Here is a 68,064-nt window from a genome sequence, read left to right as displayed (position 1 = left end):
AACCTGCTGTGCCACCTGCAGCCCCCACCCTCCCCACTGTGCCCAGCCCCTTCATCATACAGTTTAATGACCCCCTGCCCAGGGAGGAGGACGTGGAGTTTAAACTCTGGGGTAATAAGACCTGGGTCTGTCCCCCAGGAACCCCCAGACCACTGTGGGCCTTCCCGGGAGCCCCACTGGTGCCCCTGGCTGAGCTTGGCACTGGGGGTCCCCACTGCCCAGAACAGCCCCCAGCCCCTCCCCACTGGGGCACAGATGTAGCACCTCCTCCAGGATGCCCCTCCAGTCCCCCCATCCTCCTCAGGTCCTCAGCCCAATCCTTCTCCCATTGGGCCAGGGCTGCTCCTCTTGTGCTGCTCCCCCCACAGGACTGTCCCCTCCTCCAGAACAGAGTCCTTCTCTTTCACCTCTGAACTGCCAGGGCCTGGCATGCAGTAGGTGCTTAACCAATCAGTGTTTGTTGAATGACTGACTGAGATATGTCCACGCCATGCCCTGGAGCCTGTGAGTGGGACCTTATTTGGAAATGAGGTCTTTGCAGCAGTAATTGAGCTGCGGATCCTGAGATGGGATCTCCTTGGATTACCCAGGGGGCCCTGTCTATCCCTCTCTGACCTCTGGCCTCCAAAACCATCGGAGAATAGATTCCTGTTGTTCTAAGCCACCAAGTTTGTGACACTTGGTTATAGCTGCCACAGGAGCCTAATACAGGGGGAGAAACCAGACGACTTTCCCTGTTCTGTCTTTTCTGGGGTCTGTGTTCACGCATTCATTCACTCACTCGTTCGATCATCACTTCTTGTCCTGGACGCTGAGTCGGCATGGCGACAGGGAGGCAGCGCGACATCACAGCCTTTGAGATGAGACCAACTCGGGAGTTAATCCCGATCCTGCCGCTTGCTGGCTGTGACGTTTTGAGCCCCATCTTCAACCTCAGCCCAGATCCTGTTCTGTGTGGTGGGGACAGCCGGGACGATGGGGACGCCCCCTTGGGAATAAACGTGAACACTTGTGCAAGGCCTGGCTCTCGTGGCATGTTTACGCGGTGGCGGCGTGAATGCCACACAGGACATGGAGCAGCCTTGAGCCTTGTGCTCCTGGCCTTGTGCATGAGGACAAGCTGGACGCTCAGCCGGGAGCAGTTACTGAGCACCCGCCACGTGGGGCCACAGGCGAGACGACACAAGTCAGGGGTCGGACCGTTAGAAACTGCGTCCAGAAAAAGCCTTTTGGGGCTGACCTTGTGTGGACACATAGGACTGACAGGGTGAGGCAAGGCTCCCGGCAGTGAAGACGTTTCACTCGGAGCCGCGGTGCTCAAAGGGGACCCAGCGTCGTCACCTGGAACACGTTAGCAAGCAGACGCTCAGGCCCAGCCCAGACCCACCGAGTCCGAGACTCTGGGGATGGGCCGACACTGTGTGTGTGGACAAGCCCTGCGGGGGATTCTGATGCCAACTGACGTTTATGAACCAGGTGGGTTCCGGGAATAAACAGGTTCATGTTCCAGGTTTAGACCTTCATGCGCCTGCATTTTCCGGAAAGAGGCCATCTCAGCTGACCGCGTCGTCAGGTCAGAGAGAGCCTGTCTCTACTCAAAGTGCGGCCCGGGGACCAGCACCCGCCCCGGAGCTGGTTAGAGACACGGACTCTCGGGCTCCACCCAGGTGGAAGGAATCGGAACGTGCATTCAACAAGCCCCAGGCGAACTCGTGCACAGGTTCGTTTGAGGAGCACGGGTGGGAGCCGGAAGGAGGAGGATGGTGAAAGGAGACGGACTTCGTGGCCCGGCCCCTTTGCAGACGGGGAAGCCAGGAACTTTCCAGCCCTGCCCTCGGGCCGGGGCCTGGGAGAGGCGTCTGAGGGCGGAGGTCAGGTGAGATCAGGTGTGTCCCCCACCTCCATTGCTTCCAGCTGAGCCCCCCCGGGACCCTCCAGGGCCTGAGAAAACCCCACCCCCGGGGAGGGGCCTGCAGGGGATGAGGGTCTTAAGACTCCCGTGCTCAGATCAGAAGTTGCAAAAGCAGCACGTTTTTGACACAGGTGACTTTGATCATCGTAGGTTTGGGGAATGGCCCCTAATCCATGCTCTTGGGGGCTGTCTTCGTTAATGACTCACTCACCCACCCTGGGTGAGCTGGAATCTTCCCTCTCCCACCCCTCCGGCCCAGGAAATGCAGCTGAACCACCTGGAGTGAGCCTGGGACCGTCTGGCACCGTGAAGTTTGGATTTGGCGGTGAGGGCTGGGGCGCGGTGGGTGCAGAGCTGGCTGGAAGCAAAGGAGTGGCAGGTGGGGGTGATGGGGAGGAGGGAGGAGGAAGCGGTGAGGGTCGTCTTGGGGTTGAAGAGGATATAAAGTGGGGCTTGGGGAGGGACCAGCACCACCTCGGGAAGGCGGAGCCGAGGGAGGCGGAGTGGGAGGAGGGGGCTGGGGAGGTTGAGATGGACACTTTGGCTCCAGCCGGGAGAGGGGCCTGGCCGGTCTCAGAAGCGACACGGTGAACTTGGGAGACCGTGTGCAGACTGTCCTTTCCCTCACCCCCCCGCTGCTCTAGCCATGGAGGGCCAGGCCCAAAGCAGAGGCCTTGCAGAAAAGCCCCTCCCCACGGTGGCCGCCCCCACGTTGTCCTCCGTGGGCGCCGTCTTCATTCTCCTGAAGTCCGCGCTGGGGGCCGGCCTGCTCAACTTCCCCTGGGCCTTCCACAAAGCGGGCGGAGTCGTCCCTGCCTTCCTGGTGGAGCTGGTAAGTCCCTGGGAAACATTCTCAGGGACCGTAGGGGGGGAGCGTCTCCTAGGGCAGGTGGGAGATGGGTTTGGTTTTTCTGGGTGGGGTCCTCTGCGTTGCTTGTGCAGAGCTGTCCGCCTTCTAAAGTACACCCTTGGGACTCTACTCTCCGTCCCGCTCAGCTAATGGGGGAAGACGACGCCACGGTAGCCCTGGGTGGAGAACGCCCTCTGCCCGCAGGTGAGTCTGGTTTACCTGCTTCTCACCTGGGAAGGAGCGTCTCTGAGCATCCCGCCGCGCCAGGTGCTCTTCCTGGCCTGCTGGTCTCGGCGCAATCACTGAAGCTGAAACGCTGGGTGCAGACGGAGCCTAAAACTGGCGTGACATCCTCACGCCCCCGCCCACTGCCCCCAGAGCTGGGCCAGGCCTTGCGTAGCGTCAGAGACGATCGCCGCCTCCTGCGTGCTGGCGGCCAAGCCTGGGTTCCCTTCCAAGGAAGCCCAGGGGCTGCGCCCCCTGGAGAAGAGCCACCAGGAGCAGAGCTTCGCTTTGCTGTCTCAGATGCCTTTCCCTGGGCCGGCAGGAGCCGCTGCGTTGCTCTTTGACGAGCTTCGTGTCACACATGTTTTATGGCAGCCAGAAGACGGTAGCCGAGTCCCAACCGTCTGGGCCCACAGGCCCTGCACATCCCTCTGGAAACCGCCAAGCCCCACTCCGTGTGGTGCCCAGGGGAACCCACGCCGCCTCGGGGCTGGCCGAGCGCCTGCTCTGTGCCCGGCGTGGGGCGGACGAGGCACTGTGGTCCCTGTCCTCAGGACGCTCTAATGGGAAATCAGACAGGACCTGCGTCGCTAGTTGGAGCTCCAGGTGTCACTGTGCTGGGAGGGTCGTGTGACAGATGCTCCGAGCAGGTGACGTGCAGGCTCAGCCCCAGTGGAAACGGCACGAGCTTCTGTGCCCGTGTGTGGAGCAGCGCCCCAGTGCGGCTGCCGCTGGAAGAACCACGAGGAGGAAGCCGGATGTCCAGCCACGAAGGGATCGTGATGGGGGGGTCATGGCCAGTCCGAGGGCAGCCGGGAGGGGCTGTGAGCCAGAGGTGGACCCTGCTCCCTCAGCTCTGCCCGTGGCCATGTCCCGGGCCTCTTGCTGAAATGCAGACGCCGATTCAGTGGGTCTGAGTGGGCCTGAGACTCGATCCTGAGCGACACGGCTGCTTTTGCATGGGATGGTCTGAAGATCCTGCCTCCAGCAGGCTTGGGAGAGGGGACCCCAACACGGACAAGTGGAAACTGCTGACAAGGGGAAGAGCCAGGCTGGCCACTGGCACCCACCCACCACCACACGCCGTTCCTGTCCCTCCAGAGCTGCCAGGGAGATGGGGTGGGGCAGGTGGGTGACCTGAGCATGAATGATGGAAGATTTGGGGGAGCCTGCCTCCCCCCTCAGCCTCTGCGACCTCTGCCTGGAAGTGTTTAAACATGGCCACCACAGCAGCGTCAGTGGGTGGAGGTTGGAGGTCTCTGACCCCATCAGGGTTGGAGGTTTGATGACATTTGATGACAGCAGGACCAACCCTCTCTCGAGCTGCGGAGAGGCCCGGCCTGGCAGCTGCCCAGAGCGACAGGGGCCCCTCTCCAGGTCACCACGTCCCGGGGGATGGTTCTCGGGCTGAAGCTCCCCCTCCCCCAACCACAGCTGTTTGCCGAGGGCCTGCATGTGCCAGACCCCTCTGGGGCAACATGGTAAGAAAAGTCACAGTCCTGTCCTCACGGAGCTTGGAGGCTGGTGGGTGAGAGTCGTTGGGGACCCCCACAGTATTGCACAGGGGCTGGTGTAACATACCCACAAAATGGGGGGCTTAGTACACGCATTCTCCACAGCTCTGGGGGCCAGAGGCCTGAAGTTGGGGTGTGGGCAGGGCCTCGATCCCTCTGAAGGCTCCCCTGGCTCCCGGGGGCCCAGGCCTTCCTCTTCACCCCGGTCTCTGCCCCTCTCCCGTCTCTACAAGGACACTTGTCACTGGGTTTGGGGCCCACCTGGATGATCCAAGATGACCTCATCTCGAGGCCCATCATGACACGGGCAGAGGCCCTTTCCATTCAATCACGCTCATTACTGACATCTGCAAGAACTTGCCAACGCGCGGGATTCACAGGTGCGAGGGAGCAGGACGTGGGACGAACAAGCTGTGGCCCATTCACACAATGGGCTATTTGCAAAAACGGGACTAAACTGACACAATGTGTATGAATCTCCCAAACATGCTGAGTGGGAGAAGCCAGATACGAAAGTGTATAAATGTAGGGAAATTTTAGTTCAGCGGTTTCATCTGCGGAGGGGACGGAGGCAGAAGTTGGGAAGGGACCGGCAGCCCGTTGCAGGGTGTGTGGTCAGGCTCTGCCTGTCGGTAGGGGTTTGGGTTACGTGTGTGCACTTGTACCTCCTCTAAGGATACACGTGAGACTCTGTGTGCTTCGTTATATGTCAATTTTCACCCGAGAGAGAAGGGCTGTACGCAGACACGGTGCTCCAACGAGTGACAGGTGTGCTGAAGTATTCGGGCAGGGGGAGGGGGATGCTGATATCCGCAACTTGCTTCGAAATGCAAGAATTAAGATGGATTGTTGGCCACACAGGCGTGGGTGGATGGCTCGAGCTGTTACCTAGGGGGTGGGTGTCTGCGGTGGGTGTTCACTGTAAGATTCTTTCAACTCTCCCGTAGGCTTGAAAATCTTTCATAATAAGCATTGGAAAAATATTTAAGCTACAGTAGAGAAAACACCATTTCTTGAGCACTTACTACGTGCCAGGCGCTGAGCCAAGTGCATCTCACGCTTTGCTCAGTCCTGACGTGCCCCAACAGCTTGCAAGGTGGGCGGTAGCGTCCCCATTTCACAGATGGAAAAACAGAGGTTGCCACTTGCCTCATGCAGCGCAGCAGGTCAGCGGCAGAGTCGGAATCCGAACCCAGCTCTGCCTGCTCCCCCTCCGGGTCCCAAGCACCCCACCTTCCTGCCGCACACGACCCAGGAGGTTTTAGGAGAGAGATTTAAACATTCTGGGTTTCTGATGTCTCATTTGTCCTGCGGGGGCAGGGTGGTACTGGAACCCCAGATTCACAGCCTTAGGCTGTCAGAATCTGCCTGCTCTGCAGCCCTGGGTGCAGGGCTGCTGGGGGCCCCCAGGCTGCGGACAGAGGCCACGTAGAGGGGGCATGCGAGGTGGGGGATGGGCCGTGAGGGTGCCACAACTCGGGGTCCCGTCCGCAGGTCTCCCTGGTCTTCCTGGTCAGCGGCCTGGTCGTCCTGGGCTACGCGGCCTCCGTCAGCGGCCAGGCCACCTACCAGAGTGTGGTGAGGGGGCTGTGCGGCCCCGCCGTCGGGAAGCTGTTTGAGGTCTGCTTCCTCGTCAACCTGTTCATGATCTCCGTGGCCTTCCTCAGGGTGATCGGGGACCAGCTGGAGAAGCGTAAGTACCTTCGCCGGAGTTGGGGTGGCCCCTGATGACCTGTGGGGTCGAGCAGGTGGTGAGGCCCTGGCCTGGGCCCTGAGGGGGCAGTGGAGGCCAAGACCACACCCCGGCTCATAACACGGTGGGGAAGGGAGGCTGAGAGTTGGTCATGACCGGCACGATGGGGTTGGAGGCATGAGAGGCGTGGCTACAGCTGGGGTGTCCGGTGGAGACAGCCCGTTTCACAGACAAGGACGTGGAGCCGCAGCAGGAAGCCCCTGGGGGGAGAGAGGCAGGAGCCCCCTTTAACTTTGGGATGCCTGAGGCTCCCAGCCCCCACACAACCTTGGCCTCTAGTCCCAACCAAGACTTTCTCTCCAAGCACTGCTTTAGCCGCCACTTCCTAATTCTGATGGGCTTTATTTTCATTGTCATTCCATTCAAAATATTTGCTAATTTTTGCCGTGGTTTCTTCTTCCGACTCCTGCAACGTTTAGAACTGTGTTGTTTGATTTCCAGTTATTTGGGAGTTTTCCACATTCCTGCTTGGTTTCTTCCTTAACTGGGTTGTGGTCAGAGAACACACTCTGTGTAACTTCGGTCTTTTGAGATCTGTTGAGACTTGCGCTGTGGTCTGGGGCGTGGTTCGTATCGGAGAGCAGCCCCCGTGCTCTGAGAGGACGTGTGCTCTGCAGGTGCTGGGCACAGTGTGCTGGAAACGTCCCTTAGGTCAAGACAGCCAACAGCTGTGTTCAGATCTTCCATAGCAACCGTACTGCTCTTTTGGTCTAGTGATTATTCTATCCATTTCTAAGAGAAAATCATCAGCTGTGATTTCAGGTTTGCCTGTTTCTCCCTTTAATTCTGTCAGTCTTTGTTTCGTGGCTTTTGGAGCTCTGTGATTAGGTCCACTCTTTCGTTATTATAAAGTATTCATCTTTATCTCTGGCGTCAAATCTGTCTCTGCTATTGTTAACATAAGACTCGTGTTATGTGTAGCTCTCCCTGTTCTTGTACTTTGAACCTAACCTAAAATGCATTTCTTACGGCATATGGCGGGGTCCTGCTTTTTATCCATCTTGACAGTCTCAGACCTTTAATTGGAGTGTTCAGACTTCTAATTGGAATGTAATTATCGATAGGGTTGAACTGAGGTCTCCCATCTTGCAATTTATTTGTTCCATCTGTTGACCCATTAGCGAAAAGGTCCCTGGCTGTAGGATATTGAAATGAAAAGCTGCCATATCTTGGGCAACCCTGTCATACCTAAAAGCTCCCAGGTGGGTGTAGCTGAACCTCTTGGTGGGTAAATAGGCACAGAAACTCCCTGCCTGCCAGTGGCACGTTCAGCTCCAGGGACAGATAGTGTTGCTGTGTTGAGAAGGATTCTGAGGATCAGGAGTTGAGCACCCCGACTGGTTAGTAATGCTGATCAGGATACGAGCCACCCCAGCCCTGGGTGGGCTCACCGGGGTGGAGGGAGCACTGCTTGCGTGTTTCTGGTTAGGTGTCTGGGATGTGTCTTTTGTAGCCAAGCCCAAGCTTCTGCGAGAGGGGTGCTAAATAGAGGTTGGGGAGTGGTCATCGTCTGAGTTGGGTACAAATGACACATGTCATTGGTGCAGAGGACCTGAGGGAATGTCCTAATAAATTTTGGGTTTAGGAAGGAGCTGGTGTAGTCTGCTGTCAGAGCTGGGGTTTCCTAGCTGCAGGCAGCCCAAAAAGATAGGAAGGGCTCGGGCCCCACCCCACAGCACGTGCGGGTCCCTTTAGGGCATCCTCTTGGTGTCTCTGGTCCAGACACCTCCTCTGCCCGCACTCATAGATGCCTCTGTATAGGACCTGGCCGTAGAACTCTCCCCTGTGTCATTTCAATAGAAATAGCAATTATTTCTTTGCATGGCTGACTTTGTGGAACGTTTGAGAACACAAAAGGGTTTATGTCGCAGCAATACAACCCCCAGCGGGCCATGAACCATCTCTCGCCTCTCGCCTCCCCTGCAGCAGGGTGGGGGGGGGGCCGCTCCCCCGCATGGTCCCCGTGGCTGCAGCCTCGAGTCATCTGCCTTTGTCCTCCCCTCCCCCGTCTGTCTTGCCTCTGAGATCAGCTCCAAATTATCCGTCTTACTGTGGCAGAATAAAAACGGTCCCAGATCCTTTGGTGCTCCTTCCCCTGAGAGGTTGGTGGGGTCTGTGTCCCCTGCCCTCGAATGCAGTGGACCCTGGGGCGGCTTTGCCCAGCAGTGTGATGGGCGGGATGCGGTGCCAGTTCCGGGCCCGGCCGTTAACAGGATGGGCGGCTTCTGCCTTGGTCTCTGGGGTCCCCCAGCTGCCACAGAAGAGGGTGGACTCGCCTGGTGGAGGGCCCATGTGGGAGAGACCCCCGACCCCAGCCCACGACTGCAGGGAGGGCCCAGGTGTCCCCACCAGGTATCTGGTGTGGGGTGGAGTCATCGAGGGCCCCCAGACCAGCCCCACGGCCAGCCCACGTGACCCCAGCCGATCCCACGTGGAGCAGGAGGGGCCGGCTCAGCCCCGGGCCAGTTCTTCCCTACGATCCGTGACACACGGGACGGTGGTGGTTCCCAGCCACTGAGCTTTGGGGCAGTTTGTTGAGCAGCGACAGCAGAGCCCAGCATCTGCCCAGCATCGCGGTCCAAAAGCTCCTCCAGGCCCCGGGTCAACCCTAGATGCCTTTTAAGTTCCTGAGCGGAACCAGAAGGGCCTTTTCCCAGAACACCTCGAGGGCACGTGGTTTGTCTGCTTGTTGGTGGCCGCACCTGCCACTTAGAGCCGTGCCCGGACGGACGGTGGAAGAGCTCGGCCGTTTGTGCATGGATTCTCGTGGTGGGTTCCTTCCTTCGTGGGGGGGCCCATGGCCCTCCCCATCTCACCTGTCATCCGTCCCCGGGCCTAGGGCCAGAGTTAGTGCCAACGTCCAGCCCCACCAGGTGGTCAGGAGCCCTGTGGCTGTCGTGTGCCCCGTGGCTCAGCCCCTTCCGTGTCCCCACCAGTGTGTGACTCTCTCCTGCCCGGCGCCCCGCCGGCCCCGCGGCCCTGGTATGCCGACCAGCGCTTCACCCTGCCCCTGCTCTGCGCCCTGCTCGTCCTGCCCCTGTCCGCCCCACGGGAGATCGCCTTCCAGAAACACACCAGGTACCGTACGGCTGCGGCGCCTCCAGCCAGGCCCCACCTTGGCAGGCGCCGGTGCCGTTGGGGTTTCTGTCCGCCTGGGACTGGAGGGGCTGCGGGGTTGGCCTTCCCATTTGCAGAAGGGGAAATGAGGGGAAAATTACGCTAATGACACGTCCATGATAGAAAACACAGACGAGCAAATACAGAAATCTACCTATAGCGGCACCACGTGCTACTCACGGTTGTTATTTCTTTGTTATAGACTTTTAACTCACGCACAGGCACGGAGAGGGACAGAGGTCAAGAGAGAGATGCACACTTTTTAAAAAATAATCTTGTGATCTGAGGCTTTATGCATATTTTGAAAAAATAAAGCCTGGCAACATTATCTACCCAGGCCTTGCACCTGTTTCCCTGGCTGTACATGGACAGTAGACTTTTCGCCTCGGAAACCGGACGTAGAGACAGCAGGCAGCAAACGGAGCCTGTCTACCCCACCCCATGTCTGGACCAGGGAGCAGTCCCCATTGTACAGACCGGGAGACTGAGGCTTGGGCGGAGGGCTTTGCAAGGGTGGAGCTGGGGCTCAGACCCACGGTCTGTGCGCTGACGGCCTGTGTCGCTCTTCCACGAGGCCCTCACGCTGTCCCTGTCTGTCGCAGCATCCTGGGCACCTTGGCCGCCTGCTACCTGGCCCTGGTTGTCACCGTGCAGTACTACCTCCGGCCCCCGGGCCTGGTCCGAGAGCCCCGTCCCTCCCTGAGGTGAGTCTGCGGGAGCGGCTTTTGGTGGCTTCCAGGGTTGGTGGGGGAGGTGCAGAGGGGAGCAGAGGAGACTTGGGGGAGGTGTCCCCGAGTGTGCGGCAGAGCCTGGGCTCCACCCCACGCAGCCCTTCCTCTCTCTGGGGCGATGAAGCAGAGGAAGGTCCCTGTCCTTCTGCAGGATGGTGGGGCAGTTGCTGACCAGTTACAGGCCAGGGGACACAAAATCACTAACGGCTATACCAGCCCGGGCTCCTAGGCTGTTGCAGACAAGTCCCCACAGCGAGGCCAGCCCGGGCGAGGGCAGAGAGGGGTCTGGGGTGTCATGGGGTGGGTTCAGCACCACATGGAGGACTTCCGTTTTGCTCTGGCTGAGCTGGGAGACACTGCGGCGTTTTCCGCACAGCAGGGGTGCGATGGGACTTTGTTCTAAAGAGGATCACTCGAGCTGCTTGTGGCCTGGGACGGGCAGGGAGACCAGGTAGGAGGCCCCTCCCGGATCCAGGTCTCGGAGCAGGTGGTTTTGAAGGCAGCACGAGAAGTGAAGTGGTCAGACTCGGGGTCATTCTTGAGATCAGGTTTGCTACTGGCAGGGCTGGCTGGAGGGCGTGTGACGTGTGCAGTCGCCCGGGGCCCCACACTCAGTTTAACCCTCTGCTGTCACTGTCTTAAAATCCTTAGTCCTTGTCCACCAAAGGGCCCAGCACATTCACCTTGTGCCAGGCCCTGCGAGTTCTGGGGCCTGAGCTCCTGATGGGTCGGAAGCAGGGAGTGAGTGCGAGTAAGCCAAGGTGACCTTGAGCTCCTGGGTGGGGTGGAGATGCCGTGTTGAGACATCTTGGAGAGATGCTGAGAGGCTGGTCGGATGTGTGTGTCTGGGGCTCGGGCAGAGGGGTCTGGGCTGGAGGGAGAAGTGTAGTCAGTGTTGGCCAGAGAAGGCATCGAAGGCCGTGAGCGCTGCGGTCTGTGCTCTGAGCCTGTGGTACCCAGCACTGGGCGGTGAGGAGGAGGAGGAGGAGAAGGTAACAGAAGGGCGGTGAGTTAGGAGGATGTGTGAGTGTCCTAGTGTCATTGGGACCAGTGACCACACACATGGTGGCTGAAAACATCAGAAATGTCTCTCTCAGTTCTGGAGGCCAGAAGTCTGAAGTCAAAGTGTCAGTGGCGCCACGTTCCCTCCCGGGGCAGGGGATCCTTCCTGCCTCTCCCAGCGTCTGGTGGCCACCAGCAATCTGTGTCCCTTGGCTTGCAGATGCGTCACTGCAGTCTCTGCCTCATCTTCACGTGGTGGTCTGTGTGTCTGCATCCTTCTATAAGGGCACCAGTCATTGAGTTCAAGCCCACCCTGATCCAGTACGACTTCATCTTAATTTAACTGACTATATCTACAAAACTTGTCAGGGAAAGCTGGGGACCAGGTGAGGGTCCCTAAGAGAGCTTGACCTGAAGGTTCTGCCTCTGCACATCTCCGTCCTCTCACGTGGCTCGGATGGAGGTCAAACCATCCTTGTGCTCTTGGGGATCTGTCGGGCAGACGCCACCTGTGCCCCTCCAGCGCCAGGCCGCCTTGAACGGGCAGCCTCAGGGGAAGCTGGGAATTCCTTCTGCCCACGGGGAGAATGTCATGTTGCCAAATGTCAGCAAAGACATATTTAGAAAGTGCAGCATTTAACAAGCATCCTTTTCTCGTTCCCAAAAACACAGTCATGGACACGGTCATTAAAAATATATCTTGCAGCCATACTCGGGTACATTTTCCTGGTGTCACTTGAAATTCATCCTCTCCAGTTGAAGGTTGTTTTGCATCTAATTATTTTTTAATATACGCCCGTTCATGTCTATTTTACAGCCCTTCCTCCTGGACCTCTGCATTTAGTGTCTTCCCCACCATCTGCTTTGGATTCCAGGTAATTTTAGCATCTGTGTTGAAGAGAGTGGCATTTTCAGAGGCTGTGGGTGACTCTGTGTTCCCTTGGGAGAGGTGGGCCTCCCTGTCAGGAGAAGTCTGAGGGCTGGTTCTGGGCTGCGACACCCGTGGGCTGTGTTCAGAGACCTCGCCGGGGGGCTGGCATCCGGGCTCTGGGGGGCGTGAATCGCCATTGAACTTAGGAGTCCAGCCCCCCTACCCCGACGGCCAACAGCAGCACCACGTTTGTGGGGTCTCAGTGGGGGTCTGGGAGCTGTGTCCCCACCTCTGCAGAGTCCTCACAGGACTGTCACCATGCCTGGGGACCTGGCTGCCCACTTGGCCCTGCAGCACACCCTTACGTGGGTGGATTCTGTCCCGGGACCTTGGAAAGGAAAGCTCCGTCTCAACAGGCTCACAGTCTAGAGGGGCTGAGTGGCAGGGAAGGGGGAAGGATGTACAGAATTGTGACTAGAGTGTCATGAGGGTGTGGACAGGGCTCTGGACATGGAACCTGGCAGAGAGGCAGTTGCAAAGGTGCCTGCCGAAGGTGGTGGCACCTGGGAGGACTCGAAGGACATGTGGGAGGTGGCCAGGGAGGGGGCAGGGTGTGCCAGGTTGAGAGGACAGCACAGAGTGGGGGAAGGTCCCAGGGACCTTTGGGGACTTGCAGAAGGCTCTGGTGTGGCAGATGCCACCCATGGTGGGGGAGGAGAGGTGGAGCACCAGCTCCCTGTGTCCAGGCGGTCGTGGGTTCCCCCAGCCCTCCTAGCAGGTGGCAGCGGACACTGTTCTTTCGTTCATTGCTTAGTTTAGAGAATATTTGCCTCTATCTCCTAAAAAGAAAAAAAAAAAAAGCCACCCACCACCATGACCAGCACCAACAAAACTGCCACCAAGTAAGATCAAGTCCCCAGGGGATGTTAGTCCAGGATTCACAACAGCGTCTCAGCTCTGCAGCCCTGGAGTCGTTTTCTTCCCGTCCCCAGCAGCCAGCGGCTCCTGTCCTTGCTCTGTGTTTTCTCTCTGAGAAGCCTTTTGAGAGGGGGAAAAAAAAAAAACCTGAACCGTTTCCATTTCTCTCCCCTACAAATGGCTCTGCTCCGCTGCTGGGCTTAGCAGGCGGCTCACACGGGTTTCTCATGTTGCTTCTTGCACGCCCAATATTTTGAAAGATCTAAGGAGCTGATTTTTGCTGTCAACTGTTTGTCTGGATTTAGTTTAACGATCCCCGTCTCTGCCCAAGCACCATATGGTGCCGCAGACTCCTCTGGGGCCGCTTTCCAGATGCCCGCGGGGGCCGGGTGCCCCCTCACCTTCGCCTCCTCCCGCCTCGCCAACTCTCCTAGCAACCGGCTGCGGTTTCCAGGGACACGGGATGCTGAGGCCGCGATGTGCTGGGAAGGGCAGGAATTCATGGTGTGGGCGGGGGCGCAGGCCGGTGGGGTGTGACCGGGTGGGGGCTGCCAGAACCTAGCAGGGACAGTTGGGGATCTGGGTCGGGGGTCGGGGGCAGGAGGTGGCAAATACATGCAGACAAAGGTGGTGGGGATTGGAGCAAGAGTGGAGGGGGCTTCGAGGAAGGAGAGGGTCACCTGCTGTCATCAGGAAGTCTGACCTGACTCGCGCACGCCACCCTCCCCCAAACACGAGCACATTTGGCAATGGGGCAGCCCCCAGCCTGTGCAGAGTCGGCGAGCGGGGTCTTGGAGGAACAGAGGGGGGTGGGGTCCACTCTCCCCTAGTGTGGCCTCACAGTGGCTTCTGGTTCTGGGTTTTAGATTGAGGTAGAATCTACATCCCATCCCGTTCGCCCATGTGAAGTGTGCGCCACAATTCAGAGTTGTGCAGCCATCAGCGCAGTCAATTCCAGAGCCTTCGCCCCCAAACGCCCCTCCCCGTTAGCAGCCACTCCCCGTTTCCACCCCCCAGCGCAGCGGCCGTGCATCTGCTTCCGTCTCTGTGGACCCCGCGGACGCGCACCCGTGTCGTAGCGCGCCCCGGCACGCCGTTCCTCATGCGGCTGAGCACCGTTCCGCTGAGTGGACAGGCTGCGTTCTGTGCATCGTTTGTCCTTTCGTGGACACTTGGGTCGCTCCCACCTCGTGGGGATTGTCATCTTCCCCCGTCTCCTCCCATCACCAGGTGACTAGAGAGCCTCCACGCCGCCACCACCTCCTAGATGCTGTCCCAGCGGGGCCGCCTGCCCTCGGGGGGCTGCTCTGTGTCCCCTCATAAAACCAGTGAAACCCAGCTCGGGAGTCGCAGGGAAACAGGAGGGAGGGGGGACTCCCTTCCCCCGGTGGGTCGTTGGTGCTCCCTGGAAAGCAGAGCCTGTGACAGGGCTGGGGTGCTGGTATCTGTCCCGGAGCAGGGACGGGGTATCAGCGAGGTCGCTGTTGCGGGTGCTAAGGTGCCAGGTCCACGGGGCCCTGAGCAGGGTGTGGGGTGACCCCAGCAGCGCTGCAGGAGTGCGGAGGTGGCGTGTTCACCCACAGGGTCTGCCACCCTGACCGAGGGACCCCCACTGCCTGGCTGAGTTTGCCTGCCGGCCGGGGAAACCCCAGGACAGCAGCAGCGGCACACAGTAGCCCCGGGCCAGTGGGTCGGGGAAGTGTGAGCTCGCCTGGGCAAGGATGAGGCAGGAGGGCCACCACCACCTCCAGAGCGTGTGCTTCATGGGTGGGGGACCTGTTTATATGGCCTCCCCGGCTTGCACTGAGTGGGACTCATGAGATTTGAGTGCCGAGAGCTGGGGTTGGGTGGAGGCGCCCTTGCAGGATGGTTGAGTGCGTGTCCCCGCGTGTTCTTCCAGCTGTGTTGTGCCAGGCTCCAGGCGTGGCCCGAATTCAGAGCCTTGAGCAAGGCAGATGTGGTCCTTGCCATCGTGTGGCTGACAGATGCTGAACAGACAGACCCACACCTGCTCACGGGGGACACGGTGCCATATGAGAGGAAATTGGCCCAGCGGGGAAGATTCCTAAAGGATGGGTAGGAGCTGGCTGGACTAGGAGAGAACCCCAGCCAGAGGGAACAGCATGGGCAAAGGCCCTGAGGCAGCGAGCAGAGACCCAGGCAGTCTGAGCGCAGCGAGTCGGGAGCCTGCAGGGCGGGAGGCACCAGCACGTTTGGTTTTGACCAGGAGTGAGCGCGTGTGCGTGTTGGTGGGAGGCGTGTCCCAGGAGCCTGGGAAGAGCCCAGTACCCATAGGTGTGTCTGGGCACAGCGGTGCCTTTCAGTCCTGGCTCCGAGTCCCCTCGGCTGCTTGTAAAACACCAGTGCCCGGGACCAGACAGATGAAATCCATGTCGCAGGTGTGCTCTTGGCACTGGCCGTGTGTGTTTTACGTTTAAAATTCTCATCACAATAGGGCCTATTGCACAGAAAGTACGTGGGTCGTAAGTACGTGTGCTCCTGTGTGATGTGGTCAGCCCCCCACTTGGAAACCCCTTCGTGATATTTCCTGCCCCCACCCAAACCACCATTCTGCCTCTGTCACCACAGAGCTGGTTCCCCACGGGTGATTGTGTCCCCAGGGGAAGCTTGGCCGTGTCTGGAGACAGTCTGGGTGTCGCGGCTAGGCGGGCGGAGGCGGCTGCAGGGACACCCTCCAACGCATGGGGCAGCCCCACCCCGGGATCATCCCACCCAAACGTCAACAGCACTGAGGCTGAGAAACCCCGGTTTAGATCTGTATTTGAACTTGAACTCCACATCAGTGGAGACGGTCTCTCCTGTCTGGCTGCTTTTGCTCGACCTCGTTTCTGTGAGCTGCTTCGGAGTTGGGGTGCGTGGCGTCTTTGTGCCTTTCAGAGCCACATCACGTTCCACACGGCAGTGTCATGCGATCGCTCGTCACTCAGGCCTCCTACTCTTGGTGGACACGTGGGGAGTGTCCCATCTTTTTAAACTGTCCCGGGTGAGTCTCGCGTGCAGCTGGCCTGAGCCCCGCTGAGCCAGCCCCCCTGTCTTCCAGTGCCACGAGGCCGCCGTCTCCGTCTACTGCAGCACGCGCCACCGCAGCCTGTCCCGCTGGGCGCTGGTCTCCGCGCTGTCCCTGCTGGCCTGCTGCCTCATCTACTCGCTCACGGGTAAGGCCTTCCTGGGGCACCCGCAGGTGCACAGGGGAGCGGCCGTAGAAACGGGAATAACCGCGGGTGTTTCGAGAGAGCTTACCACGTGCGGGGCGTGATGCTAAGTGATTTGAGTGCCTGTACTTCAATAATCCTTGGCTCCCCACAGGAAAAGGCCCCATTTCATAGACAAGGAAACTGAGGCTCAGAGGGCTTCTGGGGCTTGTTCAAAGTCTTTACTAGATGTGCAAAGCTGAGACCCGAACTCAGGGCTGGCTGTCTCTAAAGCCCCTGCTCTTTTTACACACCTCACCTCCCTCCACCCGCACTGTTCAACCGACAGCAGTAGTGATGGTCATATAACTTTCTATCTGGGCGGTATTTGACAAAAATGCTCATGGACATGATTTAGGGGCTCACAACTTTGTGTGATAAGCACAGGGTCTTCACAGGTGATGAATGTGTGGCTCAGAGAGGGGCTGTGACATGCCCAAGGTCACACAGCACATCCAAGGCACAGACCCAGGTCTCAGGCACGGCTGGCTTCTGGGTGGCCACTCTGCTCTAGTACTTTTTACCGACCGTCAGGGCTCTGATTTAGGAAGCTCCTGGTGTGTGGCGAATCTGTCGGGCAGCCTCAGACTCCTGTGTGCCTGTGGTTTGGATATTTGTCCACTTGAAAACTCATGCTGAAACTTAATCCCCCGTGTGGCACTATTGAGACGTGGGGCCTTTAAGAGGGGATTGGGTCATGAGGCCTCTGCTCTCATAAATGGATTAATCCATTCATGGATTAATGGATTAATGGGTTATCGTGGGCGTGGGGCTGGTGGCTTTATAAAGCGAGGAAGAGAGATCTGAACTAACGTGCTCGGTGCTGTTGCCATGTGACACCCTGCACCACCTTGGGGCTCTGCAGAGAGTCCCCCCCAGCAAGAAGGCTGTCACCAGGTGCAGCCCCTTGACCTGGGACTTCTCAACCTCCAGAACTGTAGAAAAATAAATTCCTTTCTTTATAAATTACCCAGTTTCAGGTATTCTGTTATAAGCAACAGAAAACGGACTGAGACACTGAACCCAAGACTTGCTGAGTGACCTTCTCTAGCAGGAGAGGCCCCGCCAGTCTGTAGTCCTGGGGTCAGTTTATCAGGGCAGTAGCTTGTAAACTCAGTGATGGCGTGTCACCTCCAAACGGCCCAAGTACCAGGTCCTGGGACCTCTTAGAAGGGCTTAGAGAGAAGCCTGAAGGGCCAGAGGTGATGTCTCAGGACAAGGCAGGTGACACAGGGTGACAGAGGCAGCATCGTGTCAGGGTGAGAAGACCAGCACTCTGGTCCTGGTTCTGCCATAACTAGCTGTGTGATTCTGGGCCATTGTTGACACCCTGCGACTGGGTTGTCCCCACCTGGAAAGCGGGGGCCTGGCCAGTGGCTTCAGCCGTCACAGCAGTGAGGTGGGCGGGGCCCGGGAGGTGAGTTTACATTTTTCAAAGGGCTTTATGCTTCCGGTCGCCACACGCTCCGTGCGACTTGAAAGAAGTGTAAGTGGCAGATTTGTCTGCGGGAGTTTTGAGTTGACGGGACACAGTCACGTGTAGGCTGAGGGCAGGAAAGTCTTGGGATAACCCTTCCAGAACTTTCTGTCAGCTCCCCAGGAGAACCTGGGGGGTGGGGGAGGAGCCTGTATCCATGCTGGGGAGGGGCAGCGTTTTTCTAATCCTCGCCCCCCCCCCCCCCCCCCCGGCTTCCGTCTCCCCCCTCCAGGGGCTTACGGCTTCCTGACCTTCGGGACAGAAGTTTCTGCTGACGTCTTGATGTCCTACCCAGGCGATGACGTGGTCATTGTCGTTGCCCGGGTCCTCTTTGCTGTCTCCGTCGTGACTGTCTACCCCATCGTGCTCTTCCTGGGGAGGTGAGGCCTGGCTCGCTGACGCGTGTCACGGGCATGTGCTGCTTGCTGCATGTCACAGGACCCTGGGTCATCTCCGTTGTATAGAGGGGGAAATGGGCACAGAGGATTTAGGAAGTTTCCCCAAAGCCACTCAGAGTGTTACTCGAGCCTGTGCCCACCCCCTGCCCCGTTGGCTGCCTGCTGGTAGCAGAGTACCTGAGGGTTGGCAAGGTCCCCTGGGGAGCGGGTACCTGGCTGTGGAACAGGAGCCCTGCCGGGGGTGGGGGGACTCGGGGCGGATGGGGGGGTGCCCGGTGCCAGCAGGTGCAGGCTGGAGCCCCTGGGGACAGGTGCGTTTGCTGGGCGTGGCCTCCAGGTTGGTGATGCAGGACTTCTGGAGGAGGAGCTGCTGGGGAGCCTGGGGGCCCAGGGCGCTGGCCGACCCCTCAGGGCCGTGGGTCCGGATGCCGCTGACCGTCCTGTGGGTCACCGTGACGCTCGCCACGGCCCTGTTCGTGCCCGACCTCAGCGAGATCGTCAGCATCACCGGTGGCCTCAGCTCCTTCTTCATCTTCATCTTCCCAGGTGAGTCGCCCGCCTTCCCCTCTCACGAGTGTGGGGACACCTGCCCTGGAGGTCGAGGTTCTGGACCTACCCACGTGGGTAGGATTAGGGCCCCACTCGGGTGCCCTGTTGGCTGAGCCAGGGCACCTGCCAGTCGTACCTTTGTCATCCCATCGTGCAGACTGAGGCCCAGAGACCCCCAGGGGGCACAGTAGTGAGGCTGGCGGTCAACTCCACACTTCGTCCCCTCTACAGCTCTGCCTTCTGCGGCAGGATGTTGTTTTATTTAAAAAAAAAAAAAAAAAAAAATCGAGGCCGGGCGCGGTGGCTCACGCCTGTAATCCTAGCACTCTGGGAGGCCGAGGCGGGTGGATCGCTGGAGGTCAGGAGTTCGAGACCAGCCTGAGCAAGAGCGAGACCCCATCTCTACTAAAAATAGAAAGAAATTATATGGACAACTAAAATATATATATATACAAAAAATTAGCCAGGCATGGTGGCGCATGCCTGTAGTCCCAGCTACTCGGGAGGCTGAGGCAGGAGGATCGCTTAAGCCCAGGAGTTTGAGGTTGCTGTGAGCTCGGCTGACGCCACGGCACTCACTCTAGCCCGGGCAACAGAGTGAGACTCTGTCTCAAAAAAAAAAAAAAAATCGAGTGTGTGAAAGTCACACGGCCCAAGGTGCAAAAGGCACATGGGGAAGCCCCCTCCCATCCTGGGTCCAGGAGCTGGAGCCGAACACCCTTTCTGCCGTGGCTGGTGCCACACGACACCTTCCCGCTGTTACTGAGCGGCGGGAAGTTCTAATCAAAACAGCCAGGCCTTAGCCCAGACAGGAAGCGAGCACGGCCGAGGCTGGGGGTGCAGCAGAGGCAGGAGGAGCGTTGCGGGGACCCACGGGTGCCCAGGCCCTCAGCGATGGGGTGTTGCAGGCTCCACGCACAGCGGTGCTTGGTACATAGTAGGTTCTCAGCACGCAGTGGGCGCACAGCACATGGTGGGTTCCATCAGTGTGTGCTCTGTGAGCAGACCCACGTCCAGCAGACCTTGAACTTGGGGACTCTTAGCCAGGTGTCCCTGACACCCCAACCCAGCCATGGCAAACAGGTGAGAAGTGGGTGCCTGGTGTGGAAACTTACAGAAAGGACACGTAGAGGCTCTTGAAGGTTTCCCCTGAACTCAAACGGGGCAATGAAACCTCACTCAGGGTGGTGACAGCTTCACTGATAGCCTGGCACACAGTGGAGGAATTGAGGACCCCAGAGAGACTTCAGTCATCAGACAGACTGACTCGAGTTGGGCTATGATCAGCAGGTTCTGGGTGGGCGAGTTAAGGATCAGGGTTGTCCTTGACGTGGGAACTTGAGAGTCTAACCTGCCTGGAGGGACGGCCCCCCACTCTGCCCTGGCTCTGGGGGGCTTCTATGGCGAGGGGCGCCGCACACGGCTCCTCCCCCGGCTCCTGGGTCTGGGCTGCTGCATCAAGTCTGGGACCGTGTTGGGCGGCGCCTTGTAGCCCTAGCTGTGTCCTGCGCCGGAAAGCGCTGCCCAGGACGGGTTTGGGACGGGAGAGGATTCTGTGGGAGCTTGAGGCAGGGCTGCCTGGCTTTGAAGCCCCTCAGAACTATTTTTAAAAAGGGGGGAAAAGAGAGGGAACTAAAACAGTGGCTGCTGCTAGTTCTGAGCACTTCCCGGCATCGGGCTCCGATCCTCCCCATCTCCTTGCAGTCCCTGCTCGCCCAGAGGCTGAGGCTGGGGGAAGCCACATTGTTATCACACCTCTGGCCAAGTCGGAGGAGGATGTCGAGCTGGGACTGCAGCCCTGGTCTTTCCAACGCCAAAGTCTCACCCAGCGCCCTGTGCTGTCTCTCCGGGGGGATGGAGCCAGTGGGGCCACCTTTGGGCAGAGCCTTGCTGGCCTTCCAGTCCCTGGGGATGGCTCTTGGGGGCTCTTGTTGCTTTGGGCTTGATGAGGAAGAGCTGGGGGTGACTCTGTGTCTCCTTTGCAGGTTTGTGCCTTATCTGTGCAATGGGTATCGAGCCCGTAGGACCAAGAGCCAAGTAAGTGTCCCCAAGATGAGGGTGGCAACCTGGGTGTGAGAGTGCTCCAGGGGACCGTGGAGGACATGCTGTTGCCCGTCATCCTCCTCCTCCTGTAGAGGAGAAACCCACAGGCCCCGGGGAGGGGGCTTGTACCATGGTGTGAGGGTGTCTGAGCCAGGGCTGGTGACACCTGGTCCTGCGACGGCCTTCCCTTCCTCTCCGAGGGTCTGTGGTTGGAACTTCATGTGGGTTCGGGGTCTTCTCAGCCTCTGGAGGCCCCGGTGGTGCATCCTCAGCCTGCCCTGCTGCCTGGCTCGGACCCACCAGGATCGGGGTGCAGGCTGGTCCTGAGTAACGGAGGCCCCGTGGCAGGCCGGATGCCAGGGTGGTGGGTGTCCCATCGTGACAGCCGCAGGTCTTTGTTGGGTGGCTTCTCTGTACCAGGCCCCTCGCTAGGCCCCTCCACACGCTCACCTCCCTGCCGTATCGGGATGTCTCCATCCTGCGGATGAGGGGAGTGGGTTGGGAGGCCAGTGGGGACGGAGCTGGACTCCACTCTGGCCCACGGGACCCGAGGCCCCGAGCTCGCCCGGCTCCCGGGCACACGCTGCTGGTGGGATGAGAGAATTGGGATCCTCTTCTCATTTGGCTAACGTTTATCAGAGTGCCGCCACCTCTGGGCCGGCCTGTGAGGCAGGCATGACTGACACCTCGTCCTTTGTCACTGAGAGGCTCTGTCTGACCCCACCGGAAAGGACAATGCCTGCACCAATGACGCGCCACACCTTGGCAAGTCCCTGGGGCCCCAGAGAGTCCGCGGGACTCTGATCCCCATGCCGCAGATGTGAGCACTGAGGCCGGGAAGGTAAAGAGATGCTGTATCAGTTTCCTAGGGTCACTGTAACAAGTGACCACAAACTAGGATGGGGGGTGGGGTGGGGTGGGGTTAAAGCAGCCGAAATGTATCTTCTCACCGTTCTGAGGCCAGAAGTCTGCAGTTAGGACGTCAGCAGCGCCAGGCTCTCTGAAGGCCTTTCCGGCTTCCCAGGGCTGCAGGTGCTCCCTGGCTGTGGCCACGTCACTCCAGTCTCTGCCTGTGTCTTTCCCTGCCTTCCCCCTGCGTCTCCACGTCTCGGATCTCCCTCTGCCTGTCCCTGGGTGTAGGGCCCCCCAAACCCCGATGATCGTCACGTGTAAAGACCTTTCACCTAACTACATCGGCAGAGGTCCAGTTTTCAAATAAGCTCAGGGTTCCAGGCGGACGTGGATTTTGGGGTCACCGTTCAGCCCAGGACAGATGCGTGTGGTGACAGCAGTGTGGACTCAGGTCCCAGCTGTGGGCCCGTGCCGCGTTCCTCAGCCCCATCGGGGCCAGGCTTGCCTCGTCCGCAGGGGCAGGCTGGGCGTGGTCCCCTGCGGGAGCAGCAGCACTTTCTCTGGATGTCTCTAGACCTAACTTGGGCCCCCTAAGTTAGAAGCAACCCCCCAATGTCTGGCAGCCCCCCCAGGTGGCTCTTGCCCTGGAGCACCGTTCAGAGTCTTCCTGCTTCTGTTTTTATCCCTTGATCCAAGCTCATGGCAGCTTTTACAGATGAGCTTCCCAGATGTTTTCCTTTCTAAAACTGCGTTAGTCCTCCTGATCCATCCGGGCTGCCGGGGAGCGCTGGGCTCGTGTCCCCTGAGATGGACGGGTGTTTGTGGCTCTGAGGCTGAGATGCTGCCTGGCTAGAGATGCTCCTTCCCTGGCAACCAATCCCATGGCCTCTGTGGACAGCCCGCGGTTCGCAGGAGTCTTGTTGCTCTCACCTTGTTATCTCTGGCGACATCAGGAGGCTCACAAATGTGGCCCTGGTGGCCGCCAGCCCCGGCTACCTTTGCCTCCTCCAGCCTCGTCCCCCAACCGCCGCCGTCCCTGTGGCGAGTGCCCAGGGCTTCTGTCCCCTCCCTCACTTTCAGGGGGTTTCACTAGACACAGCGGAGCAGGGAGGCGCAGGGACTTTGAAACCAGCGTCTCCCTCCCACCATTTCTTTCTCTTTGGCAAAATGCTGGGTTAGCAGGAGGTTATGCAGTAACGGGGCCCAGAGGAGGCAGCGCTCTAAGTTTCCGACGTGAGCTTGGCTTGTTTGTCCGAATGCAGAGAAGCCGGGCTGACGCGCCGCGTTGGTTGGCAGGTGCTGGCTGGAGGCCTGGGGCGTGCTCTCCGTGCTGCTCGGCACCTTCATCTTCGGGCAGAGCACGGCGGCCGCGCTCCTGGAGCTGTTCTGATGGGCGCCCTCGCCGGGCAGGAGGGGCCCTCCGCGGGCGGACCCCGGGCGGCTGTCGCGTCCGGCCACGAGACTGGGGCAATTTCTTTTCATCGTGAAGATGCGGGTGAAATGGACGCCTTGCGCTGCTCACTTGGGCTCAGCTCGAAGGGTTTGTGGTGCCAATGTGAGCAAGGACGGTATTGGGTCCTGCGGCCGCTGTAACAAGTCACCCCAAACGGGTGGCTTCACACAACAGAAACGTGTCGGCTCACGGTTCCGGAGGCCAGAAGTCTGCAGCGATCAAGGCGTTGACAGGCTGTGGCCCCCTGAGAGCTGCGGGGAGGGGGGATGGCTTCCTGCCTCTCCCGGCCCCTCGTGGCTGCCAGATACCCTCGGTGCCCTCAGCGCCCTCGGCTTGTGGCTGCCGTCCCTCCAATCTCTGCTTTGGTCTTCATGTAACCTCTCCCTGTGTGTGTCTGTGCCCAAATTTCCCTCCTCTTATAAGGATGCCGGCTGTGAAATTAGCCCCCCAATTCAATTCGATTTCATCCTAACCTGACTGCCTCTCAATCACTTAATCAGGACCTACAAAGATGCAATTCCAAATAAGGTCACATGCTCAGATTCTGGGGTTTAACTTCGTATCTTTGTAGGGACTATGATTCACCCCATAAAAGGAAGCAGGGGCAGAGGCCCAGAGAACTCTGCTTTGGGGGTGTCAGGGTCAAAGATAGCATGTGAGGGCCGTGCACAGTGGATGAGCCCAGAAGGAGCCTTAAGGGGGCATCTGTTGGGGACAGCCGGGGCTCGGGAAATGCCCAAATCCTGCCTTCACCACGAGATGCCCACGGAGGTGTGTGCCCAGGGCAGGTCACACAGCCACGCACTCAGCCCTCCAGCGGGCTGGGGGTGGGCAACCCCAAAGACAGTCCCCTTACCCTGCCACTAGCTGGATCCAAAGAGCCTGGGAGCCAAGCGGCTCTGTGGTTCCCACCTGAGCCCACCCAGGCGTCGGGCAAGGGAGGGTGAGAGGGGAGGAAGGGTCTGCCCCAGGGCCTGGGGATGGGGAGAGGCAGACAGGGACCCAGCTGAGCTGGCATTCACCCTGCATGGGGCCCAGGGATACTGAATCCAGCTGAATTCAATATCCTCTGTCTTGGGCTGTCCTAGAAGCCAGCAGTGCCAGAGCTGGGACAGGGAGGACACCTTCCTGGGGGAAGGCAGCAGGTTGGTGGTGACAGACCTAGTTTTTGGGTGGTTTTTACAGCTTGTCCAGATGCATGAGTTTAAAAAATGGAGTTATAAAAATTCACCCCTTTAAAGTATGCAATTCAGTGGTTTTTAGTACATTCACAGAGTGTAGCCACCACCACTAATTCCAGCACGTTTTCATCACCCCATAAAGAAACCGAGTACCCGTTAGCGGCCCCTCCCCATTCCTCCCTCCAGCCCGGGTGCCACGAGTCCACTCTCCGTGGGTTTGCCCGCTCTGGGCATTCTCCGTGAATGGGCTCGTACGACGTGTGGGTCTTTGTGTCTGGCTCCGTGACTTGGCATGATGTTTTAGATGTGCCCATTTTACAGGTGAAGCAACTGATGCTTGGAAAAGTCAAGGCCGCCTGTCCTGTGAGGCACAGAGCTGGGATTGGAAGCAATTTGGGGTTAAGTTCCACCATCCATTCCTTTCCACGCTGCACCATGCTGGGGAGGGGCCAGGGCTCTGGGGCAGGATGGGACCCTCTGCCAGCCTGCACCCCGGCCACTGGGACAGGATGGGACCCTCTGCCAGCCTGCACCCCGGCCACTGGGACAGGATGGGACCCTCTGCCAGCCTGCACCCCGGCCACTGGGACAGGATGGGACCCTCTGCCAGCCTGCACCCCGGCCACTGGGACAGGATGGGACCCTCTGCCAGCCTGCACCCCGGCCACTGGGGCAGGATGGGACCCTCTGCCAGCCTGCACCCCGGCCACTGGGACAGGATGGGACCCTCTGCCAGCCTGCACCCCGGCCACTGGGACAGGATGGGACCCTCTGCCAGCCTGCACCCCGGCCACTGGGACAGGATGGGACCCTCTGCCAGCCTGCACCCCGGCCACTGGGAGGGGCAGTGTGGCTGCAGGTGCAGGTGCAGACTCTGACTCTGTGAGGGGACCCAGGACCCTTCTCCGAGTCCCCTCTGATCAGCCCCACCACGGCCCGCCACACCCGATCTTCAGGGGCCAGAGCATCCTCTTAGGCAAGGGCCCGGGAACCAGGACTCGTGCCAGGCAGGTCGCTTTAATGGGTTTGTGTCACCTGGAGGGGCAGTGAGGCTGGATAGTCACTTGTTTATTATTTATTACCCGTTTGCTTCCTAAGTGGCTTTGAGGGCCTGGCCAGGAAGGCTGGGGCTGTGATAGGGCTGTTTATGGAGAGATCTAGAATATCAAAGCGTGGTGGGGTGGGGGTCGTGAAGGAGGAGGCTGTGTGTGAACTGGCTTTGGAGTTGGACTATTGGTTTTGAACACTGGCTCTGCCATTTGCTATCTCAAAGCCTTGGGAGATTGAAGAAACTTTCCTAAGAGTCCATTTCCCTATCAGCAAAATAGAGCAGGTTTGTTGTGTATGATGTAGACTTACTGTGAAGATTAAAGGTGATGATGTATCTACAGTAGCTGGTGGGGTGCCTCTCACCCGGTGGGGGGACTTGGGGGAGACCAAAGAAATGGTTGCTTAATTTCCAGCAAATCTAAGTTGAGATTGGTAGGCGTACCTGAGCTTCCTGGCAGGCAAGGGAAAAGGGGAAATATGACGATGCGAGGGCTCGCCTAAAACAGGTAAAGCTTGCCAGGAGCAAAGAGGACCAGCACCAAATGCAAAGAGGAGGCAAGGGTGGGGGTGGGGACAGAGGTTTCCATCTCGCATCTGTGACAGGTACAGACGTGATCCTTACGTGACTGGCTGCAAATTAACCATCATAATGTAAGGACACAGACTCACACAGTCAGAAAAACAAGGCTGGGATGCCACCCTCTGACGTCTGACCTAACAGAGGAAGGTGTGAACTGCCTGGCGTGTGGTCCCACTCCAGATCCCCAGCAGCTCCCTCCAGGGTTGATGGCAGCTGATGATGGGCTCACGTCCTCAAGGGCAAGGTGGTGTCGTGTGGGCCTCCAGCGTGGGCTCTGCATCTGCTCTCTGCCTGCCACTTACCAGCTGTGTGGCCCCTGGAAAGCCACCCCTCTCTGAACAGTCCTCGTCCTCGGGCTAACAAAGGAAAGCCTCCCTCTGGGCTGTTCTGTCTCAGCGTCCTTCCTCCGGCCCCGGGTCTCGATCTGCCTCTAAGACGAAGCTACAGACGGCCCCTCCCTCTGCAGAGAGCCGTGAGGGTCGGCTGCGGCTCACTTGCGAAGCTCCTGGCATGGAGCCCGGCCTGTCACAAGCTCCCGGTCAAGGGTGACAACTGTGTGTGAGTGTAGGGGCCTGTCTCAAGTACCCGCTTCAAACATGGCCAAGTGACACTTTGTAGTGCAAATGACTTGGGTCCCAGGCTCTGAGTGCCCTGGGGTGCTGCTGGCCCTGAGCGCCTGGGGGGCTGCCCACCTCCAGCTCGGGGTAGCCTCCGCACGCCCCCGAGCGCGGTTTGCGTTTGCACGGGCCGGCAAGGACATGGATCTCCCAGCTGTGTATGCAGGTGGCGAACGGCTTCCAAAGGTGAGTTGACTGGAATTCTTAAACATTGAGGTGACATTCATGTAACTTAAAAGTAACCATTTTAAGGTATCCAATTAGTGGCATTTAGTGTATTCACAATGTTGTGGCATCACCTCTCCCTCGTTCCAAACCTTCCCGTCACCCCCAAGGAACCCCCTCCCCGCCCCGGCAACCGCTCATCTACTTTCTGTGGGTGAACTTGCTTCCTCCAGACGGACACTCCGTGTAAGTGAATCACACGACGCGAGGTCCCTCGTATCTGGCTGTTGTCGCTAACGTCACCTTTCCAGGGTTCGTCGTGTTGTCGTGTGTCGGTGCTCCATTCCGTCTTACGGCTGAATGACGTTCCATGGTGTGGACCGGCCACGGGGGCCACGTTTTGTTTACCTGTTCATTGGCTGACGGGTATCTGGGTTGTTCCCTCCTCTGGCCGCTGTGAACAGTGCTGTTGTGACTACCGTGCGGAGCTACTTGCTGGAATGCCATTTTCAATGCTTTCGGGTACAGCATCTACCCAGAAGTGGAACTGCTGGGCCACGTGGTCATCCTGTCTAACTTTCTGAAGAAGCCGACTGATGCCTCCCCGCAAGCTGACACCATGCAGCGTGGTGGCTGGGCACAGGACAGGGGCACGTGGCTCTGGGTTTGAACCTAACCTGAACCACTTACTTGCTGTGTGACCCCTGGTGAGTTACTTGCCCTCTCTGTGTCTCCATTTCCCCACTTGCTGAGCATTGAGGGAGGTGGTGCCTGCCAAGTGGTGTGCTCCGGAGCGTAAGTATTAAGTGAAAGCTCTTACCCCTTTTAGGGCTGCACTCTGTTCTCTGAACCCATTCCCACCCACTCCGGGTCTGAGGGAGCTCCGAAGGCTCCCGGTGCTTGTGGGCTGAGATCAGCAGAGAGAGCGCAAAGCGGGGAGAGCTCGGACAGGCGGGCGTGATGGGTGGAAGGAACGTAACATGCTTGACTAAACGGGAGTCCCTTGGTTGTGCCCCAAAGAGCTCCAGCCCCTGAGACTACTGGTCTTAAAATAGCTGAGCCGGGCCAGGCGCGGTGGCTCACGCCTGTGATGCTGGCGCTCTGGGAGGCCGAGGCGAGAAGATTGCTTGAGCAGAGGAGTTTGAGGTTGTGGTGAGCTACGATGATACCAGTGCATTCTACCCAGGGTGACAAAGGAGATGCTGTCTCAAAAAAAAAAAAAAAACAAAAAAAGCTGAGCTGATTGGAAAAGCACCAGCCGCGGGCAGGGCGGGGCAGCTCTCACGGTTGCCGACTGTGCCAGCAGGAGCCAGTACGAAGCCCCTAGTCCTTCAAATAGGGGTCTTCTCCCCACTTTATAGATGAGAAAACAGAGGCTCTGAGAGGCTGGTGCCAGGCTGTTCAGCTTGGAGACGTATAGATGGGATGTGTGTCCCCATCCCGCTCTTGCTACGAGCTCATGTCATGTTCTGGTCTGGCCTGAGCACGAGTGGCTGGCGTCAAAGCCTGCAAGGCTCCTGGCAGCCGGGACAGTGTGGGCAGGGACCTTGCTGAGTGGCAGTGACAATCACTGTGTTTCACTGGCTGGCAGCTCCAGGCTTGGTGCAAGGTGGGAAGATGCTCGTTCTGGGTCCTGCCTCCCTGGGCTCCCACCGTGTCCCTGCCCCATGGCAGCCCTGGCCTCCGTCTGGGTGAGACCAGTGCTCTGCCTTCCCCCTCCCCACCGTGCCTGTCCTGGCTTAGGAGAGGCACCTACCACCCTCACCTTTGAACTTTTGTGGGTGACAGAGAAACAGAAGTTATGAAGCTTCCAGAATAGTACCTACAACATTATTTCAAGTTCAGAGTGTTGGTGTGTCTCCTATCGTGTTGGAATAGCTGATTTACAGGTACGCAGCGAAGGGTTAACTGTGCCATGGACAGGTCTGGCCTTTGCCCTCTAGGCCCTTGGAAGGTCCTGCCTGCTAAGCGTGCCTTTGTTTACCTGTCCCCCACGGTGCGGTCGTGCTAATACTGTGATTTATGGTGGGTCCTTGAACACGGTATCTCGAGGGGCCCCAGGCTTGGGCAGCTGCGTGGATGGCAGCCACAGCTGTGACTGAGCTCCACCGAGACTCTGGACCCAGAGGCTCAGGGAGCGTCCCTGGCTGGCACCGCTCCCGCGTGTTGTCACACGTCATCGCTGGGAGAATTAAGTGCTGTTGGTGTGATGTTACCGGCAGCTCCGCACCTGGTCTCACGCCTTGGTGATTGCAGCCTGTGTTCACTTGTTGTCGTGAACTGTAACTATTACGGTTTTGCTGGGTCCTTCTAGGGAATTACTGAACCCCGAGGGTGGTCTTGGAGACCCCTGAACTTGGGAGCAGGCACGAGCCTGCATGTCGGAACACTCGTCCCCCGGCGTTGTCACCCGCCTCTAACCGAGACTTGGGGGACCCAGTTTGGACAGATGCAGCCCAGGGTCTCCCTGCACACCGACAGCCAGAATCTGCTAGAAAATGAGAAATAAACAGCAGACAGATGTTCCCAACCAGAGTTTATTTGGCACCTGTGCCCAGCAGAGGACAGCTGCCTAGGGTGGCGCTGGTCACCTGGGCTCTACTGCCACACACGTGGGATGGGCCTAGGTTGGGCACTACGGGGTCACGGCTCCTACCAGGTAGAGAAATGTCAACGAGGGGAGGACAGAGGTGGCCGGGTGTGCGTGGCCACTCGCTGGGGGGAGAGGGGTTCCTCCTTCAAACAGCAGGGAGATACATTCGTGTTGACCAGAGGGAGGAGACAGCTCGTGTACCAAAGTTTCTAGAAAACGGATGTCCTTTTTGAGAGGAGGGGCGGACCCAGCCGCAGGCCTCGGCGAGGTGGTCAGTCTCGGCCCACGGTGCACCACACAGCTGGAGGGGGAGGGGGGAGGGGTGGGTTAGAGGGCAGGATGGTTGAACGGCCGCCCCGGTGGGCAACGGGGGAGGCAGAGGGGAGGTGGGACAGGGATCCCCTTGCCTGCTGCTGAGAGGTGGGAGAGCCGTCCCGCAAGCCCATGCCCTGTCACCAGGGCCCATTCTGGGCAGTGCAAGGGACGGCCTTTGCGCCTCCGTGTGACACAAAGGTGGGTGCTGTGAAGGTAAAGTCAATCTGGGGGTGAATGTGGGTGGGGACCCACAGACGGGTTGACTGGGGCCACCCTGCTTTCTCCCTGGTCTGTTCCGTGACTGAAGGGCCACCTTAGGGCTCTGGTCCCGGCCGTGGAGCTCTTCCTGCACCTGGGGCATTGATGTCAAGCGCTCACCTCTGGGCTGCTCCCTGCCGTTACTCAAGCAGAAGCGTCAGGGAGAGATTTGGCCCTGTCCCCCGGAGCTGGCACTGCCCTGCTTGCTGCCCCTGGGCTCCCGTCAGAACCAGAGCTCTACGTGGCCCCCTACAGTCCTGGGCCCCCGTCCCAGCCTCTACCTGGCACCGAGATCCTGGAGAGGGCCTCGGGCTGGCTCAGCGTGTCCACCTTGACGTGCCGGAAGGCCTTGCACACGGGGCTCTGCAGGTGCCTGCAACCCGGGGGACGCAGGTGAGTCGTGGGGCGGGGCTGGGGGTTGCAGGAGTGGAGCTCTCGGGAGGGGGGGGGGGTCCAATTCTAATCCTAGCTCTGCCTGTCGGGGCGGGGGAGCTTAAGAGCGGGGCTCGGAGCCATGGGGGGGAGCGAAGGCTGGGCCCAGGGAGGCTGCAGCCCTGAGGGAGAACAGCCTGTTCCTTTCCTCGCAGGGAGCGTCTGCAAAAGACAGACCCTGAACTGGGCCCGTGGCTGACACACCCTGCGAGCAAGGCCAGGCCTCAGGACGTGGGACTTCACCTCCTGATTTACCCCAGGAGGTGGGGGTGAAGCTGGCATCTGCCTTGGACCGCTGACACTGAAGCATGGACAGAGAAGAGACCGCACGTCCTTCCCTGGAGCCACCTACTCTTCAAGCAGCCAACCGTGAGTGTGCAGCAGGCGTGGGGACAGGGCTGGAGGGACGGGGTAGTGTCTGACAAAGGAGGAACGCCCAGGGCCTTTGAGGGATTAGCCTGGACGTGCTCTGAGCCCTGGGGCTTGAGCCCAGGGGTGGTCACCAGAGTTGACCTCCTCACCACGCCCCTGCCTCACAGACGAGCCACGGATCACGTGTGTGCTGAGGTACCTCCTCTGGGCCCAGCCCTAGTCTCCACAAGCCATTAATTAAGGCAGAGCCTTGGCCCTCCAGGGTAGGCCAAGGAGGACACGGCACTTTAGGAGCACAGAAGAGGCACTCTGGGGAAATCGGGAGGGCTTCCTGTAAAGCTGGAAGGGGTGAGGCCAGGGATTTGGGGAGGGGATTTTGACCCTTAGAACAGCAGTTTTCACATACGAGAGTCCAACCTTGGTGTCAAATCCTGAAACTTGGGGTGGGCTTGCCCGGGAACCTCCATGAAGAGCCTAGCTGAATGTGACCAGAGTTGGGTGGGGGGCAGGGGGGGAGTGTCTCACTACCCTTTGAAACTCTGCCTCCCACTGCACTGCACAGAGCCTTCTCGGGGGGCTCCTTGCCCTCCTCCAAGGGATACACGGCATCAAGGAAAGGGGCCACCTCCCCCCTCACCTCTTCCACTCCTCCTCTGTCTCCCAGAACTCGTAGATGACGAAGGTTAAGCCGTCTGACATCCTCACGGCAGCAATGCTGTGAAGAGAGAGAGGCTGTGGACTAACACAGGGCCACCCGTGTCCCCTCGAGGGGGCCCTCTGGACCGCAGACATACACAACAGCCACCTTCGACCTTTCTTTAGTCCCCACCCCACAGCCAGGCTCTGAGATGACCTCGGACTCCGGAAGCCTGACCCTGGCAGAAGCCTCTGCCTTTCTGATCAGAACCACTCGGAGCCGCCAGGACCAGCCCCGCCACCTCCAAGGCCTGGCCCCGGGGAGCAGCCAGTCAGTCTCTCCATTGAAGAAAATTGTAATGTAACAATGTTAAAATGCTTCATGTTCATTTAAAAAGATACTAATACTATCTTTACAAATCAATGCAGCATCTTTTCCCACCAAGCTCTTCGTGATCATCTCGCTTAAGCCTGAAAACAACCCGCAGAGCGTCCTGGGGCTGAGGGGGGCCTTACCCTGGGAGGCACATCCCAAGTCCCCCGGTCTCTTGTACCAGTGGGGAAGGGGCCCTGCCCCCCACACCCCAGATCCCGGCACCGGCCGATCCCAGCCCAGGCGGAGCATGGGGAGGCCCAGCGCCCAGCTCTCCCCCAGCCGTCCACCACCAGGCAGAGCTCCCTGGCCCGGGGCTACTCACTGGAAGCAGGTCCTTGCTCCGGCCGTGGCCCGCAGGTACTGGCGCAGGGAGTCCAGGAACTCGCCCAGCTGCTCGGGGCACACGGCCATCTCCTGCCGGACCAGCTGCAGGTGCTGCGGGGCCAGGGCGGGAGTGAGCGTGGGGAGCCCCAAGGCCAGGCCCCCCCCCGCCCCGATATCGTAAGCCCCGATATCTCCCTTATGAAGGGACAGGGCACTTGGGCCAACCCACCCCTTCTTATACAAGAAAATTGGCTATAAAAGGATAGAAAAAACAGCCAAATGCAGAAATTAGCCCCCACAAATGGTGACTACAGCCAAGGGCATTCGAGGTCCCCAAAACACGGCAAAACCAGTGATCAACAGAATTTGTTTCTGATGGAATCGGTGTTTTGCCATTAAGTTCTGGTGACCCCTTTGTTCCAGGTCAAAGTCCTCAGCCTCCAAAACACTCCTGCAGGGGTGGGGAATGGCCCCCAGGCCAGGGCAGGGTTTGGGGGCCCGATGCTAGGGTGGCATCTCCCTGCAGGGTGGTTCCGGGCAGGCAGGGGAAGGGTCAGGGACATCAATCCACCCGGATTTGAAGGGAAGGGGCGGGGCCTCACCATGTTGGTGCCCTCGTCGTCCGAGAGGCGCTGCTGCAGGTCAAACCACAGTGCCTGAAACAACAGAGCACAAGTGAGGCTAGGGACAGAGGCCCCGGGACTCACCACAGTGCCACTGTTGCACCTGGGGCCACCGCACAGCTCCAGCCCCTCTGCCCCAAGGTGCTGGGTCTCTGGGATCCCAGGCCCAGGCCTTGGTCCAGCCCCCACGCACTGTGCTGGCTCCGAGAGGACGCGGGAAGGCAAGGAAGGGAGACCAGCCCTAGGAAGTGGCAGAGAATCCCTCCGGCCCTGGCATCTGGGGCCACCGGGACAGACAGAGGCCAGGCCAACCCACTGCAGAGGGCAGGAAGGAGGCTCCACGAGTTCTGCTGGGACAGGGAGCTCCTGGGAGAGGCAGCGACAGGACCCAGGAAGCCCGAATCCAGGATGCTGGGTTTTGCCAAAGCCCTGAGGTTCCCCCCTCAATTTACAACTCACCCCAAATCATAAGCCCTGGCACCTCCATCTAACGGTCTGATTGGGGTGATCTGTTCTCTCTGGCCTTCCCCAGGCCCTAACTAAACTGTTTACAAATCCATCTCATCTAACTTTCCCAACGCCCCGCAGTAGGTGCTACCCACTGTAAGCTCCAGGATAGGAGGAACCGGCTCATCACCCGCACCCAGTGCCTACACGGGGCTGAGCGCTCACCGAGGCTCGAGTCTCATTGCATGCAGAGAACCCTGGCTCTGAGGGCACGAGAGCTGGTTCTTCTCCCTCGAACTGGGCAGCCCAGCAATCACCACCTCTGTGCCCGTCCTGGTCCATCCTCCACGAGGACAGACTGACTGTCACGATCACAAGAGAGCACATGTGTGAGAGTGGCTGTTAAGGGGCGGGTGATCGGTATAGTCACCACCTTCAAATTCTTTGTGTTCAAACCGGGGGCCCTGGAGTGGCCAGTCCTGGACGGGGTTCTGACTTCTCTAGGACACGAGGCATGAATGCCCCTAAGGGGTGAGGGACTGCCTGGCCAGGACGGCTGTTTTCATGGTTTTACAACCGTGTTCCTGGACTCCTGGAGGGCTGGACCTGGTTCCTTTTGGCTTCTCCCAGCCCGCAGAGCCATAGAGGATGAGGAAGGTGCGGTGGCCCCCATACTGCCCCATCCCTCCCCCAGCCTCCCTGCAAGCGCCTCCATCCTCCCAGCCCCGGCAGAGCCAGGCCCTGATTGGCCCCCGCTCGCAGCCCGGGCCAATCAGAGGCTGGCAAGGGGGGCCCCGCCCCATCTCCAGGACGCCCAGGTGCTCCGTGGTTACCAGCAGCCCGGTTGTTAGGGCGACCCGGGTGCTAAAAATAAGCTTCAAAGAGCTTCCCTCTGGAGGCGCCCACCGAGTTGTTATGACAACCGGGCCACAGGGTCCCCACAGAGCCCTCTCGCAGCAGCTGGCTTCAAGGTGGGGGGTGACCCCACCTCGGCCTCGCCCCTGCAGGGGGGAATGCACACCTCCTCTCTCGGACTCTGCTCCAGGGCACAGGCCCTGCTCCTCCGTGGGGGGAGCCCCTCGAATCCCTCAGAACTAACCCCCAAACCCATCAAAATAGTAACACCATTTGTAAAAGGTATAAAAGAAATACAAAAAGTAGAAGACATAAAACCACCTCAACCCTAGGGCTCTGAGATACCTGTGCCCTTGGCTTGTGTAGGTACCCGGGTGTGGCGTGTGCCAGTGTGTAGGTTCTGGGAGCAGCGTGTCTAATAATAATTGCCAACCTTACTAACTGCTAGCTACACGGGGCTCTGCGCTGAGCCGTCAAGACATCGTTTATCTCATCTTAGCAGCATCCCGATGCGGGGTCCTAATCTCCCGATTGTTTTCTGTACCATCAGAGAAGGAATCTGAGGCTCAGAGAGGGTAAGACACTGGCCCAAAGCCACACAGCCAGAATTCCAATGGTGACAGTCTGATACCTGAGCCCATCAATCCGAAAGCCCTAAGGCAAACTTTTTTCTCTCTTCTACCAAAGGGTCACACTGTGAGTACTCTCCCAAGGCAGGAAACACTGACAATGTGACTCAGTAGGGGCTGTGTCATTTTCTGCTACCGGGGCACATGCCACACTGCATTTAACAGACTTCCTACCGCTGGTCATTCCCTTGTTTCCACGCGCTCCTGAGTCACCATGTCTCTCATCCCGAAACTGCCTCCTGGCCACCACCTGCTCAGGCCACCTGCCTTAGGGCAAAGCCTCCTTGGAATCTCTGGACCCGTGCAGCATGGGACCCTGCCACCCACTCTCTGCCCCTGGAGCTGTCCCTCCTGCCTACCCACCTGCCCCTGCCACAGCCACATCAGTCCCAGGCTTTGTGCCGCAGTCGTGCGCGCTGTATCGCCACACTCCACCTAGGTGTGGCCTTCTCCAGACCGGGTCCCTGAGCCCTCTGCAGCCCTGACTTCCGTCCTGAGCTCCAGGCCTAACTCTGCACTCCCTGGGGACCGGGAGGGGAGGAGAGGAGGGACCGAGGTGGGCTGTGGTGGGGCTCACCTTGTTCTCCAGCCTGCCAATCAGCTCTGCCAGCCGGCTGATCTGGGCTTCCAGGCCCTCCTCCTTTGAGTCCTCGGTGACTGGGAAAGAGAAACAGACTGTGAGGTAGGCAGGGCCAGGCCCGTGGGGAGGAGGGACTCACCCAGCACCCAGCAGCCGGCCCCACCAGGGGCCCCAAACATGCCCCTCCCTCCGGAGTCCCAGTCCCCATCAGAGGACCCTCGGAACTCTTCAGGACCCCCGCCAGTGTCACCCCCACCCTGGGCCACTGCTCTCACCAGACGGAAGGCTCTTCCCTTGTTCCATGGCCATGAGCTTGTGGTTGGCAGCGTAGGGGGCAGTGGGGCTTCCATACCAGGTCTCTGCCGCGCCGTGGCTGGGTTTGCTGTGGTTCTGCCTGCAGTTTAAGTTGGGGAAACACAGACCACAGCAGCAGTTGCAGGGCCCTGACCACTTTCAGCAGCTTTGACAGGTGCTTACTAATCACTGATTGTCGGCTAAAACGTGGAACCCCACCCCTGAGAGGTGGGCATTATGGCCTTTATCTTCACAGAGGAGGAAACGAGCCATAAAGCAGGGCACTGGCCCTGCAGGGAGCTGGGCTTTGCACTCAGCTTCCTCCTACGACCCCACGGCCAGGCGCTGTTCCCGAGACTGAGGTCTGGGGCTGGGCAAGACCGAGCCAGGCGCCCGTCCCCGTCCCCATGGCTCACTGCTGCCCAGGCACCCGCCCAGCTGTGGAGATACCAAGTCTCCCTCCCTCCCTGCCTCACGAGAAGCCAGTCTGGTGTCTGGTGTCCTCTGGGGTGGGGGACCTGAGTTTACAGGACCCCCTTACACACACACACACACACACACACACACGTGCGCAGAGGAATATTAACAGGACAGAGATCTGTGCTCCTGACCTGGACTTTCCCCTGCTCACACCGGCACACACACCCCTGCCATGCGCCCTGCCAGGCACAGCTTGCCAGATAGCCACACACGCTGCCATGCCAAGTGCTATGCCTGGCACACAGTAGGGACTCAACACCCGCTCGGTGAATGACCAAACCCTCACATGCACAGCGACGCTGGCAAACTCCCCGCAGACACACACAGACCACCACACACACGCAGGCCCCTGAAGCCCTCTGTCTCTGAGCATCGCTGCCTCAGTGCGTTCTGGAATTCCTCTCCTGTGAGCTCTGGAAGCTCCACGAGCCTCTTCCCCGTGCCAAGGGAGCGAACCCAACTCCCCCGAGGGTGGGGAAAAGGCTGGCAGAGTCTTTGAGGTGTCAATCACAGCGTCTGTACAAACCAGCTGCAAATTAAATGTGTCCATCGGACCATGAAGGGTTGCTCGGGGAGGGGGGGGCCCGGGTGGCAGGTTTGAGCCGGCAGCTCGCGCCTGGAGCACACCGTCCCGGGAGGCTGCTCCGGGGCCAGGAGTCGGGATGGGCCCTGGGGACGGGCGGCCGGGAGCTGAAACAGCTAAGATCTGGGGAGGTTGGTGTGGAGCAGATGTCTCTCCCCAGAAGGACGTGCCACCCCCTCCACCAGCGTCCCGAAGTAAGGTCCCAGTGTGGGGGCGGGCAGGTGTGAGGTAGGACAGAGCCGGCACAGCGCAGAAAGGCGGCTATGAACTCGTGCAACGATGCTACCTGTTCTGTGGCAGGACAAAAATGGCAAGTTTTTGACCAAGACAGTAACGACAAACAAAGGAATCTAACTGTCAGCTGGGGAACCCAGAATCCCAGGGCCGATCACAGATGCAGAGTTCGGGGCACCGTCACCGTCACCGGGGCGTCTGACCAGTGGGTGGAGCCGGGGGCTCAAGAATCTTGTAAGTTTCCCAGGTGTCTGGCCGCAGGTGCTCAGAACAAACCCATCTGGGGAACAACGTGAACTGAACGACCTTCACCACCGTATCTGATGGGGACCAGCTCCTCACCAACAAGAAACACAGGCTCAAACCCCCCGCCCACCGCAGCCCGGCATCCCGGCTCTGACACCTCTGCCTGGGACGTCGTTCGAGGCTCCACAGAACCTGGGCGTTCTCTCTGCTTCTTCTCTGTGCCGGGCACACCAGCTGTTCTGGGAAGAGCTGGGCAGAGATGGGTGTGTCTCAACTTGGGACAGCAAACAGGAGTGATCGTGGCCCCCGGGGGGCTGGTACTGCTGAGCCAGAAGTAGAGAACTACCCCTCCCCTCCTAAAACCCACCACCCGAGAGGGGACCCCAGGTGCTTCCCCATGGTTCAAAGGACACAAACAAGGCCTTACGTAACACAATACTGTGAGAACATCACTCCATTTTCACCTCTCTCTCAATCCTCCTAAGCAAGTCTAACCTCACCGGGAAAGTCTCACCGTGGCCCTACTCTCTCCTCTCAACAGAGAGGGAGCAGCAGGCAGGATCCGAGCAGGCCGTGGGCAACAACAGGGGCTTACTTTTCACTTCCTTCACTTACGGCGTGTGATGCTTATTTTCCAATTATTGCAGCCACATACCATTTCCTAAACTTATTTCCAGCTTTAAAAAGTGCGCCAGACTATAGACTACGAGCACACGGGGATGGGGCAAAGCGGACTGGAGTCTGGGAAGCAGCGTCGTAGCCGTGTGTCCGTGCCGTGTGTACGCACACCAGGCGTTCTTCCGAGCACACACTGTCTCATCCAATCCTCGCAGTGACCGAGAGACAGGTCTACAGTTGTCCCCACGTTACGGCTGGAGCAATGGAGGCAGAGAGGGAGGTGCAGGCAACTTGCCAAAGGTCCCCCAGCTCTTAGGGACACGAACTCTCCCGCGGAGCAGCAGGCTGGCGGTGTGCACGCGCACCGCCCAGCCCCACGTGGCCGCCACGCGTCTCACCCACCCACCGGATCTGGTTGGTCTGCTCCTCGATGGCCTCCACCGCGCTCTCCACAGAGCTCAGTAGCGACTGGATCTGGTTGGCCGTCTCCTTCAGGAGGAACCGGGTGACAAACTGGTCCACGTTGCTCCCGCCCTCGTACACCTGTGGAGGGCAGGGAAGGGGCGCTGAGGGGCACGGGGCTGGGAGGGAGGTTGGACGCGGCGTCTAGCGTGGGAGCTGGGGGAGCCACTGGGGTCAGCGACTGTGTCTTGCAGTGGGAATGGGGGGACCCCACCACTTCCTGCATCTTGGAGGCTGTGGGGTCTCCAATAACAGGGGCCGTAGATTCAGAGACCAAGGTTTGAGCCCTGACCTCACCACGGACTAGCTCTGTGGCTCTGAGTGTAACCGGGTCACCGCAGTATCTTACAAGGTCGTAGTGAAGATTAACGTACATAAAATGCTTGGCACAGTGCCTGTCACGTAGCAAATGCTCAAACAGTAGCTGCTATGACAAGGACGGTGGTGGTGGTGGCAATGATTGGTGGTGGCGCTCTTGTTCTTGCTGTGACAGGGATAAGGTATTAGGGACCACCGCCTCTGCCTCCTTCCTCCTCCGAGGAGGACTCTCTGGACTCCTGGGTCTTCCTGCTGCTACTCAGAAAAATGACAGCACAGAATCAAAAACAGCCAGCAGAGGCCCCCACGGAAGGTACCTGGAGCTCAGAAATCAAAAAGAGGGGGTGAGAGAGGAGTCGGGGGGGTACAGGGAGACTTAGTGGATGCCACAAGGAGGAGAACTCTGAGGAAAAGACAAAAAAAAGAGGGTTTTCCATGAGTTTTGCTCTGTGGTGTGGGACAGAATGTCCCCCCTTGTCATGAGATTTCAGCAAAGACATTTCTCAAGGCTTCTGCATCCATTGGAGAGTCTCTGGGCTGCCTCACGGCGGAAGGGAGACGGCTCTGGCTTAGCCACATCATTCAAGGATGAGACGACAAAAATGACACCATGTTGGGGGATTCTGGGTCTCCCGAACCCCGTGATTGCTCTCCCGGCCTCCTCCACCAAGACCCCGCCTTCCTGAGCCACCTGCCCGGGGCATCTTGGAACTGTGCCCAGCCCCTGGCAAGGCAAGAGAAAACAGGGCTCTCAAGGAAAGCAAATTAAACCATCCATCACTCTGACTGGAAATTAATTAGCAATAATTGCACAACGGGAGACATGGCCGAGAGACAGCCCGGGGAGTGCATGAGGGGGAGGGGCGCGGGGACCGCGGAGCAGGCAGGGAGGTGGCCGTCCTCTGGCAGCCAGACCAGGGCCCCCCCGGACAGCCCCTGTGGAGGAAGAATTTGTGGCTGAAAGAGCATCAGGTTCTGGCAGCCTGACGGATGGCAGTGGCCCGTTATCCTTCCCAGCAGACAGCCGAGACCACACATGATCCCGTGATCGACGCGCTCCAGACAAACAACGGCCAAAGGTGAACAAGAAGACCTACCCCGATAAAAAATTTAAACACAAAGAAAAAGGCTTTTAGAAGCAGGTCAAGCAGAAAAACGAGCTGAAGTGTGTTACAAGCACCCAGACCAGTGCCCAAGGATGTGGTCGGGGATCAGGAAGTATTACCGGTTAGTTGAATTCCAAAGACGACAAGTTCTTTTCAAAGGGGTAAGAGAAAGCTCTTACAGATTTCTCCTTTGCCACGGTCAACGCCGCAGCCCAGATTCCAGATGGAGGGTCACACCTAGAAATGGTGCATCTAGTGGACAAGTCACTCATTTGCAGAACAGGGAAATATTTAAGAAATCTGTACAACTCTGAAGTGTTACCAGATGAGCACATTTCTGCAAAGAATGCTTAAGAATTTCTCCTAAATCATCTAGGCTTAAGTTCGAGAAAGAATTCTTGAATAGGGAGGTTGTACATAGTAGTAAATGGTCATCATTCAACTTCAGCATGAAGGGTCTAGATGTCAGGAAATCAGAACATTAACCATTAATAGTTTGATTTCAACTATATTGGATTAACTCAATAAAGTGTAGAAAAAATAGCCGAAAAAATCTTAAAAATTTCTTTTATCTATAAAGGGAATAAAAAGTGTTTTTTACTAGCTAAATATAAAAATCAGATTAAGAAGGTTAACAATGTATTTTTCAAGTCATTAGTAAAATGAAAGCTAGGATTTTTTTTACCTTCTAAAGCATAATCGATGATATAAAGCAGAGGAGCCCATCACAAGTTGAAATGTAAAAGAGATGAAGAAAGCATGAAAAATGGGAATGAAACATCGTAACAGCAGTCAGACCAGACAGAACAAGCACAATAAAAAAACGTAGCCTAAATTCCCCCATGTTGGGAGAGACAGTCCCAGAGCTGATTAAATAAGATCCAGCCAGAAGCACCTAAACCAAACAGCACCGAGGATTTACAGAGGAAAGCCTGTACAAAGACCCTGTAACCAAATTTGATCAAATGAACGGGACCAGGTGCAATATCACTATCCAGGTAGAATTTAAATGAGAAAATATTGCATAAGCAAGAAAGGTAAGAATACAATGGCCAAAGACAATGTATAACGAGGACACAACATTATTAAATTTTCATACACTGGGAGAGGACATTGCTATAAACACAGCTATGGTGACCTGCATGGATACAGCCATTTTATAAAGCAATTTTGCTAACATCAGGAGCCTTATTTAAACTGCTCATATTCTTTAACCCTGCAAATCCCCAATTCTGATAATCTATTCCTAAGAAATAGTGCAAAATGTGTTCGAATATGTGTGCCCCAGGGTATTAAATACAGTATTACTCACAAGAGCAAAAAAAAAAAAAAAAAAAAAAATGATCTAACACGTGTTAGAGGAAAAATAAGTAGATTTAAATAAGAATACTTAAAACGATGCCTTTGAACAGTTTTAATAACATGGGAAAAGTATTAATATATTAGGTAAAAATGCAGGAAATTTTTATACACAGATCATAACTATTAAGGAAATACACGTGGAAAAAGGCACAAAGGTAATAACCTAAAATGTTAATGGTGTTTCAGGATAGTGAGAATTAGTGATTTGAAATTTCCTTTATACTTTACTTCCTACATTTTGCATATTAAATATCTACCATTTACATAAAAAGATAACAGAAGTCTACATGCAAACAACATGGCTAAAAATATAGAAAGGAAAAACATTAGAAATACAAAGATTAAATGAAAACACAGTTTGGGGTGAGAAATGAGCTCACCAGTGTCTCGCAGGACAGATAAGTTAGCTGATAAACAGGGACACAAAAGCTGTGTCAGGAGAAATAGTGACAGTCTTTGAAACAGGCAGAAAAATTCTTGGGTTTTTTATCTAGTAAACTTTTCTACATTACTAAGTCTTCCCTTATTTTAGAGCTCCTTTTAAAACCCTATTAAGATGTAGAAAATTTATAATAATGCAAATAAGTCTCTTCCACAGAAACGCATTTGAGTCTGTCTGGCAGAACACAGTTGACGGCGGCCCTGCGTAGTGGCCAGGTTTGTGTTTGTTCACGAGTTTATTCCAGAATTCCCTGTCACCTGTATGGTTTTCACAATAACGAGTTAAAGAAAGTTTTTGATATGTACCTTTTAAGATTTGTAGAAGAGACACGATTTAACCTTTTTAAAAAGCTCTTGTAACAGCACATTTCATAACAAAAAAAGGATAGCTATTTTTAATTTTGATATTCTGCAAGCACAATCTACATCTTTCTCAAGCATCCATGAGATGGTTATAAAAACAAAATATTATGTGATATCTCAATGAGGATATCTCAATATATTAAAAAACAGAGCAGAAACTTTACTGGTCACTTAGTTGTATCCTAACAATGAAATGAGAAATGAATGAGAACATAGACTATTCAAAGCAATACTGAGAATGAATAAACTACACATTAAAATCTATGACTGCCATGAAAATACCAAAGGTGAATTTTTAAAAATTTTGAACATTATCAAAAAAAGCAAGCATTCCATTTCACGTAAGAAAAAAAAACGGCAACCACAACAAACCCAACGTAACAGGAGGGAAAAAAAAAACAACAATGGCAGGACTATAAATATATCAGATAATGTATCATGAAATTTAAATAAGTGTGCCAGGAGCTGGTTATTAGAAGAAACAGCTCATTAAAATGGGAAAAACTGTAAATATAAGGTTTTAAAATTTAGGAAAAGCTATAACATCACATATTTTATTGAACTTAATCTGCATTAAGTGCCTGTTTTGTGTCAGACAACATTTTGGATTTTTTAAATAATCATAAGAACACACCATGCATACTTGATCATAAAACTGAACGTGTCTAGGATGGCTTTGTTTAAAAGTATACTAAAATGGCCCGGGCACAGTGGCTCATGCCTGTAATTTCAGCACTTTGGGAGGCTGAGGCAAGAGGATAGCTTGAGGCCTGGAGTTTGAGACCTGCCTAAGCAACGTTGTGAGACCCTATCTCTACAAAAAAATTTTAAAACATTAGCTGGGCATGGTGTGCACCTGTAGTCCCAGCTACTCGGGAGACTGAGGCCGGAGGATCACTGGAGGAGGCCCAGGAGTTGGAGGCCACAGTGAGCTGTGACGATGCCAGTCACTCCAGCCCGGAAAATAGAGTGAGGCCCTCTCTCACAAACCACCCCCCAAAACAAAAATGGACACAGAAAGTAAAAAGCTTGACGACAATTAGAGTTGACCTTAAAATAACTATGGAAACCATCCCCTCCCCTATTTAAACACCTTGACTGAAGACTTATGGATAAATTCTATTTTTGAACAGAAAAATGAATCTGTGTTAGAGAAGCTAAATCCCAACACAGAAAACATTCAGCACCACCTCCCAAATCATTCCCAACCTAACATCCAATCTTAATTCCCGACGGAGACAGAGAGATAAAACGCTCAGCTGGTGACAAGGATTGGGCGATGTGATAAAAGAATAATGTATCAATTAGAGTTCATCACAGGGAGCTAAGGATTGTTCAATAGGAGAGAGTCTAAAAATAGAATCCACCCCATCGATAGCTTAGGGAAAAAAATCTTATGATCATTTAAAAATACCGAAAAGGCATTAGAGAAAATTCACTACCACCTCCTAAGACAAAACTGAACAAAGGGAATGCAAAAATATTTCTCTAACATGCTGAAGAGGGTTCTAAAATAAGAGCTGGTATTAATATCCCAATTAGCGGAGAAATACTAGAGAGAGACTTGACAATCAGAACTGAAACACGCACGCCTGGCCTGGCCCAATCACGGTCTTTTAGAATTTGGAGAAAACGCAATAGGACACGACAGGGAAACGAGAGGATACGTTAGAAATGCACAGCTGACGCCACCAGGTGACAAGGACGCCATGGCTGCGTCTCAGCGACAGCCAAGGAGTCAACTAGAATCAACGGGTACAAGAAAAGCATGTAAGATAAAATCAGTGAGCTGTTCTACAAAAACCAGTCAGAAAACACAAAAAAGAAATGCCAGTCACCTCGGTGACAACCTACCGTCACGACGACCACTAAAAACCCACCAAAGACCCCCTGTCCCCCCGATATGCTGTGTGTGTGACTTCCGAGAGCAAAATCCCCAAAACTAGCCTAGCAGACCTCTCTCCTCGATGGAGAACGATGTCATGTTCCAGAAAAGTCTGACGGAAGACCAAGGAGCAACCGCGGGTGTCAGCAACACCTGGCAACAAGGTCGCCAGAAGCGGCCCAGTCCACAATGAGAAAAGTGAGGCTCGAGGGGGCGGTCTCAGCCGCGCAGAGCCGCCCCACCCGTGGGCGTGCGGGGACCTCACACAGCCCGTCAGGAGCAGAGCTGGGCTTGACACCCCTGTCGGGTGACTCGGGGGCCTGGGATCTCGCCAGGCTGCCGTCTAATCCCCCGCCGCCCTGGGACGTCAGGAAGTCACACGCTATTCCACAAGACAACTGTAAACGGCATGTTTACACGGTATGAAAACATGCTCTAACACAGCAAGACTCAGAACAGTGCGACGCTGGGACAGCCATGGCGATGTGGACGGGGGCGGCTCGGGGAGGTCCGGCTATTTGGGGACAAACGGCAAGAAAGGGATTCTCCGACACAGCGCAGGCGGCAACTGCGCAGCAATGGACAATCCCACGGCATCGGTCTTAACCTGTATCTGGGCATACAGTAGGAGCCTAATGACAAAAACCAGCCGTTGCCTTTGCTCTGTGCCAGGCCCCGTGCTAAACAGCTTAGAGGCCTAACTTCATTCGTTCCTCTCAAGGACTCTAGAAGGCAGATGCTCCCATTTCACAGATGGGGAAACTGAGGCTCGGAAAGGGAAATGACTGTCTCAGGCCCTGCAGCCGGGTCTGGCTGACTTTACCAGCTGAGCTCTTGGCCTCAGCCAGCAGACAGGCCAGGCTTTTCCGGGCTCCCTCAGCTCAGGGCGCTGGTGGGCTGCGGCCCGGAGCACCTGCCCGTCCCTGGCCATTGCCTGCTCCCAGCCCCCTCCCCATGTGCCCCCGGGCAGGCCTGGAGCCCCACGCCGCACCATACCCTCACCACATCCCTGACTCGCTTTCCCTGCTCGTCCCAGCCAGCGGCTACGGCTGTCTGGCTGTGACTCTGTGAGTTCACCTCTGTCCCCACAGTTTGCAGTGGGGAAGTAACAGCCACCCACAGGGCTGCCGTGAGGATTAAACGAGATACTGAGCATTGAGCACCCAGTGTGGGGCCTGCCCGTCCTAGGTCCTCCTCCAGGGCATCGACAAAGCTGCTCTGCTCACTTCACAGTTTACCTCTGCTCCCTCGAGGAAGCCCCAAGCAAAGCCCCCCGCCCCAGCCAGGCCCACTCGGAGCCTGTCACCCCAAATCCAGGCACCCCTGGGTAACGATGCCGGGAACCACCGGAGCCGCGGCAGCACGTCCGCACCCACCCACACCCGCCGACCTTCTTGGTGTAGCCCATGGCCTTCAGGACAGAGTGATTGAGGGTCTCCAGGGAGGCCAAGACGTCCTCATAGTCCCCCATGTGGTCCACGAAGTAATCTGGGGAAGGAAGGGCAGAGGTCGGGGGTCACAGGGCATCCTGCCCCTCCCGCTGGGCCCTCCTGCTGGTCGGGCCTATGCTCCCCGTACCTCTCCCCTCCCCCAGCCCCACTCCTGCACCGCCATCTTAGTCCCTGCAGAGCCAGCACCTACCACACAGCTCCTTGGTGTCCACGTGGCTGCAGAGAGGAGGCAGAGGGACAGATGACAGACAGACAGACAGACAGACAGACAGAGAGGGAGTTAGCAGGCCCGGCCCTGGCAGTCTGTAAACCACCTGCTCTCTTTCACCCTACCTGCTGGCAGCGTGAGCCCCACTTTATAGATGAGGGGGCAGCAGGTAAATGTCACTGCGCAGGGAACATGTCTGTCTGGCCGCCCCACCCCCATTTCTGTTCTCTCCCCCACGGCCGACCACATCGTGAACAGATGGCACCAAGGGGCTGAGCTGGGGTCAGGAAAGGGGAGGGGGAGAGTGGGGCCCCATGACTATTATGGGCTGTCAACAAAACTCACAGCTGTGCCCCACCCCCGACATCCCCGCCTGCTGGGTCTGGGGGCTACACCCGGCTCCTACAGTGTGGAAAAGGGTCCTGCCGTTTCTCAGGAGGGGAGGCTGAGCACAAAAACGGCCCCCACGACAAGGAAGGGGCACACACAGCCGTGAGATCAGGAACGCCATGCTACAGTGAACGGGCGGTTCTGACCACCGCCCCCTCTGGGCCCCAGCTCCCTCCTCTCAGGGAGGAGGCGGCTGGAACAGCATGTGCTTGGTGGACCCCAGGTTCGAGAAGCATCTGGATAGAAGGCTTCCAAGTGACCAAATAAATCTCGGCCTTGCATGCTGTGTCTAGGAGGTTCCTCAATTTACATTTCATGTTCAGAGTCCTGACAAGTCCTGCAGAAAGCAACCCTGTAATTTTGCTTAAACTAGCATTTCACAAATCTTTCTGATTTGCTGTTTTGTAAATTCTGTGGGCAGAAAGCCAATTCAGCATCCCAAGGAGCTACTGTTTGTAGCTCACACTTTGGGGAATGTTGGAGAGAATAATGCTAAAGATCCTCAGAGCTTGGACCTTCCACATGGTGCAGCCACCCTCAGCCCTCCACATGTATTCTCAAGGTTACACTTTCAAACAAGCGCCCCCACCTCCCTCCACCTCCACCCTGCTGGCCCAACACAAAGGCACTGAGTGAGAATGAATAAATCAGTGGGCACCTGCCTTGGCCCCTTCAAAGCTCCCCAGGAGGCTGCAGGAACAGCTCAGAAACCTCTATCTGGCTCCACAGACAAAGCCTTCAGCTCTGGAGTCTGCAGCCCAAAGCCATTTCTTCAAAGTGGCCTTTCCCAGACAAGGAAGCCTGCTCCACCATCCTGGTCCCCAGCCAGCACCTCCCAGGACACACTGACCCCCAACTTCTGGTCCAGACCACCACTGTCCTGGGTCCCTTATAAACTGCCATGGTGGTAACTCCTTGTCCAGACCATGTCTAGCCAGTCTCAGGGGACCCCAACTTATAAAATCTGCCCAAAGTAGCCCCCTAAAAACTCTGGTCCTCATCACCTGCATCGGCCTGAGGAAGGTGACCAGGAGGGACCGAGGAGGGGACTCAGACCAGTCCTGTCTGGGGAATCCCAAGGAAAAGGACTGGAGGTGAATTTGGGGAAAGGTCAGGGCTGAGTTTGGGTAGAACGTGCATTTTGTACCTGATTTAGACATGGGTTGGAGCCAGAGATATTGGCTGATTCTGAGATGCGGGTCAGGCTATGACTGGTTTGGAGAAAAGGTTTAGGGACAGTGGTAGCTTTCAGGTTAGAGTTAGAATTAGTATATTTGGTTCCAGTTTGGTTTAAAACAGGGTCAGCGTTAAGGTGAGGCTCAACCACAGAGTTCATGCTGGGGCTGGGAGAAGGCGCCAGTGCTGGGGTCAGAACTGGGCAGGGTGAAAAGGGTGAGGTCACTGCCAACGTCCCATTTTCATTATCCTATGTATGCCGTACAATGTCGGGAGCCTCTCCTTGGCCACGAGTGCTCAGAAAAGACAAACTTGCGATAGTAGCCAACGCAACATCAGTTTGCCCACTCCCCACATCACCCCAGGCAATGAAGGCCAAATAAATCTGACTTTTGGATTAGCAAATTTGGGGATTTTCAGGTCTCCCACCCCCTACAGGAGACTGGAACATGGAGACTGGATGAGAAGGAGGACCCACAGACCCACGCACACCCCTACTCCAGCAGCCAGGACTCAGGCTCACTTGGTGTTGTCAGAATCAATCGTGTGAAAGAGATCCTCGAGTTCTTTCTCGTTGAGGACGCCATCTGCAAAGAAGAGCTGGAATTCCTCCAAGGACAGCTTCCCATCATCTGCAAGGAAGGAAGACAGGAAAGCGGCTGGTGTCTGCAGAGATAAGCCTGGCAGGGCTGGAACAAGCACGGCCCCCAATCCAGGCAATCCCGCAATCAGCTAATCAACCCCAGCTCAGATAATCCCTGCCCACTAGGCTGATCCCCACACCAACAGATAAACTCCACTTTAGATAATCCCCACCTGCCCAGCTAATTCCCAAATTAACCAGTAAACTCCAGTTCAGAGAATCACTGACTCATCCAGCTAATTCCCCAACAGCAGACCAACGCCTACTTCCAGAAAATTCCCAAACCACCAAATAATATGACAATAGCTAGTTCACTGGGGTGCACCATGTACCAGATATTTTTCATGCATTCAACAAATAGAGAGTATTTGCCAAGCAATCTTCTCTCATTCGATTTACACAACCACCTGGAGGTAGGTGCTATTTAAGGCAGCCCAATTGTATTATAGTGATTGCCTAATGTAACACCACGGGTAAGAGGCAGATCCAAAGCCGGGCAGTCGGAGGAACCACTGCTCTGTTGCTTCCAAATGCCCAGACGGTCTCCCCACACCCCCTTTTCCAACCCCAGCACCTAAGCCCTGACTCTGGGAGAAGGAATGACCCCTGTCTTCTGTGCCCCATCCACAAGGCAAACTTCAGGCCCTTCCCTGAGGCAGCTTTTGTGGGGTCTCACATGAGACACCTGCTGACGGCTGACACAGAGTTCTCACCGTTACCTCCTCTGCCAGGCCACTGATATGGCTGATAAGATGCCAAGCTACAAAGGAAGGAGGTGCCAGGCCTGGACTGGGGGCTGTGGCCCGCAGGAAGGGCCTCCAAAGCCAACATGTTCCACCTGTCCCAGCCACTCCCCTCCCTGCAGTCGCTCTGGGCACCTGTATCTCCTGGGGACACTTGTGGCCCCAGCCAGGAAGGTCTTGCGGGTTTGGGTGAGATTGGGCCACGGAGGGAGGTGGCTCAAGCAGAACATCAGCGAGTCCGGGAGAGGCAGTCCCCAAACTCCAGCAAGCCGGTGTCCCCGCCTGCCCTGTTGCCACCACCCCCTCCCCTCCAGGATCTAAGAATGGTCCCTGCTCCTCCTTAAGGGACACTATGTCTGTGAGGGGCAGTAGAGGTCAGGGAGAAGGGGGAGCCCGTGACATTTCCTGGCCTTCAGCCTCTGCCCAGACCCCTTCCATGATGTCAACAGAGCCTGCAATCAAAGCTGGTCCTTGGGACAAAGACCCCTCTGAGTCCACATGGCACCTTCCTGTGGATTAGGAAGAGATGCCCCTTTCTCCAGTGGGGGGCCAGAGCCCATCGTCAGGGCACGTGGGTTTGCAGAGGAGTGCAGCCTGGATCGGAAGCCTTCCACTTCCTCAGGTGAGTGCCCTTGTGCAGGGCACAACCTGCCCAACCAGACGCAGCAGACCTGCTTGGGTTCAGAGTGGAATTTGTGCTCAAACTGGAAAGGCTCTGGTGCTTCTGTCTCTGCTCCCGGCAGCTCTGTGGCTGCTCAAAGCAGGGCGAGAGCGCACGCTCAGGAGAGAGGGGTCCTCAGACTCAGTGTGGGTTCACCCACCTGTTATCTTTTCTGCCCCTAAGCCGTAAGCTGTCAGGGGCTGGGAGAGAGAAAATATGAACACATGTGCGTGTGGGGGACTACGGACAGCCTCTCAATATTCCCTCCGACATCCCCGCTCAAATCTCAAGGTCACAAATGAAAAAGGAATTTCTAACTTTCAAAAACAAAACCAACCCCCCCCAAACAACTCCCCCCAACATAAAAGACCCCAGACCCAAACAACTGTGGAAAGTCCACAAAATAACTGTGAGATCCGTGAAATCCAAGTTGTCAACTCTTTGTATTCCGAGAGCGAGGACACGTCCCAAGTTTCTCCAGCAAGACTGAAAATAAAACCCAGGAACCACAGTGCAGGATCATGGCAGACACGTGTGTGTGCGGGGGGGGGGGGGTGGTTCTTCCGTGTATTCAATCCTTTAGTCTTCATAACACCCCATTTTAGAGAGCGGTAAACTGAGGCACGGGGCCATTAGGGGACTTGCCCGGATCCTACAGCTCGAGAGACCTCCACCTACCCACCTCCTCAGGCCTGTGCAGGCACCGTGGTCCCCTCTGCACCCGGGGAGAGTGGAGGCCCGTCAGGCGCCCCGATCACAAAGCCTTCCGGCCGACCTTTACCCCAAACGCCTGACCACAGGCCTGATGAACGCGCACCACATCGTGAGGGGAAAACCTCCCCGGCCCGGGTCTCTGGTCCAATTACACAAGCCAAGCCGGCCTGGCACCTCCCCCTTCCACTGCAGACTCGAGGAGAGCCACCTGCAAGTGTCCCTGCTAATGAGCACGAGCTCAGTCTCCGTGATGGTGACCTTTCAAATGCCAAGAGCCTGTCGGTGTCCTGGAGGGAAAGCTGTCTGGCACCGGCCCTCTGCCACCCTCCTGGGTTTGTGTCCCAGGCTGCAGGCCGGGCCTCTCACATCCACCTTCCCCTGGGGACCGGGTGCCCGGTGTCCCCCTCAGCCAAGCAAGTCTCTTTCATGGGAACCGATCCGACGGGCCAGCCCCAAGCCTTTGCTCCTGCGACCTCTAAGGCCTCCTCCGCGCCCACCTGAAGGTGCCCCCACTGCCCTGGGGGGACTCCATCAGCCCTTCCTTCGGGCACCTGGGGCAGGGCCGGCCTCGCCCGTGTTAAACAACTGTGTGTGCGCTTGTCTGTGTATGTGTGTATCTGCCGCGACACCCGCACCTCCTGGCACGCCTGTTCTCACGCTACACGCGTCCCTGCTCTCATAGCACTTCCACGCCACCCCACGCCCCCACCCACACCCACACCCCCTCGAATCCCCGCACCTACGCGACACTTTTAAACCGCTGGTTTGAATCAGAACCTGCCGCACCCAACGAGGGCTGCTCAGCTGCCGAACGGCAGCTGCCCCCACCGATCCTCATCCTCGCTTCTGCCAACTGGAGAAAGGGGGGAGGGGCGATACTTCTCATCTCAGCAGGATCATAGCGAAGATCAAAGGAGAAAGTCCACTCAAGTCTTGGTGCATAATAGATGCACCTGCTGGCAGCCTCCACCAGACTCAACTCCCCACTGAGCACAGGGTGGAAATCAAACACCTGTTGACAGGCCAAACCAGCAGCCGGCCTTTCCCAAGACGGTCCACGCTACCAGCTGGGACTTATTGACTCTCGCCACGAGCCAAGCCAGGAGTCCACCTCGCTATCCTAGACAGCACTTTGGGGTGGGTGCTGTTGTCATTATTCCCATTAACAGATGGGGAAACTGAGGCACTGAGAGTCCAGTGACTTGTCTGAGTTGGTAAGCGGCTGAGCCGGGACTTAAACCAGGCAGCTGGGCTCCAGGCTGACCCCACGCTGTCCCCCAGAAGAGGAGCCCAGCCCCACCTGCCACAGGCCCAGGGCCTGGGAAATTCTCGGGGAACTGGCATCTCACACCCACATTAACCCTGGTGACAACCTCCTGCGGCCACACAGCGGTGGCTGGGAAGGTTTAAGGCTCGAGGAGGAGGAGGGGGGAGGGGGAGGGGGAGGGAGAGGAGGGGGAGGGGGAGGAGGAGGAGCAGGCTCTACCTCCGTGGGGGCCGCAGGAATGAAACTGGGAGTCCCCACAGCTGTGTTCAGGGGGCGGAAACATGGCTCCTGAGGAGGGGGGCACACAACAGGACGGAACCCCCTCTGTGCCCAAGGGGGACCTGGGTGCCACCGCCCACACTGCAGGGGCTCCTGCGGAGCCGCACACGCACGCATGACCGGCGTGCAGGGCAGTGGGTGGCGGGCACGCGCCCTGCAGCAGGTACAGAGACCACAGCTGCAGCCACCGGCACCACCAACAGCCACATGCACAGCCGCCTCCCACCAGCGAAGGCAGCTGGCGACTGTGAGTCTACAGACGTTCACTCAGGACCTGACGGGTGCCGGGTATCGGGCTCAGGATAGGGGACAGCCCCAAATCCCGACCCATAAAGACCTCCCACGGGCAATGAGGACACAGCCCCAGGCTGCCACACACTGAAGACCTGGAGCTCAACTCTAAGCCTTCTCAGGCCACGACGCTGCAGCCATTTCTCACGGGCCACGTTATCTCCCCGAGTCCCCCTCCTGCCTCTGCTCCATACGGAATCACTGCTGATGCTCCTTCACCCCGAGAGGCCTGGGGGGTCCCTATCACCCCCGGGGATGGGAGGCCAGGGAGGGAGATCCGTTGGCACCGATCCCAGCCCAGACTAGTGCACCTGCCTCCCGTGCCCCAAGGCCTCCAATTCCACCCCTGGGAGCCCTGGGGGCAGGGCCACAGTGACTCCCCAGGACGAGGTGGGTGCTGGGACCCAGGCCGGAGCTGCCATCCTGAACTCCAGCCTGTGCAGGAGAGGAGGCGCTGGGGACCGAGGGCCCTGGAGGCAGGTGACAGCTCCTCTGTTGCCTACTTTCCCCAGCATGGGCGTGGTACCTCAGGCGCATTTTCTCACGAAGGAACAAACAGAGCACTCCCTAACTCTCTTTAAAAACGTTTGTCACTGACATCTCCTCCCTGGCTTTTCTCAAAAGCCCAGGGAAGTAGGCAGAGCAAGTGTTATCACCCCACTTTACAGATGAGGAAACTGAGGCCAGGACAGGGAACATGCCTGGTTAAAGTCCACAGACAGTTGCCTTAAACCCCATAACAACAGATAACGACCAAGGTAATTAGAATAAGGTGTGAGCTTTTTGTTATTCTATTCCTCTGCAAGAGGTTCCCGTGTTCCCACGGGCCTCTCTAAACTCTCATTCTCAAGCCCCTCCTCTGTGGGCGGAGCCTTCCCAGGAGTCGGGAGGAGCCAGGAATTCCTCCGCCGCAATGTGGGCTCACACTGTTTGGGGGTCCGCGGGAGAGCCTCGATGGCATTCATGCAGCTGGGCAACCCTGGCAAGTCACTTAACCTCTCTGGGCCCCTATGACACCTATGACACCAATAAAACAGGGCAACAGCACCGAATGCATCAGGTCACTAAGAGTAGGAAGTGCACCGAGGCCTACAAAGGGCCTGGCGTGAGGCGGGGGCTTCCTCTGAAGGACGGTCTCGGGGCCCAGCCCGGCTACACCCAGGCCAAAGCACACCAAGCACTTCCCGTGGGCGAGACACCACCCCTGACATCCCAACGTCCCCTCACTGAATCCTCACGGCAACCGCTACTAAGCAGGAACTATTAGGAGACCATTTTACAGACAGGGAAACTGAGGCACAGACCAGCACCAAAGCTTGGCCTTCTGACTCTTAACCTTTAGGTTCAAGGCTGTCCATGTCTCCTATCCCAATCCCTTCCCGCACGAAGATCAGGACAGAAAGAGTTGTGTCCTCGCTCAGTGGACAGCCTGGGAGGGCAACTCACCATTTTTGTCCGCACGGCGGAAAATCTGCAGAAAAGAGAGGTCGAGTCAGCCCTGGGCCGGGGAGGGGCAGGCACCTTCCAGCGGCTTCTGACCGGAAGTGAGGTCCCTCTCCTCCCCCAGGAGCAGCTCAGGGGTGGGAGAGCTGAGCTCCCCGCTTCCCTCTCTCCAGGAGGAGCCCGGGGCTGGGACCCAGGGGCGGGGAGGGAGGCTTCAGGCAGAGACCCTCCCCGCCGTCCTCCGCGGAAGCAGCCGCCCCCTCTCCCATCTGTGCCGCCGGCCTGCCCATGGCCACGCCGGCTGACACACACAGCGAGCCCGCACACTCATGCTCACGCCCACACACATCCCTGCAGGTGTAGGTCCACAGCCACCGGGCCCGCGGCCCCAGCCCTGCCAAACGCTCAGTCGCACACAACCACACTCAGAATTAGCGTCCCAGGAACAGCCACAGCCTCTGCCACCGCACTCTTCCCAGAACCTGGGTCTTTCCAGGGAGGCTGGCTTAAGTCTGAATGGAGGTGTCTGCCAGGCCTGGGGACAGGGCCAGCCAGGGCAGGACTGCGTTCTTTTTGGGTGGGGGAGAAGCGGGTCACCAAGAGTGTGGAAGACAAGCTGCAGACAAGGTTGTGGCTGCATCAGGCAGGGATGGCGGGGGGCGGCCCAATGCACGCCAGCCTCAACTGCGAGACCCGCAGCCTCCTCCTCTGGCCTTTCCAGTGGCATCCAAATACCTGGGACAGAGCCGCTCCACATCCCCCTCAAGGTCAGGCTGCAGTGGTAGCTGTAGCAGTTCCTCCCTTCCCAGCCTGTTGACAGTTGTCCTCACCTGGGGAGCTTTGAGAGCCCCTGAGCCCAGGCCACGCCCCAGAACAACTAGGCTTCTGGGGCAGACCCAGGTGTCAGCGTTCTTAAAGCTTCCCGGGCACACTCAGGGTTGGCACCTGTGCGCCGAGAACCTGCTCCTCACAGAAGTGAGGTTCGAGGTCCTGCAGGAGCTTGTTTCAAATGCACAATGTCCGACCTGCCCCGGGCCCACTGAGTCAGACCCTGTCCTGCAGCCAGATCCTGGGGGGATTCACGCACCAGCACATTAACGTCTGACAAAGACCCCAGGGTATGGGGTGGCCCCCGCCCGTCTGACTGGCTAATCTTAGCAGGGAGGACAAGACCTAGGAAGGGGTGACAACAAGCTCAGTTTCCCCACTGTTTTCCCAGACACCAAGCAGGTTGCACTGGGACCAGGTAAGCCAGGTATGAGGTACTAGTCCCTCTGACCAGCCCACCTTGGTCCTCGCCCTGGGGCAAAGGGCCAATGCCCGTCTCCACCCCCCATCCCCCCCAAGCACGGAGACAGGGCATCCTGGGCCACCCATCATCAGGCACCCAGGCTGTGTCTGACTGAAGCAGCAGCTCAGGGCGGGCCCCCCAAACATGACCCCCCTTGGCTGAACGAGAAGGGACGGCAGTCATCAGCCCCTAGGGCCCGCTGCAAGACCCCCATGCGCTGCTCCTGACTGCGTGAGGCCCCTCGAGGCTGGGGATCCCCAGGTGCTCCCCGAGGCCTGACATGGCCAGGTGCCTGCTCTGGGCATGAATGTTAAACAAATGAATGACGTGCACACCTGGTGATGTCAGCTCCAGGAGTCTGCACGAGCACCCCACCCTGGCTCACCACCCCAGCTTCACAATGAGGAGATGAGGCTCAGAGCCCCACGCGGCCGGCACGAGGAGAACTGCAGAGCCCACCTCCCTCACTGCCAGAGGGGAGGAGGCAGGAGGGGTCTGCGCAGCTTCCCTGCAGGGCGGCCTGGGTCTGCCGGGCTCAGCCTGGGACTTCCAGGGGGATCTCTGCTGGGGTCCCAAGAAGGAGAGTGCAGCTGTGCAGGATGTGTGCAGCTGCGTGTGTGAGTGTGCACACGTGTGTGAGTGTGCGTGCACGAGTGTCTGGAGTACTAGTGCTCCCTCTGCCCTGCCCTACTCAGCCCTCCCTGGCCGGACCCAGCTATGGGATCCAGGAGCCAAGAAGAGAAGGAACAAGGAAGTGGGGAATCCTGGCTCCCCACCTCACAGGGATGCGAGGTACACACGTGTACACACTCATACACACACTCGCAGAAACATACCCACAACGCTCCCGGCAACACACACGCAAAACACCCCCCAGCCCCACACCAGCAGGCCCCTCACCAGGACATGCACCCCCACACCCCCACGAAGCCCCCCCACCTCCTCCAATACTCCCTGGAAGTCTCCTACCCCAAGACACCCCCCCTGAAGAGTCCTCCCTCAGGGGATGGGTGGGTGGGAGGCTCAGGTGGGCTTCCCAGAGGTGGGTGGTTTGGCTCCCAGAGGAGCTAGGAGGGGTGAGGGGGCTTCATAGGGTCTGGGGTCCATGAAAAGGACCGAGCTTTTGGTAGGGGAGGGTGGGGGTGAGGAAGAAATGGAGGACAGAAGAGGCGCGGAGGGGAGGGGGGTTGGGGTGGGGGTGGGGAAGCCCGGGGAGGGGGTGCAGGCTCAGGGCCGACGGGCAATGGCTCTGGCTCTATGGAAAAGAGCTGGAAGATAGGAAGTGGGAGGCGGGGGGTCTTCACTTTTAAAGTAGCCATGGCTGGGGCAGAGGGTCTTTGGGGATGAGATCAAGGGGGCTCAGGGTCTAGAGCAAAGAAGAGAGGCGGGGCCGGATTGCAAAGTATCACTCCGGGCAGGGATCGGGATGGAGGGAGGGGCTGGGGGCGGCGAGGGACTCCTGTCCCTCGGGGTAAAGGGTGGGGGACTGGCTAGGACAAAAGCAGGAGTGCAGTGGCCGGGTCCAGGGGGCTCACGGGTCCCGCTGTGGGCAGGGAGGATCCCGCAGAGTAGAGGGAGGGGACGGAGGAGGGGTCGTCCCTGTCGCGGAAGGAGAGACAGGGTGGAGACCAGCCCGGACGTGGAGGGCTGGGGTCGGGCTCCGGGACGCGGGGGGGCCGGGTGAGGGTCCTGTCCCAGGCCGCCAAGGGGGATGGGCCGGGGTCCCCAGCTCGGGGAGGAGGGGGCCTCGCAGATCCCCGCGGGGCCGGGGCGGGCGGGCGGCGTCGGGGTCCCCCGATGGGAGCCGGGGGTCCGGTTCGGCGGAGGCCGGCGCGGGGTCCGGCCGGCGGTACTCACGTCCAGGATGACGGCGGTGCCCCCGCGCGGCGCGGCGGGGCTGGGGCCGGGGTCCGCGGCGGGGGCGGCGGGGGCGTCGGGGGCCAGCGGCGCCCGGGGCTCGCCCATCCTGGCGCCCACCCAGCGCAGCAGCCCGCCCAGCGCCCGGCCCTGCGGCGGCGGCTCCCGGAGCAGCCTGTGCGCGCCGGCCCTGCACAGGCGCGCCGCCCGCTCGCACATCGCGCCGCGCCCGCCGCCGCCGCCGCCGCCGCCCGGAAACCCGCCGACCCCCGCCCGGCCCTCGGCCCGCCCCCGCGCGACCCCCTCCCCGGCGCCGCCCGCGCCGCCCCGCCCTCCCTCCCGCTGCCCCCGCGGCCGCGGACACCGCGGGGACTGGCCGGCGCCGGGGGACGGGGCGGGGGGGCCTCCGCCCGGACCCCGAGCCACGTGCCCGGTCCCCGCCGCCCCCAACCCTGCCGGCCGGGCGCGGCGGCAGGGGGCTGCCCAGCGGGGCGCGGGGCCTGGCGACTGGACCCCAGCCCGGCCGCGGAGGGGGCTGTCCCGAAGGCACGGGATGGGCGGGGTCCTGGGTGCGGGGGGGGTGTCTCTGCGGTCTGCCCCCCGAAAGTCTCCTGCTGCTCCCCCCTCAAAGTCCCCCTCCCCCCCGTGGCGCCGCCGCAGGGGCCGGAGCGCGGGTGTCCGGCGGCCCGGGAGCGCCCTCTGCCGGCCGCCGCTGCGCGATTCGCGCCCACGCGCCCAGCTCCGCGGCTCCCACGGCACCGTCCTCGCCCCCCGCGGGCGTGCACGCCTGGTCAGAGACCCCCGCTGCAACGCAACGCCGAGACTGCCGCCACGTCACACCCATCCTTCTACCCACTCTCCCACCCACCCTGCCACCCGCCCATGCCTGTGTCCATCCAGCTAAAAGATTAAAGAGCACCCACTAGGTGCCCAGTTTGTGGCAGGCGCTGGGGTCCACTAATGGGCAAAACAGCCAGGGGCCTTGGCCTCCTGGAGCTTACATCCAAGTGGGCAGAGCCAAACACTGAAATGATTCTGCAAATAAATGAACAATTAAAACGGAACTGCCATGAAGAGGTGGCACCCTGGACTATGAGAGGGGGATGTGGCAGTGGAGGGGTTTGTGTCCCTCTGAAGATGCTTCCTAGAGAAATTGATTCCCATGCCAAGAGATTCAAAGGAGGAGTTAAAGAGAGGAGGGAAAGTAGCCTGGGCTTAGACCAGCCTGTGCAAAGGCCCTGGGGCAGAAAGGAACAGGTGAGCAGGAGGGACTAAAGGGGACACTGCAGTTGGAACTGCGAGGGGAAGGGGGGAGAAGGTTGGAGGGGAGGTGGGGCTGTAACCGACCTCCCAGATGCCACTACCTGCACACACTCTCCGCCTAAGGCTCGAGCACAACTGCCCACTCAACTGCCCCACACTTGGTCACCATCCCCTGTCCCTCACCCTCCCAGCCATGGGCCTCATCCAGGAACTCCCACGTGACCCTGTGACCTGCCCCCCCCCCCCCAGTGCAGGGTCTTGGGCACCCAGGTCCCTCCCAAGCACAGAATCCCCACACACATGCATGGAGGCAGGCACTGGTTTTATTTGGGAATTGCTTCTGGAAGGAGCATGCCTGGAGTCCTCCTGCCGGCTCACACTGGCAGCTTCCCCCAAATCCTAGGTGGAGGCCTGTCCTGGCCTGTGGTCACCGTCCTCCCTTGGGCAATGGTCCGAGTCCGGGCATCCTGGGCTCCCGGTTCCTCTGGACCCGAAAGGCTGTTGCGTGGCTCCCAGCCCCTCCTGTCTCCTGCCAGGAGAGGCCCCTCCCCACGCCGGGGCATCTTCGGACGGGCCCCGAGTCCAGCAGGGCTGAGGTGATCTCCCCTCGTCTTCAGGGCCTGGGTGTCAGCGTGTCAGGCCGATGCTAGGGTGGCTTCCGGGTCTCCTTCCTCAGCAGGGAGCTGGCCACGGCCAGGGCCCCACCCTGCACGAACCTCACAAAGTTGTCCCCGGCCAGCGGCCCCAAGGCGTACAGGCCCTCCTGGCGGGTGCTCTGGTAGGTGAAGGGGTCCACGTCAATGGGGTTCCTCTTGGCACTCAGAGGCTGGTTGGGGTCCACGGCCAGGTCAGCGCCTGCCCCGGGGAGGAAGGAGAGGTCGGGGTGGGAGCCGATGAGGACCAGCACCAGGGAAACGCAGAAGACCTTCTCGACGCCCTGGGGGTCCCGGAACACGGCCTGGCGGTCGTCCTTGAAGAGCAGCAGCCGGTGCCCGGGGAGGCTGCGGTAGCCCTCGTAGGGGCTGGGCGACAGGATGGACTGCTCCCGCATCATCTGGTGCACCTTGTGGTACTCGGGGTACAGCATCTTGGGCAGCTGGTTGAACACCAGGCCGGGGTCGTCCACGGGCCGGCGGAAGGCATGGATCACCGGGATGTTGTAGTGGCGGGCGTAGAGGACCGCGTCGGCCGCCGACAGCCCCGCGCCGATGATGAGGACGGGGTCTGAGGCCGGCGTCACCACGCCCACCCGTGTGGCCGCCTCCAGGGCCGACAGCTCGTGGTGGACAAAGGGCAGGGCCTCTCCAGGGACGCCCAGCCGGGCCGGGCTGTCAAACGTGCCCGTGGCCAGGACCACGTTGCGGGCCCACAGCGAGAAGGGCTGCTGGCTCTGGTCCTTGGTGGTCAGGACACCGCTCACCTGGAAGAGGGGGCCGGGAGCCTGGGCCCCAGAGCTGCTGGGCTCCTGCGTCCCCCACGCCACGGCCGTGACCACGGCGCCAGACACGAAGTTGGGGCCCAGACCCTTCTTGGTCACGTAGTCCCTGTAGTAGTGGGCGATGTCCCCAGCGGTGGCCCGGCTGTTGCGGAGACCTCTGTGGGGGAGGAGGCGGGAGGGTGGGAGTCAGAGTGGTCTGGGGTGTGGGGGCTCGGCTTGGGTGGGACGGGGATGACCAGGGTCACGTCAGGTCCTGCAGCTGGACGACAGCTACGTCCCCACCAGCCGCAGGACTCGGCCAGACCGTCCAACCCCTCCCAGCCTCGGCCGCCTCTTCTGTAAATGCAGCTAACGCAGCGCCTCCTACAGGAGGCGTAGGGTGGGGTCAGACGGTGGCCTCCAGAGCCACGCTGCCTGCTTCAAATCCTGGCTCTGTCACCGGTGAGCTGTGCCTGACACTCTGTGCCTCAGTTCCCTCATTTTTGAAATGAGGATGATGATGGTGGCAGGACCTATTTCGTGAGGTTGTTGAGAGGGTTTGATGAACGAATAGAAACAAAGTGCTCGGAGTAGAAACAGACTGGTAGTAAGTGCCATATAAGGACGGGCCACCATTATTGTCACCTCAAAAGGATAAATACCATTCTATGTACGATTGCAGGTTTGTAAAGTTAAGAGACAGGCAGGACTATGGGGTTACCGAACCTGTGGGGTTACCCCGGGGAAGAGGGGTGGTGGTGATGGGGGCTTCTGGGGAGGGGGGCTGCTTCTCGATTCTGAGTGCCCACCTTGAGAAATTTCACCAACCTATACTCACACGAGTTGCGCACTTTTCTGTACGTAGTCAATTAAAAAGTTGATTAAAAATATGCCACATGGAGCGACGACCGTGGTGCCCAGCCCCCACGGCAACAGCAGGGGTGACTTTATCACTGTTACCGTGACCACTCTTTCTTTCCAAGGGCAGTGACTGCAGGGCCAGTCTTCCTGGTGGCTGAGTTACAGGCTTTGGTGTGATCTTAGCACCTCCTGATATCTGGCTTGCTGACCTTCCTGAGTTAATTTACCCAACTTGAGGACATGCTGTTAAGGATGAACTCACTTAAGGGACACCCCGGTGCAACCCATTCTGGCAAAGGGTATGTTTACAAGTGAGGTCTAAATGCCTGTGTGTGTTACACACCGCTACACAAGCCGGGTGTCTCCCTCCCAAACGTGGGGGGCAAAGAGCCTTTGTATCCAAGAGATAGCGAGGTCCGGAATGGCTGCTGGGAGGGGACGCGGGGCCCTGGCACAGCCCTGGGGGCAGAGAGAACTGCCTTTCCTGCAGAGGCAGGTGCCTGCCCAGGTGTCTCCTGGGGCAGCTTGTCACTCGGGCAGCCCCCGCCACTCGCAGCCCAGATGAGCAGGGCCAGAAGCCGGGTATTCAGCCATCCCGCCGGTTCTCCAGGGCGCTGGAAGCTGTGCAGCCTGGTCACCAGGGCCCAGGAAACCAGACGGGGAGACAGTACCCCAGAGGTGACAGGGCTGGGCAGAAGGGCAGGGTCGGGGGGAGCTGTTTCCCTTTTTCAATTTTTAATAGTCTATAGTGTGGTTAGATTTTTAATGCAAAAGCATTAAAAAAAAGAGGAAGTGCATTCTTTTAACTGACCTAGAAAGATCGTTCCAGGCCAGGCTCAGAATAGAGGGAGGGGCTGCAGGAGGCCAGAAGGACCGGGGGACCTAGGCCAGCACGCAGAGGGCAAAGGCCGGCTGGCGTGCTGTCGGGAGGCCACGCTGGGGGGCTCGTGTGACAAGGTGGAGGGAGCACAGGACAGGGAGTCCTGGAGAGCCCAGCCCTGTCACTCACTCCTGTTCAGTGGTCCTGGGCAAGTCCTTTCCCTGTCTGAGCCTCAGTTTCCCCCCCCCCAGAAGAAGAGGAAGGCAGACTGGAGGGGCTCGGAAGCTGGGGGGTGGGGGCTTCCCAGGGCTGCCTCACCTTCGCTTCTTCTGCATCCAGTCCTTGACCTGAAGGTCCGGGAGCCCCATCCACTCTCCTTGGCTCAGGGTCACCATGGAGCCTTCGATGGACTGCAGGGAAAAGGGGTCCTTTGGTTCAGGCCTCGGCCAGCCCCAACCCATTCGAGGCCTTAGCTGGGGCTGGCGGGGTAGGATGGGGTGGGGGGGGGAGGGGGAGGGGAGCGGGAGGGGGGAGGGGGAGGGGAGCGGGAGAGGGGAGGGGGAGGGGGGAGGGTGAGGGTGAATGAGGACGGGGGATGGAGGAGTCCTGGCCTCACACAGAGAAAACTAGGGAGGGGGCCTCACCCCAAGACTTGAAGCACCTCTGGCCCAGGCCCCTGGCACCCCTGCTGCCCCACTCACATGCCAGGCTCCCCCCGGAAGGTTCCGGCCCAGGACCATGTGGGGGATGGCTCGCTCCTTCTGCTGCTTCCAGGTGAGGACGGACTCCAAGTCTCCCCCGAAGTCTGTGTCTGGGCGCAGGAGAGCATCGAAGAGCAGGGCCACAGGGCTTTGGCACCGGCCTTCGAGGCCCTCGGATAGGTAATCCAGGTCCTGCGGACGGGGCGCAGGTCAGGGGGTGCCGCCAGGGGAAGGCAGGGCTGTTTGCCCGGAGCCTCGGGCTGGGCGGGAAATGTGGGAACTGGGGCTGGGCCATTTTCCTGGCACTAGAGGGACCTGGTCTCAGAGAAACATCCACACTGGGGGTATCTGGGAGCTCTCACTCTGGGGTGTCTCTAGGAGCCCAAGGGCCCCAGAGTACAGGCCAAATGGGCAAGCTTAGAAGGGACTTGTGCAATTGCCTTGTCCTACATTCCTACCCTAATGTCAGGGTGGTCAGATAAGCTGGAGAAGTGCTGCCTCTTACAAGTAGATAACGCATACCAGCATATTAAAGGCTCTGACAAGTCCTGCAGCAATCATTTACCTGTTCAATTTTGTCAAACCCCGTGTCTCCCAGATTTACTGGAGGGGGAACATTTTTCTCTGCATATGATACTGAGGATCTAGTGTTCTACATTGAAGGCATTGAAAGATGCTGATCTAGATCAAATGGTCTAGATGTATTTCCTCACACCCAACTCAGATGTGTGTGGAGGGGTACTAAGAGGATGGACACTGCCTGGAGGGGACGGTGGACACTGAGTGGCCTCCCGGAAGGCGAGGGGCACGGAGGGAGGATTTGCAGGCCCTGGTGGGCAGGGGGTAATAGAGCTGAAACACGTGGGCCGGGGTTTCTCAGCCTCGGCACCACTGACATCCGGGCCGGATCATTCTTTGTTCCGGGCAGCAGTCCTGTGCACTGCAGGACTCAACAGCAGCCCTGGCCTCTACCCCCCTAGGTCCAGCAGTACCGCCACCCCAGCTGTGACAACCAAAATTGTCTCCAGACATTGCCAGGTGTCCCCTGGGCAGCAAAACTGTCCCCTCGTTGAGAACCACTGCTCTGGAGTTTGGTGGGCTGATGTAGCGTTTTTAGGTCTCTGGTTTCTTTCCCATGATTTCCATGCTGATTTCATTCTGTGCTTGGTCTTGCTTCCAGCACACACATACTTTTGTTTTTCTGCCGGGAAAGTGGGGTCGTTTCCCAGGAGGGGTGCGTTCTCCCCAGACCTCTGGCCGTACCCGGGTCTGACCCACCTGGTCCAGGATGGAGACCCCTGGGGCCTCGGTGAGCTTCCTCTGCAGCAGGGGGTGCGGGTGGGCGGCATCCGGCCTCACGTAGGGCGTGTAGCCCGAGAGCAGGTAGGACAGGCAGATGCCGGAGGGGCCGTTACCTGGGGAGAGAGAGCAGGGGTGGACAAGGGAGCCTTCTCAGCACACTCCTGCAGGGCACCCCTGCTGAGGGCTGTGGTCTAGACCGGCCCACACTCATTTGATGATTCTTCATTCACAAAAACAAAAATAAAACATTTATTAAGGCTTTAGCCTGTGCCAAACACGGTGCCTAATATTAACCAAGAAAGAACCTAATGAGCCATTGCTGAGGCTGACTGTGTGCCAGGGGCTGTCTCAGGGCTTCTAACAACAGCAGCACGATGGCCTTAGTGAGTAAATGCTGCTCTTTCTCCCTGCATACTGACATTGGGGCACAGAGAGGTCAAGCACTTTGCCTGTGGTCACACAGCTGGCAAGTAGACAAGCCAGGATCGGAACCTAGACTGAGGGAACCCTGACGACATGACACGAAGAACTAGCGCTGTCCTTCCAGAGCTGGTGGCCCGTCGGGGAGAGGGACACACAGATGTCCCGCAGACTGCTGTGTGCCCTGGGGTGAGCGCGCGCAGTGTGCTTGCAGAGATCCTGTGCCCACTGTGGGGCCAGCTGCTTCCTAGTCTGAAGGGACCCAGCTGCCTGCCTGTGGCACTTCCTGGGCCATCAGGCCCGACCCTGTGACGTCTGTTCTGTTCCTATCTGTTTCTTCCCTCGTCTCGTCCTGTGCAGAAAATCGCCCGGATGTGGAACGCTATTAGGAGCCATATGACATTGCTGACATCCATCTGTTTTTGATTCGCAAAAACGACTTCGCACGCCAGGGGGCGTCTGCCCCCATGTCTGCAGGTGGAGGACGCGGCCGCGCGTGGGCACCCAGCACGGTGCCGGGCACAGGGCGGCCGTGGAGACGGCGCAGGCGAGGACCAGGCCCGCCCTCCCCCACCGCAGCCAGATGGTTCCGTTCTCGCCTCCCGGGCTCTCGGAAGGACGACATGGAATGATAGTTTATAAACTGCTAAGCACGGTGCCGCCACGTAGTGGACGCTCAGTGGCTTAATTTAATGACAACAATTGCAAAGGCCTCGCCCAGCTCCTGCCCTCAGACCCTGGGGGCACCCGGAGGGCTCACGGCCCCTCCCCCTGCCCAGGCCACTCACCGATGACGATGACCTCGAGGGGCTCCGAGCTGCTGGCGCCCAGGTGCTCCTTCCTGGGGGAGCTCATGGCTGTGGCTGGTGGGGGCCTCGGGGCTGGCAGCCGACCTGGGGGGCAGAGGGGAGGAAAGGCCCACTCGGGTCAGGCTTTGGTGTCATGCAGCCACTTCCCAGGTAGGGTGGCCGCCGGTGGACCTCAGTCAGGTCCCAGGTCCCCCCGAGGCACATCATGTGACTCGCTTGTCCCTCCTGCCCACCCCAAGCAGGGCACACCCTCCCCTCCCCTGGCCTGGTCACCTCCAGCCTCCGTCTTTCTGGGCCTCAGGTTGCTCTGCCCACCTCCCCAGCAGGGCAGTGACAACCAGGGGGGGGACCCCCTGCCCAACCAGGGGCCGGCCCCGCCCAGCAGTCCTGTGGTGGCTGCAGCCCCCACCACGCTCCAGCCCTGAGGTCTCAGTGTGGCCCCGTGGACCCGGGGTCATCGCCTGGCGAGTTGCTTCCTAGCTGGTGGCTGTGGGCCCGTTCCTGGACCTCTCCGGGTCTCAGTTTCCTCATCTGTAAAATGGGAATCGTGAGTCCCTACCTCATGGGGTCGTTGAGGGACAGAAGCACCTGTCTGGAGCAGATTCGCCACCAGGAAAGGACCAGAGTTTATTGCTGCAGGGGCTGGGCTAGAACCTGTGGATTCGGGAAACTGGAAGCGGGACTGACTTGGCGTAGGGAAAATGCCAGTAAGCCTGCCCGTCTGGGGGACACTGGCGCCCTCTGCTGGCCGCAGGCCCAAATCACTCAAAGGGACCCAGAGGCAGTTCTTAGAGAGGCAGGTGCCGAGGGGCAGCCGACACACCTTCTCCCCCAAACCAGCCAGCGGTGGGCGCTGGCCTCGCCCACCGTCCCCAGTGCTGCTGTCTGAGGGCCGCAAGGCAGCACCCGCGTGGGAGTGAGGGACGGCGGGCATTTAGCATTTACTAGGTACTGGGTATTTGGCAGTTTCTTCTCATCTCCCCACGTTGACCCTATGCAGAAAGTCCAACAATATCCCACTTCCCAGGTGTGGGAATGGGCTCAGAGTCCACACAGGCCGCTCCGTGTCACACAGCTGACTTCTAAGCCCAGGGTCACCTGTAGCCACCACCCACGCCACTCAGCCCGAGCCCACAGGAGCCAGGGCCCGTTGGGGGGCCACACGCTCCCAGGGAAGGAGGGAGCAGACAGGGACGGGCCTGGACCACCCAGAGTGGCCGGGTGGGGCCCAGGGTCACTGGCCTCTAGGACTCTTCCAGAGAAGGTGGAGATCTGGGTTTTTATGTGACTTCTGTGATTTGGAAAGTGGGCAACTCATTCACATTTCTTGAAACTCTTAACAGGCTGACAAAACACAGCTGAGGCCAGGTGTGACCTCAGATGTGTGCAGAGTGACAGAAACACCAGCATCCACCGCTGGGCAGGTCCTGAGCAGACAGATGGAGGACAGCTGCACAGATGGGCTGGTCAGAGGACCTGGGTGTCACCCCGACAGTGACAACAACAACTGGCCTTCTTGCAGCACTCTACAGTTTGCAAGGAGCTCACACTAAGCAATAGCATTCGGTTCCCTCAGCCCCGCCATCCTGTCTAGCAGCTCCCGCCACTTTCTCCTCCTGCCCTGGGAAGGCAGCTGACACGGGGGACCACAGGGCCTCCTCCATGCCCAGTTCCCTGCAGGGCCCCATGCGACTGCCTGGGGAGGGGATTTGGGGTGACAAGACCGCCAATAATAATAGTAGTAATAACAATGACAACAGCTGGCTAACATTTTTGTACTGCTTTGGGTAGGTGCCAAGCATGTTCTAACTACTCTATACACAGTAACGAATTTAATCACTCCCATATTACAGATGGGGAAACTGAGGCCCAGAGAGCTTCGCAGCCCTTTACAGGTTGCCAGGAGTTTGCCCCGGCTCTTGCAGGCCGAGCTGTATTTGCGCCCAGGCTGCCCTGCTCCAGAGCCTTCTCTGCACCCCTAGGTGGTGCAGCAGCTCCTGCCGAGGTCCCTCTGGCCGCGCTGAACACGCAGCGTCCGTCCCAGCTTGCCCCGTTGCTCTGTCCCAGCGCTGGTGGCAGGGAGGGAGGCCACGGGGCAGCTGATGTTCCTACTGTTCCAGCTTGGAGGGGACTGCTTCTCACTGACTGCCAGGTGCTGGGTGTGCCCAGGGGCCTCGGAGGACAGAACTGTGGTTCCCAGAGAGCTTCCTCCTACTCCTGGGCCCCTCCATTCTCAACTGCACTGTCCCCAGGAATAAGTGCATGGGAAGCATGTGACCTCCTTGTACAGCACTTCCTGTGCGTTATCTCCTTAATCCTCCTAACGACCCACTTTGCAGATGAGGACACTGAGGCTTGGGGGGCTGAAGCCACACCCCGAGGCTACTGAGCCGGCAGGCCAAACCCACCTAGACACCCCCTGGCCCCACCCCGAAATGAGTGTGCCACCTGCTCAAGGGCCCCAGTGCCCCATCCCGGGCCACACCCTGCCCCTCCTTTGTTCTTTTGAGGAGTCTCCCCCCAGCCAATGAGGAAGGCATCTGCAGGAGCCCGTGGACCAATGAGGAATTGGAGCTGGTTGCCCCTTGTCCCTTTGCGGGAAGCTGAGGGTGCTGATTTACCACCAGGGCTCTTGGGCTCCAAGTCCAGTGCTCCCTCCCAGAACCGCTGTGGGCACTGAACAGAAGCTTCTGGATGCCACGTACATGAGGTCACCACCCGGGGGCGGACCCGAGAGGTCACTTCCTGTGCAGAGTGGTACAGGACGCCCCGAGGTCCGGAGCAGCTGGAAGCTCTCACTCTTGACCTCGGACAAATATTAATACAGGCGCAGACTTCCAAGAGAGAAGTCGAGTTTCATGATTTGAATTCCTTTTACGCCGTTTAGTTTTGTGGAGTTGGCATCATCAATTTTGAATGTTATCTTTTTCAGTCCCTCTGATTGCAGATGGCAGATGTTGATGAAAAAAAGTTAACATTAAAAATTGATGTTTCAAATTCCACAAAAGCAAATAAGCATAAAAGAAATAAATAGTTGCACCTTCAAGTGATGTTTCTTTTAAGTTTGTAGCATTGGCGCTTCTGAGGTTATTAAAGCTTCAAACTGCTCTAAGACTCGGGGACACCTGTACGGCTGCATTTATTGGGCACCAATGGTGACCCGTGCTCAGTCGACTTTAATGACACCCTGAGAGTGGGTTTTCTCCTCCCCCTGTGCAGAGGAAGAAGCTGACATTAGAAGGAGGAGGTGGCTTGCCCTAGGTCACCCAGGAATTTTGGAGACCACATCCATGTGCACAAACCCCAGTTCTGCCCCTTGGTGCCCGTCTGGCACCAAGTCCCCTCTGCGTAAAACAGCGGATTCCAGTGCTACCAAGAGAGTGACACGAAGCCCCGGGGGGTGAGGAGGAGGAGGTGCTCTGTCCACCCAAGGCTACCTGCCATGAGTCACCAGGATGAGTCTGCCCCAGCGGGAGCCCAGGGTCTCCTGCAGTTGCCCAGTGCCCGGGGCCCCACCTCTTCCCCAGCGCCCTGGGGCCTGCTGTTAGCAGCCAAGGCCCTGGGAGCGCGGGGCTGTGTGCGGGCGCCTCCTGAGCACAGAGGGGGAGACCCCGAGGGAAGCACCAGCCTGGCTGCAGACCCAGCGGCCTGGGGACAGGCCGGGCAGCAAGCCCAGGCTGGCCACACCTCTCTTTCCTGCCAAGAGCTGCGGTCACGAGGGCCAGGGTATGCTGGACGGCGGCGGCCAGGCAGCTGTTGGGCTGAGCGTGCCAGGCACACGGACGTGGCCAGGAGCCCGGGAGGAGCCTGCGGTCGGGGAGGATTGTGCCGCCCCCAAAACCCAGGGTGGGCCTCCACTCGGGACAGCCTGGGGCCCCTTCCTGGCTCTGGGGTCCGGCTGGCCACCCCCGTGTGGGATGTGCCCGATCTCCTGCCCCTGGGGCCTCGCCCAGGCCACTCACCTGACAGGCAGTGGGTGGAGGGAGCCCCGTGAGCCTGGCCTGGTGGGGCACTGAGAGCCGGGGGCCACGGCGTCCTCCGCGCCTGCAGGACACTCTTTACCCCACGGGGATCCCAGAGGCTGTGAGAGGCCAGGGGGAAGTGAGGGTATTTCACGGGCAGGGAGGAGGCGGTGCGGGCAGGGGGGCGGGGCCAGAAAAATCACTTTCATAAGCGTGAGTCAGCAGGGGCCCCAGGATGAATGAACTTGCACACCCGGAGGACAGTGTCACGCTGCCTGCCCCGAGGGCCCGCCTTAAAGAGCCCCTGCTGGGCAGCCTGCCCCAGGGACTGGGGACCTCCTGGAAGCTGCCTGCTGTGACACAGACCTCCATCCCTGGGGCTCAGTCATTGGAAGAGGAACCAGTGACCCCTGAATGAGCCAACCTGGCCTTTTCCCATAAGGGAGGAGGAGACAGCTTTGCCTGCTGGAATATGCTTAAAGTGACATCCCCTTTAAGTGGAGGAAAACCATCCCGTTCCTTCATTCCACCTGGATTCCAGTTTGGCATCCTCCCCACCCACACCAAAGCCCTCTGGCACCAGCCTGCCAAACGCAGCTTTAGGGACCAAGCCCCAGTTTCCTCATCTGAAAATGGGGCTAAGTGACATACTCTCCCTCCTGGGGTGGGCGTGGGGTTAACAGACATCAGCTGCCTTAGTTCTTACCTTCTTTTCCTTGTGCAGTGCACCACATGTCACACCGTGCTGATTCTTAGCTATTCTATGGTCTCTCTCCCCACGTGGACTGGGCTC

General features: G+C 58.4%; 3 protein-coding genes across 5 annotated transcripts; 1 reads left to right on the top strand and 2 right to left on the bottom strand.

Moving 5' to 3' along the window:
* The first annotated feature begins 2,558 nt into the window (after window positions 1-2,558).
* SLC38A8 (solute carrier family 38 member 8) lies at window positions 2,559-22,814 on the top strand. Its single transcript, XM_069497786.1, has 10 exons — window positions 2,559-2,744; window positions 5,996-6,194; window positions 9,191-9,332; window positions 9,974-10,075; window positions 11,922-11,979; window positions 15,955-16,069; window positions 17,815-17,962; window positions 18,318-18,526; window positions 20,515-20,566; window positions 22,721-22,814. The coding sequence occupies exons 1-10, from the start codon at window positions 2,559-2,561 to the stop codon at window positions 22,812-22,814; spliced, it is 1,305 nt and encodes a 434-aa protein (XP_069353887.1).
* Window positions 22,815-29,007: 6,193 nt separating this feature from the next.
* On the bottom strand, window positions 29,008-56,376 carry NECAB2 (N-terminal EF-hand calcium binding protein 2). Of its 2 annotated transcripts, XM_069456346.1 has the most exons (13): window positions 55,717-56,376; window positions 52,572-52,596; window positions 47,051-47,159; window positions 44,944-44,969; window positions 44,693-44,790; window positions 37,772-37,908; window positions 35,186-35,304; window positions 34,908-34,987; window positions 32,379-32,432; window positions 31,775-31,887; window positions 31,078-31,155; window positions 29,918-30,009; window positions 29,008-29,364 (listed from the first exon to the last, which is right to left on the bottom strand). In XM_069456346.1, the coding sequence occupies exons 1-13, from the start codon at window positions 55,933-55,935 to the stop codon at window positions 29,336-29,338; spliced, it is 1,179 nt and encodes a 392-aa protein (XP_069312447.1). In that variant the 5' UTR covers window positions 55,936-56,376; the 3' UTR covers window positions 29,008-29,335. The 2 variants fall into 2 exon arrangements, with proteins under 2 accessions (XP_069312447.1, XP_069312448.1); XM_069456347.1 differs by lacking the exon at window positions 32,379-32,432 and having other exon boundaries at window positions 55,717-55,952.
* Window positions 56,377-57,284: 908 nt separating this feature from the next.
* Window positions 57,285-67,397, bottom strand: OSGIN1 (oxidative stress induced growth inhibitor 1). 2 transcript variants are annotated; one of them, XM_069456577.1, is made up of 6 exons: window positions 67,272-67,397; window positions 63,289-63,393; window positions 62,057-62,193; window positions 60,779-60,970; window positions 60,396-60,487; window positions 57,285-58,574 (listed from the first exon to the last, which is right to left on the bottom strand). In XM_069456577.1, the coding sequence occupies exons 2-6, from the start codon at window positions 63,353-63,355 to the stop codon at window positions 57,626-57,628; spliced, it is 1,437 nt and encodes a 478-aa protein (XP_069312678.1). In that variant the 5' UTR covers window positions 63,356-63,393; window positions 67,272-67,397; the 3' UTR covers window positions 57,285-57,625. The 2 variants fall into 2 exon arrangements, with proteins under 2 accessions (XP_069312678.1, XP_069312677.1); XM_069456576.1 differs by lacking the exon at window positions 67,272-67,397 and adding an exon at window positions 63,869-67,226.
* Window positions 67,398-68,064: the final 667 nt, after the last annotated feature.

This window comes from Eulemur rufifrons, chromosome 23, assembly GCF_041146395.1.
Source record: "Eulemur rufifrons isolate Redbay chromosome 23, OSU_ERuf_1, whole genome shotgun sequence".
NCBI lineage: Eukaryota > Metazoa > Chordata > Mammalia > Primates > Lemuridae > Eulemur > Eulemur rufifrons.
Note: the sequence above shows the minus strand (reverse complement) of the source record. Positions and strands in the feature narration are given on the sequence as shown.

Coding starts and splice junctions, on each gene's coding strand:
- SLC38A8 (XM_069497786.1), top strand. CDS start 2,559: ATGGAGGGCCAGGCCCAAAGCAGAGGCCTTGCAGAAAAGCCCCTCCCC. Junction 2,745..5,995: donor CTGCCTTCCTGGTGGAGCTG/GTAAGTCCCTGG, acceptor TCCCGTCCGCAG/GTCTCCCTGGTCTTCCTGGT. Junction 11,980..15,954: donor CCATCTGCTTTGGATTCCAG/GTAATTTTAGCA, acceptor CCTGTCTTCCAG/TGCCACGAGGCCGCCGTCTC.
- NECAB2 (XM_069456346.1), bottom strand. CDS start 55,935: ATGTGCGAGCGGGCGGCGCGCCTGTGCAGGGCCGGCGCGCACAGGCTG. Junction 52,597..55,716: donor GCACCGCCGTCATCCTGGAC/GTGAGTACCGCC, acceptor TCTTTTCTGCAG/ATTTTCCGCCGTGCGGACAA. Junction 35,305..37,771: donor GAGCAGACCAACCAGATCCG/GTGGGTGGGTGA, acceptor CTTAAACTGCAG/GCAGAACCACAGCAAACCCA.
- OSGIN1 (XM_069456577.1), bottom strand. CDS start 63,355: ATGAGCTCCCCCAGGAAGGAGCACCTGGGCGCCAGCAGCTCGGAGCCC. Junction 60,971..62,056: donor GGGTCTCCATCCTGGACCAG/GTGGGTCAGACC, acceptor CCCCGTCCGCAG/GACCTGGATTACCTATCCGA. Junction 58,575..60,395: donor TGGATGCAGAAGAAGCGAAG/GTGAGGCAGCCC, acceptor CCTCCCCCACAG/AGGTCTCCGCAACAGCCGGG.